Genomic DNA, 72,089 nt, shown 5'->3' on the forward strand with positions numbered 1-72,089 from the left:
TTTAGTCGCACACCATTGGAAATGCCTGGTTGGCTTTCAAGTTTCATCCTCATTCCTTGAACATATGGAGGTGACTTTACACTAGTCAAAATTAACTAGCCCATAGCTGAAAATTTTGTTGTCTCTGGCATTACTGCTAATTTAATTGACACTGCTTACGGCTTGCCAGGCATTAGTCAATTTGGGTGTATCTACTATCTCGTCATAGGGTTTACTTTGATGTGCAGCATAGAGAGAATTTTACTCTTGACTGAAATAACTGCATGGACAAACAAAGTATAGACCCTCGAGGAGAAATAATATTATTCTAGCACCACAATCTTAACCACACAATTTTCTATAACTATCTTATATGGCAAACTGTGATTGGCGGCCAATCACTTTTATATGGATCTACTATTCATAGTTTGCCATATTAGAGTTGTGGTAAAATTGTGACATAAAAGGTTGTGGTTTTAAATGATTTACATTTTAATAAATTACTAAGTTTAGGGTTAAAATTTGTAAAAATCAAAAGTTTAAGAATGAAGAAAATCATCCAAGAGTTGAGTTTATCAAGTTCAAAACCAATTATTAATCGTAGGCATGCGAGTAGCTTTGGTTGACTATTGAAGGTTGAAACTTGAAACTAATTGATTTTTTTTTAGCTAGATATAATATATTACTCTTTATCAACATATTAAAATATCAATGAATTTCAATTTTGTGTAAGTATGATTCGACTCTTGGTCTTTTATTTGACTACAAAAGACTTTACCTACTGAATTCACTAAAAAATACTAATTCTATAGAGCTTTATATGTCCTTCCCCCTCTGAGATCCCCAATTTGAGCCTCGAAATTTCCAATCATTCTCAAACCAATACAATATTAATAATAATAAAAAAGATCAATATCATTATACAAGTTTTAAATAGATGAACAGAATAAAATGAGCCTTCTTTATTCTAAATTTAATCGTGATGATGCCAAGAAAATCAGTAGGCTGGATGCTTCGGACTTCAAAGGACCACTGGTTCTCTCTACGGCCTGGAAAAGAAAGAAAAGCGAATCAAAGGCGACCGGGGCTGCCGGCTAAAAATCCTCCGATGGCAAAGTTAGTTTTTCTCTCTATGTTATCTGAGTTCCAACTTTTTTGGAGTAGAAAATGAACATACCTTGGGTTTGTCTGAAACAGCCTTTATATAGTGTTCTCATAGGCGGTTACCAAAATTGGAACTTCTCCTGACTTCAAGGAGAGATAGAAATCGAACGTAACTTGCCTAACCGCTTGGAAGTTATGTTCTTGTTTCACAACGGATACCTGGCGGTTATGCGTGGGATAAGGGATTATCACATCTTATTCGGAGATTTTCCTAAGTGTGATACCCTCGTCTTGGAGTTCCTCAGTTGGGTATGCTTTGTTACACGCGCAGTGGCTGTTTCATCTATCGGGCAAATTCCTTCAAGACGAGGCTGTTGGAACTCTGGACGAGCGCATCATTGGTGGTGCTTACCTCGTCCAGAGTTCTTCCTACCTGGATGAGGTAGCTGAAGGTAGGTCAAAAAGGGTGTTTACGATTCCAAACTGGCCACGGACGACCTTTATGGACGACTTGGAGATATGCAAAATCAGTACCCCATCAAATCGTATAAATGATTCTATTTGTATGATATCATGTGTCAATGGTTGAAAGGTTTTCTCAAGCAACAAGAGTAATGTTGTCCATTTCCTTCTTCTTCTTCTTCTTCGTTTTTTTTTTTTTTTCAATCTCATAAGCAAACTTTATTTATATTGATGCAGTATTTTTTCATAACCATTTGGATTAGCCTCAGTGGTTTCAAAGATGTATTTGACGCCGTATATCTTATTCCACAAATGAATGGTATTGCAGTGTTTTCTCTCTCAGATCTCTGGTTTGTTGTGTTTGGATTTGGGAGTGATGGATTAAACGGATTGAATTGGGTGGGAAGAACACTTAAAACAGGTTCGGGACAAATTTTAATGGAGTGTAATTTTTTATTATAAAATAAGGTGACATGTCATTTAAAAATTTTCACTTTATTGTTCCGTTAAATACATAAGAAGAAAATTAACAGAAGTTAACGTAAGACTGGTAGTGCTCATTTTTAAAATTTTAGGGATCAATAGCACTCATTTCAAATTTTAGGGGCTACTAATAGTGCTCCATAGGTAAACTTTAGGAACCAACAATATTGTATTTTTGACATATTTATTGACATCATATACTATTTTTAACTTTCAGAGGATGCATTTTCGTACAAAACTTTAAATCATAACACACTTCATCTCTCTCTCAACTTCTTCAATTTCTTTCTCTCTAGATTTGAATGTTTTAATATTCAAAAAAGGGAAAAATAAAAAGGAAGATTTCTATGTTTGATGACCCAATTCACACACCACACAAAGTAGGACCAAAAGGCTTAGCAGCACTCCGAATGATGATTTATACGCAAACCTCTTCCTTGCTTTTGTGCCCTTACTCCCCTCTACTTTCCCTTTCTCTCCATCCATCCAAACTTATATAAGAATAAGTCATCCTAATTACAACTTACAAGGATTTTTCTTTACAGTTTTTAAGCAAAAGGGTTTTACCTGGCCTAAGTTTGTTCCAAATGATTTGGTTGGAATTGATTCGTTCGGTAGACTTTTAACAAACATTAAGCTTACTATTCTGATTATGTGGATGTAGTTGGTTTAATTTGTTTTAAATAGCTTTGGAAAATTTAGCATGTTAAACTATTTTGCAATATTTGATAGATGCATATATTTTGAAATACTGTAGATGGTAATATTTTGATTAATTGTGGATGGTTATGTAGATAATTCTATATATATATATATATTGGATGGTTGTTTTTCGTATTGATTTTTTTAAAAATGTTTGTGAATATGTCTGAAATAAAATTGGGTTGCAAAATGAGAAGTATTACAAGCAAGCAAATAAGTTTTGGAAACCAGCAGCTTTCAAAGAAAGTGACTTGGTTTGGATTCATCTTAGGAAGGAAAGATTTCCCTCTAAAAGATCTTCTAAGTTGTAGCCTCGAGCTAATGGGCCTTTCAAGGTGCTGCAATGGATTGGTGAGAATGCTTACAAGATTGAGTTGCCAGGATATTAAGGTATTTTAGCAACCATTAATGTTTTTGATCTTTCTCTTTTCTATGAAGATCAAGAAGACAAAGTGGACTTTAGGGCAAGTCCTTTTCAACCAAGGGTGTTTGGCACTGGAGTGTTCCAAGTTCCAAGCAAACCCAATTTGATGCTAAGTCTGGCCCATATTTTTTTTTTTCAAGTCTAAAAGTGCTGCCAATTATTTTGAACGTTTTTCCTCCTAAAATATCATTAATAAGTTATAGTTTCCAAATAAGTCAAATAGCCTTTAATTAGTAATTCTTAGGGAATTATCAAACTTTATGTTTTGATTTTCCAAGGCAGACAAGTCTTTTATTGTGTTTCTAGTTCCTGAGTCAAGTCTAATTTTGGTCTTGCAAAATTTAGAGTCTGTTTGGATGAGGGAGTTTTTGGATCATATCACTCTGTTTCCATAACTGAGTTCTCAAAACACGTGGGTCCCACAAAAAAATTTTGTTTGACTTGGTTTTCAACCCTTATTTCCATCACTCAATTCTCTGATTTTTGAGTGATGACTTATGGAAACTGAAAACACATTTTAAATGTTTTCAGTTTCCAAAACTCAGTTTTCAATTGCATTTTCATAATTAAACTCACAAATTTTGAAGTTTCAGTCGCAATGTTTGACTTTTGGGGTTTTTTTTTTTTTTTTGAAACAAAGTAACGGCAGACTTGAGTGATGAGTGCCAAACGGGTGGGGTTTGGGAAATTGGAGTATTTTAAGTGATGAGTAATGAAAATTGAGTAATGACAAATTACAAACCAAACAGGCTCTAATGTTTTAATTACTATTTTTGTTCTCCTATGCTTAGAAGGTTGTTCTTTTTTTTTTTTTGCTAACCGCTTAGAAGGTTTTTCTAAGCTTTATATATAAGTCTTTTTGCATAATTAAATAAAATTAGAGTGTATTTTCAAAGTATATTGCCTTTGTGCTTCATAAGATGAATTTCTTCTTTTAAACTTTTATTCCATTGGTGGATTCCTTGGGATGCGAGTTAGTGTTTTGTATATCTTTTAGTGGTGTTTCCGTATCTCATAGAGTGGTGAGTCATTTATCCCCTTTATACAGCCATCCATCATTCAAATATCAAATCAGTTTGGGTTTTTCCTTTCTATTCTGGCATCAATTTTTATCATCTATATTTTTGCACAAGATTAGCAAGATTGGATCCATATAGGATTGTTCTTGTCTTTTATGTTTAAACATAACATAAATGAATTTCATAAACATAAAATATTAATAAACACATGTTATAATTAATGTACCTTAAAACATAATTTGTAAAATAATAATTTCATTTATGTTAAAAATGTGTTATATTCTAATTAACAAGTTGTAATAGTATAAATCATATTATGTTAACATATGCCCTTGAGAAAGTGTATTTTTTTTATAATGTATTTTTTTTATTTGAGTTTTCATAATGTATGTTGTGAGGATAAAAGGCCCAAGGCGTATTTTTGGGCCATGGGCTTGATCTGAGGATACTTACCTGTCCAAGGACAGATTGATGGTAGTAAGGATGTCGAGCTTAAGAGCCCATGAGCAGATTATTGTGTAATGGGTTTGCAGAAGTAGTTCAAGAAGGGGTATCTCCTCGGCTAGGTGAAGTGAAGATTAGATGGTACGTTATGTTGACTAGAATGATATCTTGGAAGGTCTTGTAGATGAAGATATGTTTCACAAGGGAACAGTGAGGAAGAATGGATAGGAAATATCTTGAAGAAAGCTGCTACCATCGCATTGAATGCTCTGTACCTAAGTCTCTGGTCACATTAATGAGGAAGTGATATCTGAACAGTGATCGTTAGCCTTACATCTATTATCTAAAAACCATAGGAAGGTGTGAATGAGACAAGTATCTAGGGTAATTGCCTAGGGCTACACGTGGAGAGCGAGAATGGAAAAAAGGAGGTATAAGAGAGAGGGAGGTCTCGGAGAAAAGGGGATCATGAAAAAAAGAAGTAGAGAAGAAAATACTGTAGACATTAAGATCAATAACTGTAATCTATCTTTGGGAAGAGTGAAATATAAGACCCAATATCCTCGGCTTGAGTCCGAGGACAATTTCTGATATAAACTGCTCCATGTGTATGGTGTTGCAATCTAGCCATCATCTGTGTTATCTAAAACCACTAAAACCTAGATTTCAAATCCACTTTCTACAAATTTATTGTATTGGGCTTTTTGGGTCTATCCCAATCTTATCTCTGGGTTGGAGTGCAAATCGTGACCTTACATATGTAATTTAAAAAAAACTTTTTTCCAGATACTCATATAATTGATATTCAACTTAAATACATTTACACAATAATAGTAATGGCCTATAGCATTTCATTTAATGATGAATTTCTAACACAGTTGGCTCAACTTCAGTTATACGATTCTAAACCATATATTATTTATTTGAATAAGAAAGCAAGCATTAAGGCCAAAATTGGGAATTAACCCTGTTTCCCAAACAATATAATTAGTAGGCACTGTTACAAAATTATATTTTTTACTAACATCTCGAGTTTAAAAGACTTGATTTATGGCCTATAAATCGAGTCTCAAAGACTCAATTTTCATGGCCTGGTCACGTCTGATATGACATCATTTTTTCCACGTGGCGTCCACCTGAAAATCGAGTCTCTAAAACTCGATTTATAACCCTTTACAAAACAAGTATATATACCTTCTCAATACCTTCTCATCAGAGAAGAAAGAGAGAGAGAGAAAAAAAAAACCCAGAAATAGAAACATGGGTTGTAGTCAGTTGAAGATCGAGATCGAAGTGGGTGGCTTCAGATCGGCGTGGGACCATGGGTGGGTGGGTTTCAAGTAGGTGTGGGTGGCTTCAGACTAGCGTGGGTGGCTTCAGCTCGGCGTGGGCTGTGTGTGGTCGTGGGGCGTGGGTGGCCGTGGGTGGTCGTCAGTGCTTGTGGCTAGCCGTGGGTCAGGTTCAGATCGCCGTCGAAGATTGAGATCAGAGTGGGTGGCTTTAGATTGGCGTGGGACCATGGGTGGGTGGGTTTCAAGTCGGCGTGGGTGGCTTCAACTTGGCGTGGGCCGTGTGTGGTCGTGGGGCGTAGGTGGTTATTGGTGCTCATGGCTAGCCATGGGTTAGGTTCAGATCACCGTGGGTCTTTGAGGGTTGAAAAAGCTGAGTAGAATGGGTTTTCTTAGTGGATTAGTTCTGGTCTGTGCTTATATTTGGTGGTGGTTGATTTGTGTTTTGAACTCCAGACACTTGAAAAATTTTGTTTTACAGATATAAATTAAGTCTCTAAGACTCGATTTCCAAGTGGACGCCACGTGGAAAAAGTGCCAACTCAGACCTGATCAGAATATGAAAATCGACCCTCAAAGACTTGATTTTTTGGCTCAAAATCGACTCTTTTAGACTCGAGATGTTAGTAAAAAATATAGTTTTATAACAATAACTACTAATTATATTGTTTGGCTAACATGGTTAATTCCCAATTTTAGCCTAAGCATTAGGATTCTCATCACTAAAAATTTGAGGGGCATATGCATATGCATACTCCAAGTACTTGGATGGCCAATATTCACTTTTCTTGATATCACTCTTCTTGTCATTGTTCGCCTTGCCTTCTTCACCATCTTTCTTTTCATCTTCTTTCCCTTTTTTCTTGTCTTCATCTTTCTTGCCATCTCCTTCTTTTTTTCATCTTTCACTATAAAAGTCTGCTTCTTGGTTCTCTTATACACATAATCAACCAGCATTGTAGGTTTGTTGGCGCTGTTTTTTTAAAATTTTCATTTATCTGTTGATTTGATGGTGGCTGATTTCAGATTTCACATTTCGTATTTATGTGCATGTGATTCATTGAAAGTGATTTCCTGCCAACCAGAAGAATCATAATCATGTTCTATTGTTATACTCCTAAGTTTTTTAAGTTTTGATATAAATGTTAGTTTGAGAATTTTCTACGTACAGGGAAGTTTACATTTTTTTTTTCTTTCTAATTTATATAGTATTGGTCTTTACTTTCAGTTTGCTTGAAAGAGTCCGTCGCGGCAGCGGTAGTGATAGTGATAGCGGTTGCGACGGTTGCGATTGTTATTTATTGTAGTAGATATATTATTTTATTGTAGTAAATATATTATTTTATTATGTTGAAAGCTAAAATAGATTTACTGCTGCTGGATGTTTTGTGAAATGAGTAGGTAAAATAAATAAAGTAATTTGTTGTGGTGACAAATAGCTAAAAAAATAGCATCACTGTTGTGAATACCATTAAAAAAAGGGAAAAAAAAAGAAAAGAAAAAAGACTGCCCCTCTTCAGTAAGAAAAACACAAGGCTGCTCTTACTGAAAACCCAAAGCGACACCGTGTTGTACAGTACTGATATTTCCAATCTTCGAATCCTCCTGTCTATCATGAACTTGCTGCTCGTAAACTCTCTTTTCCCAATTTCCATACAAAATTCTTTCATTAGTTTATATTTTCTTATTCATATTCATATTCATATTCATTGCATAACTATATTTCTTACAAGAAATAATTTGGATGCAAAAAGCAGGATAAGATAAAAATGCAAACCAAGGATTCCGAGCAAGCCAAAGTCAAACCCCCCGACAACCCACCATTGTACTGGACCGAAATCTCCGACTCCGTCTCTCGCCGTTTCCAGTTCCACCCGGACGGTCAACTCTCCGTTAGTTCTTTCATTTTTCTATATAAAATTTCTATTTCCTTTTAATCACTCTTTTTTTTTTTTTTTAAAAAAAAAACCTAATTGATTTTAGGGTTTATTTTATTATTAATAAATGTAGATGGAGGTTCTGGACGATTCTAGATCAGTAATTCATAGAACTGTTGACTCCTTTTTGAGCAAATTTTTCCCCTCTGGATATCCCTACAGGTTATATATAATTTTTGACAGTACTAGTTATATAATCTTTCACTATTTACTAATAAAAAATCTAAAATGTAGTAAATACTTTGTGACAGTGTTAGTGAAGGTTACCTTAGATACACGCAGTTTCGGGCGCTGCAACACTTGACCAGTGCAACACTCTCTGTGTTATCAACTCAGGTCTGTTTTAGTACTCATACGTAGTAAACTTACATTTTTTATACTATATTGCAATTTGGCTTTTAGATTCTAAAGTGGTCTAATTCCTTTTTTTGATTTCGTGCAATTTAGTCGTTTCCTCCAAACTGATGATCATGTTGTGTTAGAAAGTGATGACATGGCAAATGTTGAGAGGATTCATGTCAAGTCATCTGATTTTGTGACTACATTGATCACATTAAAACTCAGTGACTACTTGTGAGGCCAAATGTATGCTCTAGTAGATTACTTGATATGTAGATAAGTTATATTCATGATGTCATAAAATCAATGTCGTGGAACATGTCGAGAATGTTCATGTCAAGTCGTTATTTTTTTTTTTTAAATACGTTTCTTACAAATAAAAACTTAATTTGGATGAAAGTGAAAAAATATATATGCTTTAGAGGCAAAATATATACTATAGCAAAATTTAAATTAAAATATGTATAAAGTTCAGGAACGAAGATCTTTATTTATTTACTTCTAATGCATCTATTTCTTGGGAACTGAGAGAGTGTTTAATTTAATAATTTGGAATAGATTGTTTGATTTATAGACAAGCTATATTCATGCTTGATTTTTATTTTTATTTAAAAAAATACACACATGAATTGAAAAACATGTTACTGCCATTTATTTATGCTATTTGTTTTATATGCTTACTACTTTGCAGTCACTGCTGTTTGCTGCAGGCTTGCGACCCACACCTGCACAAGCAACTGCTGTAAGTTGGGTAAGTTCTCATTGTGTTTGTCAATTGTGGATGTCTAGTCCTGACTGCATTCTTGTTGAGATATTTCTGTTCCTTTTGTTGGCATGCAGATTTTAAAGGATGGGATGCAGCATGTAGGGAAGCTCATCTGTAGTAACTTGGGAGCTAGAATGGATTCTGAGCCTAAAAGTTGGAGGATTCTGGGTTGACATCTTTGGCTCTGGAACACTGGTTTCCTTGTCTTTTTCTTTTCTTTTTCTTTATTTTTTGGGGGGGGGGGGGGTATTGTATATGCTCTTTTCTCTTTATGATGAAAGTGCGTTATAGTTGCATTATATGAAGCTTTTGGTAAGTATTTATCTACTATTATGAGGTGCCTAACTGGAATGAACCTTCCATCTTGCAGCTGATGTGCTTTACGACTTAGGTACAGGCTTGGAAGTTCTTTCTCCATTGTGCCCACATCTTTTTCTTGAAGTGGCAGGCCTAGGCAATTTTGCAAAGGTGTGATGATGTCTTTCATAAATCATGAAATATGATATAATATGTAATATCTTATTTACTGATCAAAAGCACGTAATATCTTATTTAAATTAAATTATATATATATATATATATTCAATTTATAATTTTCTACTGCCATCTGAATTCAATATTGAATCCCTCTTTCTCTACCTTGAGTTTACAGGGAATGGCAGTTGTTGCAGCTAGAGCAACAAGATTGCCAATATATTCTTCATTTGCCAAAGAAGGCAATCTTAGTGATCTCTTTGCAAAAGGGGAGGCCATCTCTACTCTTTTCAATGTTGTTGGATTAGGAGCAGGAATATTTCTAGCATCTACTGTTTGTTCGTCAATGCAAGGAAAGGTACAGTCTCTTATGAATGCCTTGTTTCCTAAATTTCAGAACAGTGGGATTATTATATTTAATTTTACTGATATAATTGGGTCCTACTAGTTATTCTTTCTAATCTAGATTATCATGTAATGAAAAAATTTCTGACTTATTGGTATCTGTCAATGGAAAACCTGGGAGGGTTGATATCAAGTTAATTAACTGTATGCTTTATCCAAATACAGAATCAACAGGTAAAATGTTTCCTTACCAAAAACAAAAAAATTGAAAGCGTCAATAGCAACAACATCGTGGATTTAGAGAGCATAGAGAGGATGATATGAGACTCAGAAATTTGAACACTACCTTTTTACACTTTTATTTTTAATGCCTATAATTCACTGATAGTGTCACTGCTATCTGTGGTCAATGGCCTCCTGTAACCCATCTGAATGAGTAAGCTACAAAATATGGTTCTCATGTCACATGCTCTACTTTATAATGTGGTTTATCCAAAAAATATAAAAAAGTAAATTAATTAAACACGTAGGAGTCCTATAAAGTCATCTAGTAAAGTCATGACAAATCAGAAGGTAATGAGAAGCCGGTTGAGAAATTGTCAGTCTAACCATTGTATCTAGAGCACTGCCAAAATCAGTTGATTTTGCCTCCCCCCCCCCCCCCTCCCCCTCCCCTTCCCCTTTTTAGTTTTCTAAAATATAAGTTAATTTTGGCGAGTCTTGGTAGCAGCACTACTTACTAGTTCTTGGCCTCTTGACAATAAATTTTAAGTTTTTATGCTTAAAATTTTGACTTAAGCCTAGATCTTTGTAGAAGTGAAACAGAGTATGAATATCTTTTCAGAATTAAAATATAAAATTATTAAAAAAAGATATGATATGGTATGGTATTAAATTTATGATCAGGTTGAACATTAGGCCATCTAGAGGTGCTTGAATGAGTTAATCTTTTTTCGAGTGTTACAGCATGGTGGATGGGATTTATGGAGTCCAGTTAGAGGATTAATAATTCACACGAATTAGAAAAATTTTCTGCTAATCTATTTTCTTTTTGGAACTGCAACAAGTCATCTTATTTTCATAGGAATCTTGTCTTTGGTGGTTCTGAACTCCTAATCATTTACAGTTTCTTTCAGTTGGTTGTTGGGCCTGTCCTCTCTGTATTACATGTATACAGTGTGGTTGAAGAAATGCGAGCAGCTCCTGTCAACACATTGAATCCCCAGAGAACTGCAATGATTGTGGCTGATTTTCTAAAGGTTTATTTTGAACTACCATATGCAAAATAGATATAGGTATCTCTCTCTATGTGAAAGGGTAAAATTTAGGTACAATCCCTTTAGTGATGTATTTCAGGTTCTCAAATTAAATCCAACTATGTGGTTGCATTGACCAATGTAACATATGGTTGAATTTAATTGTGCACAGGGAAAGATGATACTGTTTGTGTTGCATTGGTCAATGTAATCACATGGCTGTATTTGATTGGTGAACTTAAGGTATAATAACTAACTGTATCTAAGTTTTGCCCATATATTAAAATGTCGCCATCTAATATATTTTTTGATTGAAATCCAACCAGGCAGGAAAAATATCAAGCCCTGCTGATCTAAGGTACAGAGAAGATCTCCTATTTACTGGGCGGCTAATAGAAGATGCTGGAAATGTTAAAGTGGGAAGGGCTCTGCGCAAGGTTGTGAAGCCTTCAAAACTTCGGGAATTGAAAGAAATATTCCCGGAGGAGAGGTTTCTGCTATGTCCCAGTAGTAAATGGGTTGACATGGTATTGGAAAACAATGCTACTGGTGAAGATGCATTGAGGGGGTGGCTAGTTGCTGCATATGCTGCACAGATTGAGAAGTCCTCTCATGTGCCAAGTGCTAGTGCCCTGCAAGAGGCTTACGACAAGATGAACGATGTGTTCTCTCCATTTTTGTCTGAACTGCAGGCCAAAGGATGGCATACTGATCGTTTTCTTGATGGTACAGGAAGCCGGTTTGCCTGGTAGTATTATGTTGTTTCAATAGTCCTTCACTTGATTCAAGATATAGAAATTCTTTGATTACAGGGATTGGGGTTTTGGACTTTCCAAAGTGGGACTATAGTAGTGTTTAGGGAGGTAGGGATCACTTGGAAGTTGAAACTTGCATGGAGATTGTACTTTTATGTCGAAAAAGAAAAAGAGCTTTGAAATTCTACTTTTGTAGGGAATAAACGCAGGCCATTCTGGCTTTTATTTGGCTACCTTACTAATAGCAAACTTTTAAGAGTACAGGACATGTCATTTTGACATATACGGCAGGTCGTGTTGGCGAGTTGCTCCCTTGTGTTTTGCATAGACATGACAAAACAAGTTAGAATTTTCTAGCTCGACTTGAAAAATACTCGACCCGACTTGTGTTTTTTTGTGGTCAACTTGACCCGACCTGCGACTCGACCCAAACGTGAATAATTTTTTAAAACTTTTTTTTTTGGGGTAAAAAAATAATAAAATTAAGACAATATTGGTTTAATTGTTTGTTGTGAGCTTTAAGAAAATAATTGATACATTTACATAACTGCATTCAAATTAATTGAAAGCTGAATGGTTGAGCATTCTGTAATAAGTAAAGATTATTAGATATCAAATAGCAAAGTACATGCTAAGATAATCTGGTTGCAGTAGAATTAAAAATATAGATTTAAAATTGTAGACGTGTGAGAAACATTCACAAGTATGAAAATAGTGAAGCCAAAGTATCAAATTAGTATAAATTATGAATGTTTAGACTTATTTTTCTAACAATTTATGTCCAAAATAAACGGCTTTTCAAAATAAATTATAATATTTGTGTGTGTGTTACTTAACAATGATATGATATTCATAAAAGAGACTCTATAAATAAGTAAACAATCAAACTTTAATGTATATCTCAAATTGAAATAGAATGTTAGCTACAATTAATAATAGATTATAAAATTAATTTTCAAGATTGTAAATTTTTTATATGTTTTTATTTTTTATCAAATGAGTTATCCAATAAGTCATTTGTAATTTTGTTTTATATTTTAGAATGTTGATATTGTGTAGAAATAAAACTTGAGTATTTGTTTTACTTATCTTTGTGTTCTTTTGTTTTAGATAGCAATGTTAGGATTTGTATAATTTTAAAATTATTTAATAATTATTAATAAGTTTAACTGAATTCATTCATGATATAAGTGGTGAATTCAAAGTTATGCATTTTACATCAAGTAATTTGTTGTATAACTTTTCAAATGGCAAATACATATTATTTTCTTTATTAAAAAAAAATTCATGTGAAAAATACGGGTCAACCCGACCCGACTTGCAACCTGATTGACTCGAATCCATTTTCAACTTGCTTAAAATGACCTATTTTTTATACACAACACGTTTGACCCGACCCGCCCTTTTTTACATGTCTAGTTTCGCACGCCACCACATGTTCATTTCAAAGATGTAGGACAACAAGATCTGGTTTCGCTTCTCAAAAAAAAAAAAGAAAAAAAAAAGAAAAGAAAAAAGATCTGGTTTTGTTTAACGTAGTACTCAACCAAGCAGCTGGGGGGTTTGGCTAGAAGACTTTTAACCTGTTTTGCTCTGGAAATTGATTTATATTTAAAAAAAGGTTTAATTTTCACATTAGTCCTCTATTTCAAAATTCTTTAACCTTTTAAATATTTCATTTTGCTAAGAGCTTTGAAGCTCAACTTACACATTCTAATGTTTCTAATGAAAATATTTACTCCCAACATATTAAAAAAAGTGTCATTTTAGTTATTAATCTTTTGTTTTTGTGTTAAAAAGATAATTGCTAATACGTGGTGAATAAAAAATCGGAGGTGGCCAAAAAAAAGAGAAGAAAAGCACTTATGCTAATTGGATGTCATGTGACATTTTTTAAAATTTTTTATTATTATCAAGGTAAGTGTTTAATTTAGGAATTTAACCTTGGTTTAGTTGAGGCCTAACCAAATAGAAATTAATTTGATAAACTAAATGCATACCTTGATGAATTAGTAATAACCAAATCAAATAAATAATAAAATATTATGGTTTAAACATAAAATTTAACAAAAAGAAATGAAAATTTGTTTTTTTTTTAAAGGAGTTCTACATTAACTTGAAAAAGGTGATATGAAACATGACAAGTCAATTAGCATACCTCTTGGTGGTCATTTCAACCTAAGAAGGAAATCTTATTCATCCAAGAAAGAGAAAGACATATCATTAATTTTTTATTACCCTGTAGTTAGAGTTTGAGTGTGCATTATGGGATGGGTCGAGTCTCACATTGGGTGTTTACTAGGTGAATCTTGGGGTTTTAAGTGATTGTAAGGAGTTCCAATTGCAACTTGATTAGTCCTTTTGGGGATATAAGTGCAGATTTTGTTAACACTTTGCCTGGGTCATTACAAATGGTATCGGAGCAAACTTGATAATGCCATGTAGCATGGGGACACTCTACCACAATGTAGGCCCTGACAAGGATGTCGTAAATTTAAGTAGAGGAAATTGTGATACCCTAAATTCGATTGTTTGAGTGTTTTTTGTGCAGGCATGTGTTAAGTCCTTCATTAGGTGTTTACACTCTAGCACAACATGGGCCCTAATAAAGACGTTAGGAATTTATGTGGGGGAGATTGTGATACCCCAAATAGGATTATTTAGGTGTGTGATTCCACATTGGGTGTTTACTAGGTGAATCTTAGGTTTGTAAGAGATTGTAAGGATCACTTGAAACTTGACTAGTTCATTTGGGGTATAAGCATAGACGTGGTTAGTACTTTCCTCGTTGGGTCATTACAAAGGGTATCAGAGTAAAATTAGAAAGCCATGTGGCTTGAGGACACTGCAATATATAAGGAATCTAAGTAAGGGACATTAGGATACCGCAAATTGGATTATTTGAGTGTGTTATATGCGGGCATGTGTTGAGTCCCACATTAAGTGTTTTTTAAATGGATAGTTTATAAGTGATTGTGAGGAGCTCTAACTGCAACTTAACTAGTCCTTTTGAGGTTTAAGCACATATGTGACTATCACTTTTCTCAGGTCTTTACATGAAATTTTGACTAGAGTTATGCCCAAAAAGAAGCTTGAGCTTTGTGTTGAATTGGCTGACTAACGAGGGGTCTTTTTTGCACACAGCCACGTGTCTTCCACTGAAGGTGTGACTTTGCTAGTCATGGATTTGTTTTGGGGAGTTGAATCCAGAACTCGACATTGGGCCGCATGGACCAATGGCTTTTAGTGCATTTTTAAACCTATAAAATAGATAAAGCTCAAAGTCTAAGAATCATGATAATGGTTAAAATAAATAAATAATATGTTTGATTGAATGGTTTTGATTAAATGATGAGTTGATAATCATTATTACGTATGTTAAGTGATGTCTAATATTAATTAAGTATCATATGTCTGGCAATGTGATGAGTCCAAAATAGTTCATATCCACCTGTGGTTTATGTCCAAATAATATATGTCCAGCGGTGGTTTATGTCCAAAGTGTATATGTCCAGTGGTGGTTCATGTCCAAATAATACACATCTAATAGTGGGTCATATCCAAATAATAAACATGTCCAGTGGTGGTTCATGTCCAAATAATACATATCCAGCACTGGTTCATGTCCAAATAATATACATGTTCAGTGGTGGTTTATGTCCCAGTAATATATGTCTAGTAGTGAGATGAACAATTTATTAATATATATGTTCATTAGTGAGGCATTAGTAAAATCATGTTTATTAACTAGTAAGATAATATTAAAGTAGTTTGCATCGAGCGGTACAGTAATAATGAGTTAACATATACTTAATAATGTAATTTCAAAGATAGAGAAACATTAACTTTTCTTTTATGTTTCTGACTCCAGCTGTATAACATTAATGAGCTTTATAGTTTGTGGCTCCAGCCGTATAACATCACTTTATAAGGTTCGTGGCTCCAGCCGTATAACACTAGTGGACTTATAACATTCTAGCAATGTGATAATATGAATCTAGCGGTGCAAAATGATATTATGAGTCATTTCATGGTGACTTCATGATTGATGGGGAAAAATGGGTGCAACTGTAGGGGGAGAGAGAATGTCCAGCTGTGTACATAGGTTGGTTAAGTTTATCTCTTTTAGTTTTTAATCTAATATCAGTAATATTGCCTTCCATAAGAAGGGCTCTTAGTATTATAAATTTGTGCCTTTCATAAGAAGGGCTTTTAGTATTATAATTATATGCCTTCCATGAGAAAGAATTTTGTAACATGTTCTTAAAAGAATGTTTGATATCTTTTAAGATGTATGGAGATGGTAAGAAATATATATATTTTTTGAGATATGATGTTTGTAAGATATGAGAGAAGTATGTATGGATATTTTGTGAGGAATGTGTTTGTAAAATATATGGAAGTATGAAAGATATGGAGGTTAATTATAGTAAATACATAAGTTTATAGTTGCTACTACTGGAGTAGTTTTTTGTGTTATGTCATTGGTTATGTTATTTTCTAAGAAGAGAGATTTTGTAGGAGATATGAAGAAAGAGATGTTTAGAGATATGGGTAGCAAGATAGATGCATTTTTTGAATATGGAGAGTGAGAGAATAAGCATAAGATGGGTAATGGTGTGTTGTAATGGTGTCAGATGAGTTGTGGCTTGGTCCTTTTTATATAGAGCCAAGTATGTAACTAAGTTTGAATTGGTTGAAGGGAAAATCAGCAAATAAGAAAAAGTCTTTGGCAAAGTAAGTGATTTCCTTATTTGGTTTTTGAGTTTTAGCTAAGAGGAAATTTTAAAATTTAAGTCTGCTGCTGCAGCTGTACAGTAACTGACACAACAGAAGCTGCTACAGCTAACAGCTATACAGTAGTAGGTGTTGCAACTGACAGCTATTCAGTAGTAGCTATCTTAGTACAACTGGATGATGTCTTCCGCTTAAGGGTTGTCAACGGGCCAGGTCGGGCCAGCCTGACCCATTTTTACTTGGCCCATGGGTAAAATGGGATGGACATAGTGGGCTATTAACTAGTTAATGAGCCGGGTTGGGTTGGGCCAAAAAAGAAACCCCCAACCCATGACCCTACACATAGGCAATGCCCGTTTTGTCTTTAGTGGGTTGGGCTATTAAGTTAGGCCTATTGGGCTACCTATGAGGTTGTATTAGCATATTATTTTATTATTTTTATAAGAAAAAAATAAATTTTTTATAAGATAATAATCAATTTATTTTTTTTAAAAGCAAAGAATTAAAGAATTTTATAATTAATTACAATTTTTTTACAGTAAAATCTATTTAATTCTTTGTTTTGTTGATGGAAACCTATTTAGTTTTTTTATTAAGGCTTTAAATGGTTTTAAAAAAAATTTTAAATAAAAAAAATGTCAAATGGTTAGTTCAAAGTTGCTAGACTACTAGAAAAATATATATTTAGTAAATTAAGTTTAGCCCGTCACTTTAAGTATTTTAGTGGTTGGCACTTGAGGGAGTTCTCTTAAGAAATTCTTCTATAATGTCTCAAGATTAATCATTTATACACCTCCTATTTATTTTTGTTATGAATTTTGAGTTATTAGGTTAAGCTAACGAGCTGGGCTACTAGGCTAGCCCACCGGGTACCCATGGGTATAGAAACTAGCCCGTGGCCTAATTCACTAGGCTAGTGGGCTACCTATGGGCCTTAATAACAACCAGTCGGGCCATCTATTAGCCTAGTGGGCCGTCAGACTTTTGGATCGGGCCGTGGGCCATGGGCTATTTGGTGACCCTTACTTCTGCTAGAGAAAGTGTTCAACATTAAACTCATAATTTTGGTTGAAACTGGTAAGATACCTTTTATGAGATACTCTTATTTCTGGTATTGCAGCTGGAGGCTAAAGTTTTGGCTAAAAATAGTAGGATTTCTTTTATAAGATCCTTACTTCTTTTGGTATAACAAGTAGGGTAGCTGCTGGGATTGTCCATTAATGGGCCAGTGGTGTCATTTTAGGACATATGTCACTTGTTGGAGCTGTTGCAGTTTCTATTGGAGCTACTGTAGCTTCTGCTGGAATAGCTGCTAGTACTTTTTGGCTAAGGTTTCTCTTTTGAAAATTATATGTTTAGTCATTTGTTTTATTACAATATAATTTTGGTAAGTAATGAACTCAGTGATTGATATTTGATGAAGCTTTAGAGATGTAATTGTGGTTTTTTTGTATTATGACCAAATCTTGGGAGGAAATAAGAGCATTTAATGCTAGATGAGATATTATATAGATTTAGCCAAGTGCTTGGGCTGGATTTAGATGAAAATAGTAATATAATTTTGTTGATACCCAAATTTTCACACTTTGAGCCAATTGTGAACTAATGGAGCTGTCACCTAGATTGAGTCTAGGAACCATAAATATAGCGTCCTTATGTGGAAGGACTAGTCTTACTACCAAAGTATGGGTTTAGAGTTTAAGTATGAGGATGGAAATGTGTTAGGCACTCAACCCCACATGACCAGTAGGTCGGCTTCCAGTCATTGTGTCTTATGTCTTAATCTCATTAAAGACTCATTTAATATTGTTATTTGTACTCACACACACACACTAGCATACATCTAGCAATCAACATGACATCAATCATCCCAAAAAACCTAACATACATCTATCATGGCAACTCATATCAAGCCTAGCATACATCTATCATGCATATCATCTCATCCAAGGCAGTAAATAACAAGATATCATAAGGGCAGAAACATAGACATGGCAATATCAAAGAAACATGTGATTGCATTCTAGACATCAAGAACACATCATCCAACCAAGTATGTTCAACGTATCATTAAATATATATCCAATGTATGTTCATGTGAATGCATGACTTACCTTACTTACTTTACTTCATTTCAGCACCTATGTATCAATGAATGGACATGTGAATGCATGTTCATAGTATTAAAGCGAGAAAAGAAAAGAAAACCCTAATCTAGCATGTTAAAGACAAACAAACAATTAAACAGAGGAATAGAGACTCATAAACATAAAAAGAAGCCAAAACAGAGGCATATTACATAAGGAAATAAAGAAAAAGAAATAGAAAAACTCGGATTAAGGTTTTTGGGCTACTTGTATGCTTACGCATACTTCAAGTCTATGTGTGCATACAGAATTATGTGTGCACAAACACGCCCCTAGAAACCCTAACCCAGAAACTCAGAAACACGGAAACAAAGCAGAAATGAAAACTAAGGAAACTAACAACCTAACATGCTTTTTTATGATGCAAAGAAGATCAGTAGGCTGGATGCTTCGGACTTGAAAGGACCACTTGCTCTCTCAACGGCCTGAAGAAAGAAAGAAAAGCGAATCAAAGGTGACCGGGGCTGCCGGCCAAAAACCCTCCGATGGCAAAGTTAGTTTTTCTCTCTATATTTTTGGAGTTCCAACTTTTTGGGAGCAAAATCACAACGTCCCTTTGCTTTGTCTGAATCAGTCTTTATATAGTGTTCTCATAGACGGTTATCGAAATTGGAACCTCCCCTGGATTCAAGGAGGCACAAGGATTAAATGTAACTTCTATAACCGTTTAGGAGATATGCTTCTATTTCACAACGGGTACCTGACAGTTATACGTGGGATAAGGAATTATCACATTATATTCGGAGATTTTCCTAAGTATGGGATAAGGAATTATCACATTATATTCGGAGATTTTCCTAAGTATGATACCCTAGTCCTGGAATTCCTTCGTCGAGTGTACTTTGGCACATGCGCAGGGGCCGTCTCGTCTAACAGACGAATACCTTCAAGACGAGGTTGTCAGCACTCTGGACGAGCGCCTCATTCTCTGGTGGCGCTTACCTCGTCCAAGGCTCTTCTTCCTTGGACGAGGTAGTTACAGGTAGGTTTCCGAGGGTGTTTACAATTCCAACCGGGTTACAGACGACCTGTATGGACGACTTGGAGATAGGCAAAATCAGTACCCTATCACTTTTAATATATATAAAAAAACAACCTAAACTAACAACAAAAATATCCAAAATTAACAAAACAAAATCTATTCTTAAACATGCATTAGATCTAACAACAAACAAGAACACACTTAACACATCAAAACATGTTCATCAAAATATCCAAACATTCATCTCTCTAATCAAAATATGGTGAGACACAACAAATTAAAACCAAGCAGAATCAATTCATATTTCTATAGAATATACAACATATAAATCAATTAAGAACAAGAGCAAGTTATAAAAGATCCAATTCAAGGAAAGCTATGAAGGGGGGCTTACCTTGCTTATGGAAACACACTTGATTGATATTTAACCGGCCCCTCAGTGCCTACAACACAAAGATTAAGTTGAGAGAACAAGAGAATTAAATAATACAATAGTTTTTGATAATCACAACTCAAGAACAAGATTAGTTTTGAAAAAGGTTTTGAGAAATCAAATTGGGAAAATAGTTTTTTCCTTAGAACTAACTAAAGAGAGGTTTTTAATTTGTAAAAAACGTGCAAAGGTGCTGTGTGTGAGTTTTGAAAAAGATCTTTAGACGTTCTCAATGGTCCGTGGGCCAGTCCACCTAAAAGCATTATGTTTTGGGCCCTTAAAATGGAGTTTTAAAACCTAGTAAAAGGGATTGCCTCGTTGGCCCAACTAAAAGCAGTCATAACTCACTTAATATGAGTCCAAGTTAGGCAAAATATGTGTTCAAATTAAAGCCTAGGATGTCTACTTTCCAATGCAAAAACTTCACTCAAAAAGTTTTTGTGGATCAAAAGTTGTGGTTCAAATAGTGAGCAAAGGTCATTATTCAATATCGATTTCAAAGCGATTTGAGCACTTTTGAGTTGTAATTACTTTCAAACTATTGTGGACTTTTTAATTACCCTTGGTTGACATATGTCATGTTCATCATTGGAGCAGGGGACCAAAATTTATTAACTGATAAAAAATATGGTGTCTACCCCAATATATAAGGCCCAAAGCCCACAAGCTATGCCTTGGAGAATGGAGAGAAAACTTGAGATTTAATTCCCAAATCCATGCCCTGGTTGAATTGGCTAAGAGTAACCAAAGAAAGAGTCTTGCTACAGAATGCCTAGCTATGAGAACAAGTGGGCCCTTAAGTGACCCAAGACCCTTACAAAAGGGAATGTCATGAAATAAGCCCAAAGTGGCCCAACCTATTTGTATAAAAGAGGTAGAACAAGTTAGAAGAACCCAGAACCTTCACTAGGCATTCCAATGAAAAGATGAGAAAATAAGGAGAAGGTAGTAGAATGGAGGAAAACATGTCGTGAAAGAAGGAAAGAATCCCTGGATTCAAACATTGCAAAATGCAGAAATTTTCAGATTTCAAGTGGCAGTGAGAATCCCCATGTTCAAACACCGCAGAATGCGAAAATTCTTAAATATAAAATGCAGTAGAACATCAATAGGTAAAATACTGCAAAACGGGGAAATTCCTAGGTTTCAAGTTGCAGAATGCGATTTGATGGATAAAGGAAGTTAGGTGAATGGGTTCACACAATTTGTATCCCAGACATACAGAGGAAGTTTAACTTGTCATTGCCCAGATTCAGGGAGGTGTGGGGAGGAAGATCCTAGTTGTGGTAATCTGCCATAACTCTTTTGAGGTTGCTTTTGTTGGAAAAAGCACTCATACCAAAAGAGGAAAAAGTTGTGGATTATCACAAGCTGCATGTCAAGCCAAGTAACATTAATGGTCTTCCACCATTTACACTAGATATAAATCAAGTTTTAATTGTAAACCCACCAAAAAAACCAAAGAATTCTTTTGTTGTTGTAATCCAAAAGAGAGAAAAAGAGAGCCAACAAGAATAGGCAGACACGAGGCTTGAGAAATTAAAAGAAAAGCAAAATGGGTAAAAGATCCACTCAATTTCAAGTATAAAAGGGTGAGATATCACCAAAGAGAGGGGTAACATAGGGAGAAAGGAGAAGAGAGGTAACATAGAAGGAAGAGAGAGAAAGAGAAAAAGAATGAGAGAATACAGGGAGAGAATATAATAGTTAGAAGAGAAATAGTAGAGAAAAGGATGAAAATTCGTACCTAGTAGTGTACTTGCACCCTTCCACAGAATACACCTAGAGAAAGAGAGAGAGATTACTACAAAATAGTAGTATTGACATGTACCACAAGGAAAACTTCCTCTCTCCCACAAGACACATCTCTCTTGAATTTGTTAATATTCATCTTAATATGGCTTGTTTGACTCACATTCCAAACCTCGCAGTTTTATGACAACTCTAGACAATAAGACTTTGTGAGTTGGAGTTGAACTCTTTTTGGCCCGATTCATTCTACGGAATGTATTTTATACATATATGTGTGAATGCATATCAATATATATAGAAATATATATGTGAGAAAATGTATGCTAACATGTTGTAACTAACATTTGCTTGATGAATACTTTCTTTGGGCTTTAGTATTTTTTATGCAAGACTTATAATAGTAAAGGAAGCAAAGTAATGATCAATCTACAGAAAGTGGATAAAAACTCATTTTATGGAGTAAATATTATTATATAGCAAAGTAATGTTCCTTCTGCAAAAAGTGGAGAACAACCACTTCAATCGTAGTAGACTAGCACTCCTTGGACTGGACTTAATGTTTGTGTACAGACTAGCAGCAACATAATGAGACCCTTAAGCTCATTGCGTGAAAGTGTTAGGCCCAACTTCCTTTAGAAAAGGCCTAGGAGAAAAGATTTCTAATAGATGCAAGACACATGGCTAGGTGTGAAACGTGAAAAAAGACCTCAACAAATTTATATGAAATAATATGTTTAAACTTATATTATATGATGAAATTAATTTTTATGTATAGAGCAATGGAGAGTTTTATCATTTTAAGCATTATGTGATATGAGAGGCTTATCGGATGTTACCTATTGCACACTAACTCATTAGAGCTCAGGGAATTGGGGAAGACATGCCAAGCAACATGTTTCCTTTATCAACTTTGAACTGCTAGAGTTTTACTGAATATACTTCTTAACCCTCCAAACCACGACTTCTAAAGTTCTCCCGATGAGACTCATGAGCTTGGATAATGAGCCAAAAAATATAAGAGAATTTGTCATGCGCTTTTAATCATGTGCTTTGATGTCATTTTGTGTAAATATGGGCCTTTGTTGGAGAAACCGCAATCTATGAGTATGAGAGATAATATGGGTTGTGAGCCTTGAGTCATTACTTGAGCCCAAAACTCATAATGTTGACATGGCATGGGTTGCCAATAAAATAATTCTATTTGGTGTGAAACATTTGTCCTTAACACCAACATCAATTCTAACTAAAGAGTTGGATTGAAGATCTCTTACCTTAATGGACTGGAGAGGGAGATTGTCATTGGTGCACCTCACCACTATGTTCTAGGTCACATGATAATAAAGCTCATTTAATGAGCATGTTGGACAAGCGTCCTAATTTAAGTAGAATCAGGAGATGTGAGAGGCAACAATTCTTTATATAAGAGCAGTGTGTGTGCCTGTAGTTTGGGGCTGAGAAACCCACAAAGGCTAGAGAACTAGCAACCCATAGAGGTCAGGGAGCTAGCAGAGCTTAGGGCATGTTTAGTAGACTGTAATATAATAGCTATTTTTATTGTTTAACTATTCTATGCTTTGATTGTGTTTTTTAATTACAGTGAATGACAATTTCTTATGAATAACTATTTATTAAAATAAGGTATATTTATTCATTTCTAAAAGGGTTGTAATAGTTGTTTCTTAGTAGGTGTAATAATTTTTAAAAGTAATATATTTTCAAATATACAAACTTTCCATATGCACATAACTGGTATTAAAAAAAAAGAATAAAAAAATTCATCAAACAATACCCTCTCTCTCAAATTTAAAAAATATTCTTTTTTAAGAAATATAACCATATAAGTAATATATTTCCTAAATTTAGATCTTAAGTTTTATTTTAATATTATAACTTATATCCAAACCTATGAATTATTTAATGATTCCATTACAACATATTTTATTACTACCATGTGAGAAAAAGAAAAGAATTTGCATAGTGCAATATGAGAGTAAAAGAAAAAAAAATCTTATTGTTCAAGACACACATAAAGGAGATGCATTAGAGGTTTTGACTAGGAGGGGATTTTGAGTGCTACAACTTAGAGAGTTGAAAATATTTAGTACATATTTGGTACACTGTAATGAAAATTAATTAAGAACAATAACAAGCTTTATAAAGAATATAAGAAATTGTAATAGAAGAACTATCCCTATACATTCATATAGTGATAACACATTAATATATAGAACCATGAAACTATAATTCTCAATTTAAAATAGCATAGTTTAATGGTAAAATAGAGATATATTCCAATAATATCTTTTAAAAAACCATTATATAACTATATTTACTCGTTTTGGATCTTGGTTATAATTTAAATAATTTTATAATTAATATTATTGTCCTTTATTTATAATTTCTATCTCCATAACTGTAAAAAATAAATAAATTGACAGCATCTCCCCTAAATATTAAATTCTAATGAATTATATATTCACCTACTTGAACAAAATGATGAAATAAAAAAAAAAAGGCGGAAATCACATTTTTGTCCCTAAATTTTCAGGCGATTCTCATTTTGGTCCCTAGATTTTATTTTTACCGCTTTTAGTCCATATCTTGAAAAACATTTTCCGTTTTGGTCCTTGCCGTTACATCAGAGACAAAATATGCACACGTGGCAAATGGCAGAATTAAAAAAATATTAAAAATATTTTATTTTATTTTAAAATAAAATAAAATTTTAATTATCATTTAGTTATTTAAATAATAATTTTTCTTTCATGTTCTTCCCCAATAACATGGTTGCCTAGAAAATAAGAAATTCAAAATTTTCTTCTTTTTTTATTTCATTTTCTTAGCATCAAAACAAGCAAAAACATATACAAACCATGATTTTACTCAGATACTCTAACACAATCAACTAACGAAACCCAAAACACTTTAGTAGTCCCACATATTATTATCAACCCAGAGTTAGTGAAACGAGGACATTGAGCCAGACATCGGTGAGGACTAGAGCAACGATGGTGATGATGGAGAGCAAGGCCAAGACGATGTGGTCGTTGACAGTGATGTGGAAGAGGAGGAGTGGACGGTCACGGAGGAAGTAGAGGAAAGACTAGGTGATGAAGATGGCGAGAAAGACGATCATGGAGATCGGGTGCCAGAGGAGGCTGGGGAAGAGGATAAGGAGCACGATGAACGTGTAGTTCACGTGGAAGTGATCGAGGTTGCGCTTGACGCGGGCGGTGGCTTCACCAAGTGTGTAAGGGTGCGTGAACCCAGATAGTCACCATGGAGATCTGATCTGATCTGATCTTCTTCTCTCCCTAAACCCAGATGGTCATTGTGGAGATCTGATCTGATCTTCTTCCTTTTCAGTCTTTCATCCTCTGAGATTTGATCTTCTCTCTCTCTAAACCCAAAAGGTCACCGTGGTTTGATCTAGCTCATAATTGTGTTTTGGAGTATTTTATTGATGAAGATTGGCTTTGAGCTTTGGAATTTTGTTTTTGATCTGACCGTGTTTTGGGTTTTGTTTGTTTTATTATTATTATTATTTTTTGATTAAGTGTTTTGGGTTTTGTTAGTTGATTGTGTTAGAGTATCTATGTTTGATCATGGTTTTGTATATATTTTTGCTTGTTTAGATGTTAAGAAAATGAAATAAAAGAGAAGAAAATCTTGAATTTCTTATTTTCTGGGCAACCATGAATTTCTTATTTTCTAGGCAACATGTTCTTCCCAAAAACATGAAGAACAATTATTTTTAACTAAAGTTTTTAGTATTTTTATTTTAAAATTATTGATAACTAAAATTTTATTTTATTTTAAAATAAAATAAAATATTTTTAATATTTTTTTAATTCTGCCGTTTGCCACGTGTGCATATTCCGTTTATGATATAACGGTAGGGACTAAAACGGGAAATGTTTTTCAAGATAGGGACTAAAAGCGGTAAAAATAAAATCTAGGGACCAAAGTGGGAATCGCCTGAAAATGTAGGGACGAAAATGTGATTTCCACAAAAAAAAAAAGGTTCGATTTTATTTTAAATAATACAAGTTTCATAAAGTAATTCTTATTTAAAATTCAAATAAATACCTCACGGGTTTGTAATTTGATTGTTTATTTTCAATTAAATTTTGTTGGGAAATTCAAACCCTGGTTGATAGAATTAACAAGTTTTAAACCCAAGTTGTTAATTAGATTTATTATGCATAAAACTTGTTAAAACAAACAAACATCAATATCATGTCACAAATAATATGCAGCGGAAAAGTAAATAAGACAAGATATAATGACCTAGAAAAACCAATGAAACTAACCAGTTTCACAGTAAAAAAAACTTGGAGGGAAACTTTTCCGAAAAGGAATTCACTATAATAAAGAGAAGTTTCAGATCTAGTACAAAACTTTTGTCCCTAGACTCTACAATCTCCGTAGATGAACTCACAACAGAAACCTTCTACCGTTTCAAAACCTCTGAACTTTTCAATATATGAGTGCCACCCTTTCATGCACGGATCCCAGTACGTGACTAACTCCTTTGCACGAATCCCAATACGTGACTCACTCACCAACTTGAGAAACAAGAATGTTGACTGCAAAATTCTTCACTTCATTAATAATGAAGATCAAGAAGCACTTGGTTACAAAACCCTAAGGCGCAAAGACGTAGTAGCTTCTTTCAGAGAGAATAAGGCTTCGGTCACCTTTTGCATATGTTATCTTTGTATTCTCTTATGTGACGGCATTTAAAATAAGCCTTATATATGTCTAAGGTTGTAAGAAAAGAAACCCTACACAAATACAAAAACATAGCCCAAAAATCAGATTTGAAAATTCTGATTTCCGTAACCTCAATAGATACCTCGATAGATAGCAGGTGTCGAGCCTCATTATACCTCGATAAATAGCTATCTGTCGAGTAGTTGTCGAGAAGCTATCTGCAGGTGTCGAGCTATCTGTCTTGCTTTAGTGAACACCTTTTCTTCACTTGTTTCTGTTCCAATCTTCATGGTTTTAATATTAAACTTGAACAACATGTTCTTTGAAGTATTAAACACATCCTAGATCTACCCAATTACAAGTAAAGTGTGTTTTGTCAAAGGATTAGTTAACTACATAAAATATGTCCTTAACAAATTTCATTCCATAGTATAATTTAATTAGGTATATAACTAAATTATTAAAATTAAAAAATTTATAATTTTTATTATAATTTGAAAATGTTAATCTAACACTATTCATGAGATTATATATATATATATATATATATATATATATATATATAGAGAGAGAGAGAGAGAGAGAGAGAGAGAGAGAGAGAGCAATGATTTTTTTGGAGAATTTTTACTTTTTGAACTATTCTGATTGTTTTTTTGGTAAATAAAAACTATATTCGTTATTTAAGGAATATCTATTAGCATCTTTTATTAAGGTCTTTTTTTTTTTGGGATGAAAAGTAAGGTCTTGTTGTTTTATTGGTTACATTCAGTTCCAATGTTTTTTTTGGTGAAATTATATTTTTTCCTAGAGAGGTATTTTTGTATCTTCCAATTTATTGTGAACTTAAGTTTTTGGCATAAATGTGAGTATTGTAATTTCTATTTTATTTTAATAAATTTGTTAGATTTATCCTATGGCTGTTTGCAGTGGCGGCGCCACGTTGTGGTCAGGGTGTTACCAGAAACACCCTGACTTGAAAAAAAAATATTATATATAATAACTTAAATTTTTTTATTTGTTTACCCTTAAAAAAAATAGGAACACTCTCAAGCAAAATCAGAAACACCCTCAAAATTTTTATGCGACTAAAATTAAAAAAAAAAATGTAACAGAGAATCTGAAAAAAAAAAAAAAAAAATTGTAACAGAACAAGCCAAAAAAAAAAAGCCCAATATTAATCCTAAACAAATACCCAACAGGCCCAACCTAAACATTTTCTCCAAAAAAAAAAAAAACCAAAACCCAATACAAATAAGCGTCCGCCTCAATTATCAAATGGTAAAGCTAAAGCAAAACCTAAAATCAGAAGTCGTCTGACACCAGTCACAGCTTCAATCCTTGTCTTCTGCAGCCTCTAGTCGACGACCAGTGAGCAATGTTTCTCACCGTTCTTGTTTCTTTGCTGAGAACTCTCATCTCATTCTGTCATTTGCTTGTTGAAGACTTGAAGTCCATCTATCTATTTGGTAAAAGTAGTATTCACTTTCTAGCTTAGGAAATGACGCCTGCCACTTTGTGTGCCACACTCTATCAAGACCACAATAATTCAGATTTTCTCCAATATTTGTTATATTTAAATATTAGTTTTGTTGATATTTGTGTACCACGGCAGCTTTTGACTTCATCAACCCAACTTTTTAATATTTTAGTAATATTTTATGTTAGATTTAAATTTGATCTCAGTGTTTATTATTTGTTTACTTCAACAGTAGTTTTTATAAATCAACCATTTTTCTTTTGCAAAATAATTATTGGTTGATATTATAGTCAAATTATTGCACATTTATATAAAGTGTACATGAATATATTTACATAAAAAATACATAATATTATACACATTTATTTAGTTTATAAGGTAAATGTTATGTAAATATTACAATGTAAATTAATAATTTTCTTTTTGATAATTAGTAGATCAAATATATTATTGTTATATGTTTTATTTATTATGTTTGCTTAGGATTTCTTATTTTTTATTTATCTTATGAAAGTTATGATATAAAAAAATACATTTGAAAGATAGAATTCTATATTTACTTGGACTATTTTAGTCATTTTTTCATTTCTTACTAATTTAATATATTTATTTATTTTTTAAATAATTATAAAATTAATTATAACGTCATCACGGTTCTACTTCTGTCCGACCTTAAAAACCTTAAACTTCTCTATTTTACGATTCATTGAACCGGGTTTCAAAACCATGATGGTGTGGGGTCAGAGGTGAGATATTTGAATTAGGGAAGTAAAGGCATGCAAAGGCAGGGGTGTGTGTAAACATGAGGTGTGTGCTAGTGTGTGCTAATGCAAAGTGGAGTGTGTGCTAGACTGCTAGTAGTTAGTAAAAAAAATTAATGAAGGAACTAAACACCAATAATTAATAATTTAATTAACTAATACATTATAAAAGACAAAAAAATTTTAATTATGTTAAGCTAAACAAAAATTAATAATTTAATAATTAATAAAACAACAATACAACAAATTATAATTTATAAAAGATAAACAGATTAATGAAACAACTAAACAATAATAATTAATAATTTTATTAATATTTCAAATGAACTTATAGTTTATTGTACAGGTACCTTTGTTCATTTCATTTCCTTTCATTTTTTTTCCTTTTGAGGTTTGTTAGTGTACAGAATGCAAATTTGTTTTGATTTTAAGAACATTTTTTTTAAGCACAAACTTCATGCTGGCCAAATCTTGAATTTCGGCCGATATTTACCAAAACGTCCAGAAATAGACCGAAATGACCCAAAATTTTTTCAAAGTGGAATAGAAACACCCTGAACAAAATTCATGAAACCACCACTGGTTGTTTCCTCTGTATTGGAGGGTTTTCTACATAAATTTAGGGTGTTATTGTGTGGTGGTTGTTTTTCTTGATGCTTGTATAAATATTTATATTCTTTAATATTTGGGGTTATTTAATTTAATTCACATTTATGCATTATTCAACGTACGTACATGCATGTCATTTTCGTTCATTCGGGTAGGTAAGGGAAGGTGGAAATGTGGGATGGACGGCTTTCAGCTTTTGAAAGATCAAATTTGGATCATTATTTTGTTGTCACTCTAGAAAAGTACAGTTCGATATTCACCTAATAAAATTTTAACATGACAAAAAAATATAAAAAGAAAAGATTTGTAATATTGTGATCCAGACAACATGTGATTTGGTGGTAAAAGTTCTTATATTGCTTCACATAATGCTTGACAAGAATTGAGTGACCATTTAATGAATATATTTTGTCGACCAGGGTGGTCGAAACTATACTGGTACCGGCCGTACCGGCCAGTACATACCGTACCGGCTAGTGTACTGGTACCGGTACACTTCTATTTTGTACCGAAAAAAATACCGACCGTATTGGCCGTACCGGCGAATTTCGATCATACCGAACCGAAACACAAAATGCTGTGTTTTTTTTTTTTTTTTTTTTTGTAATTGTGACAGTTTTTGTCTCTAAAATAATCAATAATGAAAGTATTTTGTAGATAATTTCATTATTTCACCTAACCTTTGATCTCTCTAATTCTTTTACTTAATTTGGATTTGGTGTTTGAATTAAGAGTTCTATTTTCTTCTTTTTTAATTGTTTTACCTGCATCAATTCTAATATCCAGTTGATCTTTAGGTTGCTGTATCAATCAGTACACAATAGTTGAAATGGAAGGTATTTATGAGACTAAAAGTTGGAGAGTCTGTGTGTGTAAATAGAGATTTTGTGTGTGTGTGTATTAAATATAAAAAATAGCAGTAAATCCGAAACGGTACACCGGTATTGACCGGTATCCGAAATATATCGTACCGGTGGCCAAACCGGTACAGCTTCCGATACGGTATTGACTTCCTTAGTGTCGACAAAGATAGCTCCATTAAAGCTTAGTAGTACATGAGGTATTTTACCATTATTGTCATGTGGCATAGAGTCAATGAATCCATAACGGATACATCTTTTTTTTTTTTTTTTTGCTAAAAAAAAAAAAACAAAAAGAAGATGATCAATATCTAATTACAAACCCTTTCTCAACATCTAGTGGCATGCGCATCTTGTTAGTTGTTTGGTTCTAGCTTCTATCTTTGAATGCCATCTTATTATTAATTCCAATATTATAACACAATGCATGTATACAGCCTTCAAATGGTTGAGGCAGTAAGATAGGGCTGCAATTTATATTGTTATGACAAGATTCAAAGGGATTAATGAAATCTATACTTAATCGCTACAGAATCCATTCCAGGCATTAAGATAGGCCTGCAATCTCTATTGGGGTCACTTCATCCAAATCAAACTACCAAACCATAGGACTAAAGAAAAAAAAAATTCCTTTTGTTTTCCGCTAACAATAGAGTAAACCAACAAATTCAGCATGGATAGGTATATATCAACGAGCCGTACATACAAGACCAGATGAATGAACAGCCAAAAGTTTATTTGTGATCGGTGGTATATATCTAGTTCTTCCCATGTGAGTAAGTTTATTAGTTTAAATCCCCTACTTATTGTAAGCTCGAAAAGAATGAAAGAGAAAAAAATGAATGATAATTTTTTTTTTAATGCTATTGGGCCCAAAGGAGGGTGCATCATTTGCAGCACGAGGTAGAGGTAATTTCAATTCAAAAGGAGCAACCAAACTCAGATTCTTTTGAATAAAGAGTTACTTTAGCTTCTCAAAAAAAAAAAAAAGAGTTACTTTATTATGTATGATCTTCATGTAATCTAAGGTACCATGCTCAAAAAGTGTTTTGTTCCCCTAAAGATTTTCTTTTTCATTTTCCTTTCCGCATATATACAATGACACGAAGTACTTTAAGTGGACATAGCAAGAAAATTAAAAGTGCAATGTCAAGTTTGATTTGATCACGAGACAGACTCGTACGTGATTTGATTTTTTTTTATTCACCGTATGAGACAGACACGTACATGAAAAAAAAAAAAAAATCTATTAACATAACCTATTACATAACTTTTTTGTCATAATAACTTTTTTGTTATAATTGTAATATGACAGAAGGTTAGTGGTGAAGAATAATAAGTTTACGAGTAAATAATAAACAACCAATTATAAGTTATAATCTATCTGGTAGAATGTGGAAGATTATTAAGTACTCTTAAAGTATTATAAATGTGTATTATTTTTTCTTACATGAATAGTGAATCTCACCATAAATTTAATTAGTGAGACTTACTATTCATATGAGAGGAAAAAATATGCATTTATAGTACGACACACAATAATTTCCATTAAAACGGTAGCAAAAGGATTTTGGAATAGTTTTTGGTCTTGGAACTACCCGCGCGTGAAGCATACTCTATAATTATCAAAAATTGATTAAGCTAGTCTGTGTCAAGTGTCAACTTCTTTCTCCTGGCCAAAAAACTATTTTCTTTCAGGAGGGGCCACTTTCAGTGTTGAAAAGTCAGAGATTTAAACATTGAGCGGCTCTAGTTGGAAAAGGTGTCAAAAATCTTACAAAAATAATTGGCAGTCACTCTCTTCAAAAGGCTTTATTTAAAAAAATTCAGCACACCAGCACCCCTAGCAAAGATAGTCAAGATTTTGCTTATTGTATTTGCTTAGCTATACTAGTCATGATATGTCTCAATTCATTTAACTACGAAAAAGACACCCAAAGTGTAATTAAAGTAGATCTAACATAAAGTTTTGCTTAGAAGTCAAGTAAAACACTCTTTATATTTTCAGCAAAAATTAAAAGTTTTCTTTTATGACCAATCCGGGCTGGGTGTTCTCATATTGAATACTGTCATGTCAAGATTCAAAAAAAGAAAAAAAAGGAAAAGAAAATTGTAATTAATCCCAAATTTCTCTTGTTTCTTCAGAATCCAAAACATGTAGTTTGTGGAATTAGACATTTTGAATGCAGGTGGTAATTGATGAAATTCATGCAAATGATTTATTATTTATTTTTTGAGAAACAAAAACACGCACACACAAGAGAAAATGGAAGGAGTTTTAATACAAAGTTAGACCATAACTTCACTCAAAAGTCATGATAACTTTTAAGTGAAAATTATTTATTTATTTAAATTTAGATTTTGAGGTATGACATCCACTCAAGGATTTTTGCCACATCCTTTTTATTCTTTTTAAGGTTTCACTAAGTAATTTATTTGAATTAACATTTTAGTCCATATTGATAAATAAATATCTCATTTTTTAATTCTTAAATTTCATTTAATTTTTAGAAAAATACCAGATACATATTATTTATTTGATTTTAAGCGGATTATATGGATTTTTATATAAAAAATAGTGAAAGTCTCGCACGCTGCACAACTTTAGTTATGAATTTTCTTTATATGTATAGATAAAAAAATAATAACTAATTGAATAATTATTACATCATTTTAGAACTTGTTTCTAACTAAATGAATGATTATTATTATATAAAATGCATAATTTTGTAATTTGTCACTTATATATAATATCACTAATTAAAATGATCAATAAAAACTTTTCTAATTATTTCTTTTATAATTCCTTATTTATTAATGAAGAGGGTAATTTGAACTCAAGTAGTTGAATCTTTTATAATAATTGCGTAATAAGATTATCCTAATATAGGAGGAATTTTAAATTGAATTTAGTTAAACTTTTAAAGAAATACAGTAATAAAAAGTTCATAGGAACCTTAAATTATATGATCTAAAAGGATACGAGAGGAATTCCGCATACTAGAAAATTAACACAAAGTAAAAAATAAATAAATTAAAATATAAAAATAAATAAACATTGATAAAATATTAACAACCAATAAGTAAAATTAACTTGAAATCAGATTGTACTATAGCACATAAAAGACATGTTTTGAACTAGATTTTTTGTAGTGATAGTTAATTGGAAAAATAAAATAAAAACACTCACATATTAAATACATAGAATAACCAAAACCTAAAACACACAAAATAATTCAAAAGTTTAGAATTAAAAAAAAAATTACCTAAGAGAAACCAATAACTTAAATGGATGTCCCTTGTTTTACTTCTTTATAGTAGTCTTCCTTTGACATAATATCTATTCATGAAAATGTAGAAACAAATAACAATAAATAAGATGAATATATTTAATTAAAACTATCACATACAAATATATATGCGTAAATTGCAACTTGGAAAAAAAAAAACAAACAAAAACGTGGGATGCAAAAAGAATTTTATGGAAAGACTACTGGCGAATATATATAAATTTTAAAATTTTGATAATAGATTTTTAGTTGGAGTAGGATTTAAATTTCTAAAACTTAGATAATAAAGTTTAGCTAATTTAAATTATAATTAAATCTTATCCCTTGATTCAAGGAAATATATCCTAACAATTACTAATTTTTTAAAAATAATTAATAAAACTTTAGATGCAACTTGAGAGGAAAAAAAGCATTGGGGTGTTGTGTGTGATTCCAAATTTCAGTATAGAATTTATTTATTTATATTTACTTTTAAAAGGGAAGGAAATTAAAAAATTTTATAATAGACTTTCAGTTTGAATATAATTTAAATTTGTTAAATTTTAAATGAAAAACTTTTACATAAATTAAACTATTGTTAATTTTATCCTTTAATTTAAGGAAATATATCACAAAAATTAATAAAAAATTAATTTAATAATTAATAATAGTTGTTTATTAGGAAAAAAAATTTCTAGAGAGAGAGAGAAAGAGAGTGTATCATATAAATTTATTAACTCCTACGAACCTATACAACATGTATATCCTTCCAATACAAATACATGTGCGTAAGTTGCAACTCAAAAACAAAACAAAAAACATGGGGTGCAAAAAAGATTCTATGGAAAGACAATTGATGAATATATATAAGTTTTGAAATTTTGATAATAGAGTTTTAGCTAGAGTAGGATTTAAATTTTTGAAACTTAGATGCAAGGTCGCATGTTTTGTTAAAACATTTATAGTTACTTTATTTAAAGAAATGGTAAGAATAAATAAATTGTTGTCTCTATTAACTGCAACTTAGATGCATGTGCATGTCCTGTGTTTTGTTAAAATACTTATTGTTATTTTATCTAAAATGCATGTTGCATGTTTTGTTAAAACATTTATTAATACTTAATCTAAAGAAATTGATATGATATTATGAACAAATAAGTTGTTGTTTTTATCAATTGAAACTTAGATGCATGTTAGATGTTTTGTTAAAACACTTATTATTATTTTATCTAAAGAATGATAAAAACAAATAAGTTATTATCTCTATCTAAAAAATTGTTTTATCCAAAATATGGTAGTAATTCGGTGAAGCCATTTACGCAACTACAGTTTAGAAAAAATTACTGCAATTTAGTGATGCCATTTGGCGCAACCACGATTTCTAAGCCAACCTTTTATTATATGGTAGTTGTGTGCTCCAAAATAAGGCTACTGGGCCTAATGAGAGTTTGGGCTCACAATCTATTTGTATGGTGGGCTTTTAGATTTCCTGCCACGGGTGGCGCTATGCTCGGCTGCCCCGTTTCCTGAGTCTCCCCTCTTTTCTCACTAACACTCCCCTTTCTTCGTTGGGGATGATTAGTATTTCTCTCTCTAGTCTTTTCATTTTGGAATTGCCAACCCCTTCAACTGAATCCTCCCTGCCTATTTATAGCCAAACTTAGTGGAACGGTCATGATTATTCCCCTAGTGGGTGGAAGGAGGGGTCCAATACTATTACCCATAAGTGGGGGTTTAGTTGGGAGTGGGAGGAACTGAAAGTGGCATTGGAACTGGCTCCACCGCTAGATTTGATACTCAGCAGGGGTGTTCCCTAGGCAATGGAAGGGAGGTCCAATACCGTTTCGCCTAAGTGGATGTTTGGTGCCGGGAGAGAGAAAATGATAGTGGTGTTGGGACCAGCCCCGCCAGTAGGTTATGTGCTCGGTAGGGGCATGCCACAAGCTGCTTCGAGCACTTTAAGCTCAAAACCCTTATACGGCACGTGCGTTACCATGTGTGATCAGTGCGGGGCTCTTATACGAGTTAGTCTTCATGGGCCTCAAGGCGATTGGGCTTGATGGGGGGTAAGGCCCGTACAATAGCCCCCCCTTGATTCATGCTCTGCTTCAGGCGATGAATCAAGGATCACGGGTAAGTCATGGTGATGGCTTCCCGGGAACGCATACTCCCTACACACGGCCAGGGCGATCTTTATAGCAGATTTCTCAAAAATGGCGCTGTATCAGGTCGTCACGTCAGTAATTAATATTTGGTAGTTGGCGAACCGCCCGACGGTTTGTGAACTGTACCCACGCGTGTGGGGGGTTATCCAAGAAAGGGATTTGGGAGGGTTTTCCCGCTCTTGGCCTCATTAAATGCTTCAAAGTCCTATAAATAGCCCATTCTGGATTCATTTTTCACTTTTCGCGTTCCTTTCGCTCCCAATCCCTCCTTTGCCGAGCATTCTTCTCCTGCGCAGAAACTTCCTCAGTTCTCCACTCCCTAGAGCCTAAAGTAAGTTCTTTTTGTCTCTCTTTCCTTTTCGATTCTCTTCCATTTCATACTCTAGGAATGGGGTTTTCTCACCTACTTACCCCTGGGACTGCCTTGGCTAGTTTTAAAGAGACCTTTAGCGTCCCAGGGGATGTCGACATTACGTATTGTAATGTGGGCGACCTCAAACTTCAGAGGGCTACTGACTCAAATGCAGCATTCTTTCCGTTGATGTCCATACTTGAGGGTGGGGTTAGGTTCCCTGTAGACCTTCTCATCATAGGTACCCTAGGGTTTTACGGTCTGTGCCCCGACCAGTTTCCCCCCAACTTTTATAGGGCTGTTAGCTGTGTCATCCGGTTAAATCACATGTTTGGGCTGCAGTTGAACCAGCACGACATAAATTTCATGTATAAACTGTACGTCAACTTCACACGTGGTTATTACTTGAAAACTAGAGATACACGAGTCCGACTTATATCCTGCCTGCCCGACTCTAATAGGAACTCGGTCGGAAAGTTCGTTCGGGTGCGTGGTAACTGGCATGCCAGTGAGCTTCTTTGCCCGCTCTCACCACATGAAGTTGGTCAGTACCGACAATCCCCATTTGATTTGTTCTTGCACCTTATATATTTTTTCTTTTATAGCTGATCGGTTTGTTCTCGGACTTGTTGCAGAATCCAAAAGGTTCTTTTCGGACCCTCGAGTTATACACGCACGAGACCTCAACTTCGTTCTTAGGTCAGAGATCTTCGTGCACGATGACAGGCAACTTAAGGCATCTCATTTGATCCTCGGTGTCAACCCCGTGTACACCACTTGGCAAAACTTCAGCCAGGCGCTTTTGGTAGACAGCCCGCTCTTGTAGTACATCGACGTGCGGTACAAGACATTCCATCCCCCCAGGCTCACCACAGGTAAGGCTCGAGAACATGGCCTGCGCTATACTACTGCAAACGACATCGCGCCTGTGAGGGACGATTCTGCTGAGCGCGTGTCCCAGAATCGAAGGAGGCACGAAGCGATCGGACAGCTAAAGGACACCGCCCCCATAGCCGAGGAACGAGCTGCCGAGCCAGTAGGTATTCCGGGCGTTACATCCGACCACGCGGAGAGAATGGTGAAGCATAGAGAGATGACCCTTTCTCGGTTCATTCTTGGCGCCGGACCGGCGGCTCAAACTCCGTCCCCAAAAGGAACGAGTCAAACTCCTCCCGGGGGCAAAAACATGAAGAGAAAAAGGGTTGCCGAGAAGAACCCTCTTGTCCCGGGTGACACTTTGCCGAAGACCCATCCCTTTGCAGTGGGCGGTTCTAGGCTTCCGGAGGGCCCGGTGGTCACACCCCCTGCATTTCAGGTTGGAACAAACGTAGCATCTTTTTCCCAACCGAGAGTCGGCTGGCAGCACACTTTCCGGTTAGGTGATGAGTGCTTGCCAAAAACCGCCAGTGTCCGACTATGGGACAGGGGTGCAGGGGGCGAGTGGCCCAAAGTTTGGTGCAAGGCCTCATGCTGCTCAAGGATGTCCCTTACTATGCGCAGGGCGATGACGAGACACTTGCCACGTGACTACAATGGCATTCCATTGCGGTAACACTCTATTCCCCTTGGCTGTGTACATTGTAATGAGTGGTCTCCCCTTTTTTTTTCCCTAATTTCACCATGTGGTTACTATCCTATTTCAAGGCTGCGCAGATGACCAGCATTATGAACGGGCGGTTGAAGGATGCGGCCGAGGCCTTGAAGGGGGAAAAGGCGCTAAAGGCTGTTGCTGAGGCCACGGCCAGGGAAAAGGGGGAGGCTACCGTGGCATTGGAGAGGAAAGCGATAGATGCCGAGAATGCTCGGCAGGCCGTCGAGAGAAAGCTGACCGTCCTGGAGGCGAAGCTAGGGGAGACAAAGCTCAAGTTAGTGACGGTGGATAGCCTGAGTCTAGCCCAAGCTAATGAAATCGCCGGCCGGAAAGAGTCCCTCGAAGCCTGCGAGGAAAAGTGGTACAATGTTGGCTTCTTGGAGGCTGAAAACTCCGCGGAGCCGATCATTCACCAAGCACGGCGCCATGGATTCAGGGAGGGATGGTTAGCTGCCCTTCAGGAGATAGGAGTAGTCGTGGACTCTCCGCTGTGGGACCTTAAGCAGATCCCTTACCCGGCCCCTCCTCCCCTCATTGTTCAGAGTCGGACTGAGGCTTCAGATGAGGAGGAGACTCCGAGTATGATTGACCTCGTGCGGGATATTGATGCTCACAGGGAGGCAGCTGACCCAGAGGTTACAAGCAACATCCGCGTTAGGGCCGAAGCTGCACCTGACTAGGTCCTACCGATAATCTAGACAACTGCGAGCGGAACTGAGCAACCTGTTCCTCCGCCCACTGTTAATCCAGACCCCGCCGTTTGAAGATCTAGCCTTTCTTTTGTCTTTTTTTTTTTTTATTATTTTATTACTGTTATTATATATATATATATATATTTTTTTTTTTTACGTTTGATGAGCCTAAATCGCCGGGCTGTGGCGATGGAACAATTTCCCTGTCTTCCTGATATTTATAATTAATGTCGTTTGAATATCATTGTTTTAATTAATGTCGTTTAAATATCATTTGTGCTTCCCTGTCGCTTGCTTGGTAACTGCCGATCCTGTACATGTTAAGGTTAGGTTGCCCATCATACCTTACTTTCTCGCTTTTGGGGGTCGGGAGTAGCCCTTTTGAGTTCAAGCCGTAGTGGCTTATGTTACTGGACGCTCGGCGTCGCTGGCCATGCCGAGAACGGGTCCTCGTACCTAGGCGAGAATAGCGTAAGGTTTTCACTTGCTCGGTGATAGGAATCGGACCGATGGCAAGTTTCTGTCCTTAGATAAAATAGCCTAAGGTTTCCACCTTCTCAGTGATAGGAATCGAATCGAGGGCAGGTTTTTGTCCTTAGATAAAAATAGCCTAAGGTTTTCACATTCTCGGTGAAGAGAATCGAACCGAGGGCAGGTTTTTGTCCTTAGATAAAAATAACCTAAGGTTTTCACCTTCTCGGTGATAGGAATCGAACCGAGGGCAGGTTTCTGTCCTTAGATAAGAATAGCCTAAGGTTTTCACCTGCTCAGTGATAGGAATCGAATTGAGGGCAGGTTTCTATCCTTAGATAAAAATAACCTAAGGTTTTCACCTTCTCGGTGATAGGAATCGAACCGATGGCAGGTTTCTGTCCTTAGATAAGAATAGCCTAAGGTTTTCACCTGCTCAATGATAGGAATCGAACCGAGGGCAAGTTTCTGTCCTTAGATAAAAATAGCCTAAGGTTTTCACCTGCTCGGTGATAGGAATCGAACCGAGGGCAGGTTTTTGTCCTTAGATAAAAATAACCTAAGGTTTTCACCTTCTTGGTGATAGGAATCGAACCGAGGGCAGGTTTCTTTCCTTAGATAAGAATAGCCTAAGGTTTTCACCTGCTCAGTGATAGGAATCGAACCGAGGGCAGGTTTCTGTCCTTAGATAAAAATAGCCTAAGGTTTTCACCTGCTCGGTGATAGGAATTTAACCGAGGGCAGGTTTCTGTCCTTAGATAAAAATAGCCTAAGGTTTTCACCTGCTCGGTGATAGGAATCGAATCGAGGGTAGGTTTCTATCCTTAGATAAAAATAGCCTAAGGTTTTCACCTGCTCGGTGATAGGAATCGAACCGAGGGTAGGTTTATGTCCTTACCGTGAATGAGCTGCCTTTACCCTCGCGATTCTCTTTATAATTCTTGCCTAGCGATAATAACTTGAAATAAAAAAGGGGGAATCTAGTTGAATAAATGCCTTCGTATAAAAATGCATTAATGCAGGATTATATCAGGTTTATATCTTTGGAGGGTGTTCGGTCACTGATAGAATTTTTTCAAATTGTGAACATTCCATGGCCGGTGGAGAGGTTTTTCCTCCAAATCCTCCAGGTAGTATGCCCTTGCTCCGCCAATAGCAGTCACACGGTAGGGCCCTTCCCAGGACGGAGCTAGCTTTCCCGCGCTCGTCTCTTGCGTATTCCCCACGACCTTACGGAGTACCAGATCTCCCGTGGCGAAATCCCTCCTTCTGACGACTCTATTGTACCTCTGGGCAAGCTTCTATTGATACTCTGCCAGCCGAATGGTGGCCACATCTCGGTGTTCCTCCAGCAAGTTCAGCTCCTTGGCCATCAACTTCTCGTTCTTGTCAGAAGCGAATCCCGTAACTTGGGCGCTACACAGGTTTACTTCAACAGGGATGACTACCTCCACCCCGTAAGTTTGAGAGAATGGTGTTTCTCCCGTGGATCTCCTTGGAGTGGTTCGGTATGCCTATAGGACATTTGGAAACTCCACGGCCCATCTACCCTTGGCGCCCTCCAATCTTTTCTTCAAACCGCTCACGATAGCCTTATTGGTCGCTTCTGCCTGGCCGTTACTCTGCTGGTAGGTTGGTGTGGAGTATCAATTCCGGATACCGAGGTTCTTGCAAAACTCCCAGAAAGCCCTACTGTCGAACTGCAGGCCATTGTCCGATATTAAAGATTCCGGCACGCCGAACCTTGTTATAATGTTCCTCCACACGAATCTCTTAACGTCAACGTCTCGGATGTTGGCTAATGCCTCAGCTTCTGCCCACTTTGTGAAGTAGTCTACTGCCGCCAGCACGACCCTTCAGTTTATCCAGCCCCCAGCGGGCGAAGGGCCACGGGCTGCAAACTAGGTTCAAGTTCCCGGCCGGTTGGTAGATCATCGACGCGTGCACCTGACACTGTTCATACCTCTGAGCATACTTGGTAGCTTCCTTCCTCATCTGCGACCACCAGAACCCCTGGGTCATTCCTCGGTGTGCCAGCGAGCGTCCCTCCACGTGGCTACCGCAGACTCCCTCGTGTAGTTCAGCTAATAGTTCTTTAGCCTGGCTGGGGCGAAGGCACTGCAGGTATGGCCCTTCGATGATCTGCAATATAGCTTCTGATCAGCAGATAACCAGTACCGAGCGGAAGTTCGCCGTACTCTGGCTGCCTCTTTCTCATCTTTTGGGGCTCGATCTTCTGCAAGAAAGTCGATGATGGGATCCATCCAGCACACCTCGGCTTCAATGACTTGTAGAATCAGTGCCCTAGCGGTAATACTTGGTTCGGTCACCAACTCCACCCTGATCAGCTGAGGTACCTCGTCAACTATTGATGATGCTAGAGTTGCCAAAGAATCGGCGTGCCGGTTCTGTCCCCGGGCTATCCGCTCGATCTTGACTGTCACAAAATTACCCATCATCTGCTTTACTAGCCGCAGATATTCTATCATCCGGGGATCTTTGGCCTCGAAGTTCCCTTGGACTTGACTTACTACTTGAAGGGAATTCGAGTACACTTCCACCTCCTTCGCCCCCAGATCCGTGACAACCCTTAGTCTGGCCAGCAGAGCCTCATATTCAGCCTCATTATTAGAAACCCTAAAGCCTAATCTGAATGAGTATTCTAGCTTCAGATCTTCCGGGGCGATGACCACGATCCCAGCCCCCGCTCTAGTTGCATTGGATGCTCCGTCCACAAATACCTTCCATGGCTTGACTTCTACTAGGCAGGTTATGTCCGTACCTCTTGGCGAGAACTCGGCAATAAAGTCCGCAAGTAACTGTCCCTTCACTAAGTTCCTCGGCTTATATCTGATGTCGAAAGAGCCCAGCCGAGCCCCACTAGGCTATCCTCCCTATATAGTTAGATCTCCTCAACAATGACTAGAGTGGGTACTCGGTCAAGACGTGAATTGTGTGGGCTTGAAAATAATGGGGCAATTTTCGGGTGGAACGCACGAGTGCCAGCACTAGTTTTTCCAGTGGTAAATACCTGGTCTCTGCGTCGACTAACGTCTTGCTGATGTAATAAACCGGGAGCTATACACCGCTATCCCTCAGTAGTACGACGCTCGCTACATGCTCGGATACCAAGAGGTACATATACAAGTCTTCTCCTAGTTTTGGGGCTGACAATGTCGGTGCCCACCCAAGGCAATCCTTTAGATCTTGGAAGGCTCTGTCACACTCCTCGTCCCATTAGAACCCCTTCCACTTCTTCAGAATTTGTTAAAAGGGCAGGCACCGATCAGCGAACTTGGAAATGAATCGGTTAAGAGCAGCCAGCATACCAGCCAGCATACCAGTTAGCTTTTGAACCTCTTTCGGATTGCTCAGCGGTTTGAGATGTTTCACGGCTTCAATTTGATCGGGGTTAACTTCAATCCCCCGTTTAGTAATCAAATAACCCAGGAACTTACAGATCCAACCCCGAAGGCACACTTATCGGCGTTGAGGTGCAGCCGGTGTCGTCGGAGTATCTCGAACACTTCTTTCAGGTCGTCAATATGCCGCCCTTCTTGCTTAATTTTTATCACCATGTCATCAATGTACACTTCGACTGTCCGTCCAATCTTATCCCTAAACATCCTCGTCATCATTCGTTGATAATTGGCTCCCGCGTTCTTCAATCCGAACGGCATCACGGTATAATGGTAGTTAGCATCGGGCGTTAAGAATGTCATTTTCTCCTGATCCTCGGCGGCAAGGGCAATTTGGTGATAGCCTTGGAAAGCATCGAGGAAACTCATTCTTGGGTGCCCGCACGTAGCGTCCACCAATTGATCGATTTTCGGCATTGGAAACGGATCCTTCGGACATGCTTGGTTCAGATCGGTAAAATCAACACAAACTCTCCACTTACCGCTCTTCTTTTTCACGACCACCGTGTTTGCGAGCCATTCCGGAAAGAACGTTTCCCTTATGGCCCCGCCTCTCTCAGCTTCCCAATTTCTTGTCTAACGGCTTCCACATGCTCCTTAGCAGACCTTCTCGGTCTCTGTTTCTTGGGAGGGCATAGAGGATCCACATTCAACTTGTGAACTATGAACTTGGGGTCGACACCAGGCACCTCATATGGATTCCATGCAAACATATCCACGTTTTGTATGAGGAAGAGCAGTAATTGCCCCCTTTCCCCATCATTCAAGCCTCCCCTATCCTAAAAACTCCTTTCACCTCCCGGTAAGATCTTTACGCTTACCAAATCCTCGGCAGCATGGGTCCCCTCCACCTGAGGATGCTGTAATTGCTATAGGGGCGCCTTCTCGGCTGATTCCCTGTACTCCATTTGTTTGTTTGCCGCGGCTACCAAACACTGTCTGGCCGCTTTCTGATCACCCCTTATTACTGTAATCCCTTCGTCAGTTCGGAACTTGACTTTTAAGGGCAAGGTAGACGGTACAGCCCCCATGTCATGTATCCATAGCCTTTCAAATATTGCCGTGTTCGGTGAGAAAGAGGTGACCACTATGAATGTCACCATTACCTCCCTGCCTCCCATGATAACTGGGAGTGAAATCTGCCCTTCTAGAGTCACCATATGCCTATCGAATCCCATTAAAGGTGTATCATACTTGGACAAGTCCCCCTTTTTCAGGCCAAGCCCCCTGTATAGGTCCGGGTACATTACATCTGCGCCACTCCCTTGATCTATCATTATTCTCTTCACTATGTAACCCCTTACGTGGGCCGTGACTAGTAAAGCATTGTGGTGTGGCTGGGTGGTGCCTTCCAGGTCGTCGCTGTCAAACGCTATTAGTTGTCTATTGTACCTCGGCTTCTTCCTTGGGATTGTTCGCTTGCGCTTCCTTTCGCTAACACCACGGTCAACACCCTTTTTTCTGTGGGTACTCTAATTGCCCTCGGTGCAGCATGGATGACCTCTATCACTCCCAAAGGGGGTGGGAGAGGGTTTCGACGTAGCCGATCTGCCTGCCCGGTCTCCTGATTCCCAGTCTCCACCAGAAACTCTTTCAAATGCCCCGCCTTCACCAACTGTTCCAGGTGATATTTCAACACCCTACACTGCTCGGTGGTGTGCCTTTTATCTTTGTGATAGGTGCAATACAAATTCTAGTTTCTCCTTGACGGGTCGCCCACCATCCTGGTCGGCCGCTTAAAATACGGCTCATTTTTTATCCTATCAATGATGCGGTGTACAGGCTCCTTGAACGTCGCGTTGACTCTCCCAACAGCTGGGCCGGGCTCTTAAATTCTCAAATCCTTCCGGTGTCTGGGGCTGAAGCCGTTGTTCCGAAGATAACTGATTATCAGCTCCTTTCCCTTGGACTGCAGTCGATCATCTTCTAAGCGCTTATACTCCTCGATACGCCTCATCAACTGCCTCATATCCTCGGGAGGCTTTAGGATCAACGATTCTCTTAGCCCGAATTCCTCAGGTAAGCCCATCCGAAAGGTGCTCGCTGCATCTTTTCATTACCCCCGCTGATCTCGTTATACAACTTCCAGTAACGACTGGCATAGTTACGAAGGGTTTCTCCAGCCCCCATCTTCATTGATAGCAACGCGTCCATGGGCTGTGGCACCCGGCTGCAAGTCATGAACCGCACTCCAAGCTCCTGGATCAGTTCCGAAAAACTATGGATCGAACCCTTCTTCAACCCGTTGAACCACCTCAAAGCAGTGGGGCCAAGGCTCGAGGGGAAAACCTTACACATCAATGCATCATTATGGGAGTGTAAGGACATCATCTGAATATAGTGACTTACATGTTCCACTGGGTCTGTCTTCCTAGTGTAGGAATTGAACGGTGGCCGTGCGAACTGGCTCGGCATAGGCACGCTCTCGATATCTCTAGAAAACGGAGACCGGGTAGCTTGACGCAATGCTCGGCTTATGGTATCCATGGCTGCATTACGTGGTCGCGTCAAGGGAAGTCGATTCACGGTCCGTATACTCTCGCGAATGGTCGCGGTGCCTACGAGACCCAGATTGATGAGATCCTGCCTCACGGCGATTCCCCACACTTACTGACCCATCCCTTCGTTCTCCCTGGTCTCTTCTCTTGCGTCGACCCCGTGCTTGCAACTCCAAATCCCTGACCGCCCTGCGCAGGCGTTCGAGCTCTTGATCCTTCTGCTCAAGCTCCTAGTCTCTTTTGTCAAAGCGGCTACAGCCCGAGGCGTCAGACATTGTCCGGAGGGTTTGGTACGACCCTTCTCTAGGCCCAAATTCTTCTACCTCCTCATGCCTTCTGTCCTCCTGCCTTTTTTGCCTCCATTCTCGCCATGTAGACCCCCGTGACGACCCTCCAGTGCTGCTCTCTACATGACTTCCCTACGCACCTCTAGACATTCTTGCGAGCGTGCCAAGATAGCACCACAGCTACGTAGGAGATTCCCACAAACGGCGCCAATTATGCATTCCAAAATAAGGCTACTGGGCCTAAGGAGAGTTTGGGCTCACAAACTATTTGTATGGTAGGCTTTTAGATTTCCTACCACGGGTGGCGCTATGCTCGGCTGCCCCGTTTCCTGAGTCTCTTTTCTCACTAGCACTCCCCTTTCTTCCTTAGGGATGATTAGTATTTCTCTTTCTAGTCTTTTCACTCTGGAATTGCCAACCCCTTTAATTGAATCTTCCCTGCCTATTTATAGTCAAACTTAGTGGAACGGTCATGATTATTCCCCTGGTGGGTGGAAGGAGGGGTCCAATACTATTACCTATAAGTGAGGGTTTAGTTGGGAGTGGGAGGAAGTGAAAGTGGCATTGGAACTGGCTCCACTGCTAGATTTGATGCTCGGCAGGGGCGTTCCTTAGGTAGTGGAAGGGAGGTCCAATACCGTTTCACCTAAGTGGATGTTTAGTGATGCGAGGGAGAAAATGATAGTGGTGTTGGGACCAGCCCCGCCAGTAAGTTATGTACTCGACAGGGGCACGCCATAGGCTGCTTCGACTTCGAGCTCAAACCCCTCGGACGGCACGTGCGTTACCACGTGTGATTAGTGCGTGCTCTTATACGAGTTAGTCTTCATGGGCCTCAGAGCGATTGGGCTTGACGGGGGGTGAGGCCCGTACAATAGTATATGATATTAAGGGCCTGATTTGGTAGTAAGATTTTTGTTTTCAAAATAGCATGAATTTTTTTTTCAAAAATTGAATTTAGAACTAGTTTTGAGATAATAAATTTTACAAGGCATTACTATGTTAGTAGCATATAGCTTTATGGAAGTGGAGTTGCTGACATGGTGAGGCTTGTCAAAAATTCCAACACCAATACCTAAGTGTGAATCATCAGTAAATTCAAAGATATTTATGTAAAAATTTTGCTGTGATTACCTATATACTAAATAAAGTTAAGAAAATTGTAAAAATAAAAGATAGCCATTTTTTTTGCATAAATGGGAAATATATTACATAAGTCTTACAAACACAAATATTACAACAATACTTATTTTACAAGAAAACATATCACTACACACAGAACAATTAAACTAACACCGAAGAGGGGTCTAGCTGAAACTAAACAAAACATTACTGGACTCTTATTATCTGCAATGACTCCGGGGTGAGACAAAACCCATAGAGTCCCAATATAAACATCGCCACAAAAAAGTGGGGCAAGTATCATACAAAATTTCCCTTTTGGATTGGGAAGCACCCCCTTTCGCCAGTAAATCTGCATAGCTATTTGTCTCTCTCCGTTTATGCTCAATGCGCGCCTCCCAGTCCCTGTTGAGGAGCCACCTGCAATCCAAAATCATGTTGGAGAATTCCATAGGGTAAACTGTATTAGTAGTCAACCCTATGTACGCCAAAAGAGAATCAGTCTGAAAATAAACTTGGTGATGACCCTTGGCCCATGCTTGAGCCATTGCCTCTCTAAGACCCCACAGTTTGGCCATAGTATTATTGGTGACTCCTAGATGTAGGGAGAAACCCCATAACCAATCTCTAGTAGCTAAGCAAGCTACACCCCCCGCACCTGAGTTTCCAGGGTTACCAATTGAGTTGCCGTCTGTATTAATAGTGATGTAAGGGAAAGGAGTAGGGCTCCACCTAATATATTTGATGGACAACAGAGATGACCTCCTCAATGGAATGGTGCTGAGAAAGAAGAACTCTGTGGCATGAGAGATAGCATTTTGTTTTAACAAATGCGGAGGAATGAATTTTCCTGAAAATAACAAAGAATTTCGCCCCAACCATATTGCCCATATAGTAAAAGCAAAGATGGTGTTCCATGGGACATAACTTGAAAGGTAACTAAGTTTGGAATTAAGTCTACACCAATCATGTAACTCAAGATTGAAAAAGTCCGGAAGAAGTAAATGCGCTGGAAAGGACACCCAAACTTGACGGGCGAAATCACAGCCATGCAAAACATGAATTGGTGTTTCAAGCTCACTACAACGGGGGTACTCTTGGTCGCTCAGAGCAGCATGTGGGAAAATGGTCGATTTGGTGGGAACACGGTGATGCGCACATTTCCAAATAAAGAGTTGGATTTTGGGAGGAATTTTGAGTTTCCAGATCCACGACCAAGTTACTGGGGCTGCCCTTTTGTCTCTCTGGGTTTAGGAAGAAGAAAATGATAGGCGGATTTGATTGAACAAACACCCTTGTGATGGTCCCAGACCCTGTCATCTGTCAGAGTCTTCGGAGAATGATGAATGGGTAATGGCTGAGCACAAATAAATTGGGTGATTCTCAAAGGTAGTATCATGCTAATATGTGTAAAATCCCATTAATGATTTTCATTGATCAAACTAGCCACGTTAATCTCCTCCTCATGGGGAAGTAAGGGGCCATGGATGAGACCTCGAATCGGTCCCGGGGGCAACCAATAATCCGTCCAAAAATTGATGTTACTACCATTCCGAATAATCCATCGTAGACCACCTTGCAAGAGGTTCCTCCCCCATAATAGGGCCTTCCACAAGTGAGATCCAGTATGCGAAGTGGTCTGTAAAAAGCTAGTTGTTCGGCAATGCTTTTGTGACAGAAATTTGGCTAATAGGGACTGCGGGTTTTGCCAAGTACGCCATGCCTGATTCATAAGAAAAGCATCATTGGTAGTTTTGGAATCTCTAATACCCAGCCCACCACTGGCCTTGGGCTTTGTGAGTGTATCCCAGTTAATAAGGTGCACATGTTGTTGTATTGGAGTGTCTTCCCATAAGAAATCCCTAATGGACTGGTCTATGTTACTCGTAATGCTCCTAGGAAGGACAATTGTTTGCATTTGATAGTAAGTAAGAGGGGAAAGGACAGATTTGATCAAGGTTAGTCTACTTGCTTGTGAGAGAAGTTTAGATTGCCAGGCGCGTATGCATGTGTTTATTTTATCCGATAAAGGTTGGAAATTCGGAGACTATTTTCGTTTAGTAAGAAGAGGCATACCTAAATATTTTCCTAGATTTTGGATAGTAGGCATATTAGTAAATGAAGAGATACTACGATGGGTTTCCGAAGGAGTATTCCATGAAAAGAATAGTTTAGATTTGGAAGCACTACAAATTTGGCCCGACACCTCACAAAATTGTGAAAATAGGTTAAGAGGGTCGTGCAATCCTGCATATTTGCCTTGGCAAAGAGGAAAATGTCATCAATGAACAAGATATGGTTGAACCCAATAGGCCAACGACCAACACGTATAGGAGAAAGTTGGTGTGAATCGCCTGGTCTAAAGACAACGATAGGTGGTTTAGGCAAAGAATGAAAAGATACAGAGATAGCAGGTCACGTTGCCTAATCCCACGAGATGGGCGGAAAGGTGTGCTCGCCACACCATTCCATAGAATGGAAACAGAGGAGGACGAGACACACGCCATGATTATGTCTATAATGGGAGTGGGGAAATGATAAAACATCAAACCATTTTTCTTATGTTTAATAATGCTGCAAATACAGTCATCTTTCTTTTTCTTTTGTTTTTTTTTTATTTTTTTCCCACTTGAAAAGGTGCTTTTATTTTTAAAAATAATCAAGAAGTAAGAGGAGATGAAAGTTTTATGGACAAAGTTGGCTTCAAAGTCCAAACTATTGGTCTGCAGCTATATTTTTCAACACATTATGTGGCAAATATAAGATTATTCAAGTATATATTTAAACATATCACATGACTTATTAAAAGAATTAAGTCATGTGACAAAAAGGGTACATTAATTGTCTCTTCAATTTTCATATAATATGTTGGGAGAAGATTACTAAAGAATAATGCTTGTACCACATAAAATGACATTATTTGTGTCACAACTTGACCACGTGGCAAATTATGACACACTTTTACCACTCATAACTCACCATATGGGTGAATTGTGGTACAAATTGTCTCATTTTAAGTGACACCAACATTACTCTGGCTTAAAAGCAGTTTGTTGCTTAGAAGTCAGTCCTCAATCTACCTAAAAATGAGAACTCTTACTCTTACTTTCAAAATAGCTAACCAATTAACGTGTAATTTCTTCTTTGCAGTCAAAGCAAATTGAAAAGGTGTTTTTATTTTTTAATAGCAGATTGAAAAAGTGTTTTTTTCCTTTTCTTTTTTATTTTTATATAAATTTTTTTTACTAGAAATTGAAAATGTGTTGGAAAACATATATGTGTACAAATTACAAAATACAAATTAAAGAAGTGGAATTCGTACAGTACTGTTGGTAGTGTGCTTTTGTCAAGCGTGGTGAAGTGGACTATTCCTTTTAGCATAAGCAGCCATTTTAATACGACAAAATTCATACAACTTTCCGCCTAATTAAGCGACATCATTAGTAAGAAATATCCCGGACTTAAATTGAGGTTCATATCAAAGCCTACCTTTAACTCATTTTCTTTTTAATTAATTTTATTATATTTTAATAGCCAGCATTTTCTTCTGGATATTGACTGAGAAATACTCTCGCACTTGATAAGATTTTAGTGATATACCATCAGTGGAATTAGGTAATTATCAAATAGATATGGTTTAAGGCAATACACCAATGTACATTAGGGCAGTCAGAGAGGGACTCGATTGATTCAAGGAGAGTATTAAAAATTCAAGTCTATTCATTTAATTTAATTTTAAATATAATTTGAACTTGAGTTCCTAACTAAATTAGATTGCATGTCAATTTTGGTAATCAATTTTGTTATTGAACAAGCTTGAGTTTGCTTAAAAGCTTTACAGTTGGGCAACTTCTTTTTCCATACATAGTACACATACTATGACTAATATTTTTTTTTAAAAGCTTATTATGTTCACGAATCTTGTATTTTAACATAATTTTGCTACAAAATTCACTATTTAGATTACCAATAAACTATAAATTATACATTGATATCTTATATGTACTTATTACAAATTTATACAATATAGTCTCAAGTTTAAGTTACTCATACACGTTTAAATATACAATTTATTTTTTAGCTAAAATGCAAAACTGACCCTCAATTTTCTTCAAATCATTTCAGTCTTCTAATTTTACTTTCGTACATTTTAGTCATTTAAGTTTCAGATTTATTCAACTAAGGTTTTTTCGTTAAATTTTGTTAAAATTTTTTGGAAAAAAAAATCTGGAAAATATTTTTCAATCATTAATTTTTTTTAAAATTTAAATTAATTTTTGTTAACTTTTCAATATTTTTTAATTTAAAAAATTTGAAAAAAAATTTATAAAATTGAAAAATTAACCACAACATATAACAAAAGTTGCAGATTACTTTTTTTTTTTTTTTAATATATGAATCTAGTTAATTTTGTATTTACGAGTATCTTTACGGATAAATTATTAGTTTTTGAGTTTTTCTCATTTAATAATCAAGTCTAAATTTATTTATTTTTGCTAAATAATCAAGTCTAAATTATTTAGACTTGAACTTGACTTGTCTGATAAATAAGCAAATATAAACAAATGTTTTTAGCTGAGTCCGATTGTTATTCATAACAACTTGGTTTCTTTCCAGTTTCCACAGGTAAACAAACTTTTTTCTTCCTACCATATTTGAAATGTCGCAAATGCTGAACTTATAATGGTTTTTGTCCCCACTAATAAGTAATTTTATTGGCTTACAGGTTTCTTATTCTACCACTTGATGCCACATTTCCTCTAATTCCACGTAGAAACCGAACTCAAAGCTAAACTCTCACATATCGCCTTCCCTAAAATCTTCAAAAAAATGATACTAGCGGGAACGTAATACCCGATCGATTCCAATATTAGAATGCGACCATGGAAAGCCAAACATATACCTCCATATATGACAAAGACATCCACGGTATGCCTGTGCCCCAAATCAGTAATATTGTTACAGGCGCAATAAATTTTACTGTTTTTTTAAACTATATTTAAAATGATAGTAAATTTTCATTAGTACAACTGTACAACTTATTAATTTTAGGAAAATTGTAATACGTGGCTTTAGAATATTGGTTAACAATTCATTTAAAAAAAGTTTTTATGAGAAAAAAAATAATATTTTAATAGATTTTTTTATTTTTCATAAAAATAGTATCAAAACTTTCCTAAAATGAATTGTTAACCATTTTCCTAAAGGCACTCGTTAGTATGACCCTTAATTCTATATGAAATCACCACTAACGTTACTAGTTGATGTCCCAATAACATCTTGAGTGACATTATTATAATATCTTCAAGATTTAGTGATTCTCAAAACTTTATGGACAAGATCTCGATTTCAAAACTCTTATGATTATAATAATGACGTTTTTTATTTTCAATTTTTTTTAACGTGGATATCAAGAACTCTTCAACCATGATTATATTGGGTATATGTAATCTCTCGTCTTATACATATCTGGTAATCACAGGAGGAAATTCCCTAGGGTTTTGAAGTAAAATACAATTACACGTTTGGAAAGAGCTGTTTAGTTAACTATTTTCCCTACAAGCTGACCAGAGTCACTTGAGTTTGACTTGCATGTTCAGCCAATATGATTGACTTCACTTTGCTAAAAAGACTACTTTTTTTTTTACCCTCAATTGCTTTTTATTACCTACCATGCTGGCAAAGAAGCATACATTATTTATTTGGCCTACCCACGGGCACTAGCTAGCCACTTTGTTTGACCCACATTCAAGCCAACTGATGCTAGCTATAAATTTCAACTATTGCCAAATACATCAATTAAAGATTCGTCAACTGCACGAGCAAAGCCATTAATCATTCATTATTTCATTTCATATTATGTGTACATTGATGAAAGTGTTATATGTGGAAAAATATGTACATTACTGCATATATAATGGGCGCTTGTGCGTATATATAAATATCTTAAAACTTAGGTTGATTTTTCTCACTAGACCGATTCCAAGTCGACTTAACTTGGTATATAAATTCCAAGCAACTGAAAAGGACAGAAGACTAATAAAATATAAAATAAAAGACACAGGATGAAATGTTTGACATAAGATTATAAAATTTAAGAATTGAAAAAGATTTTATCTGTTTAAATCATGTTTTTTTTTGGGCGTAAAATGTTTTTTCTTAACGGAAAAAAATTATAAATAGAAAAATTATTTTGGGGAAAATAATTTATTTTTTTATTGCTTAGTTCCAATTAGAAAAATATATTTCTAGCATTTGATATAATGAAAATTCTCTAACAATAGTAGCAATTTGAGGGAAGAAAGTAGTGGTAGTCATGGTGGTGGGCCAAGGGACTACGCACATTGGTGGGGGGCTATGGTCCGGTCCCCCCAAAATTTTGAAAAATTCCTTATTATTATTATTATTATTATTATTATTATTATTATATTGAAAATTTAGCCTACAAAATAAGAGTTGCCCCCCAAATATTTAAGTTAATGCTCTTAAAAAAAAAAAAAACTAGCCCAATAAAATGTGCTCTTTTATCTATTAAGTTTTTTTTATAAAGTTTGGTACCAAGCATGTTTGGATCTATCTTTTTAACCTATTATGTGGTGATTAAACAAGTCATTGACTCATTTAGAAAAATCTTGTTGCTAAAACTATCCATGAATTGTCTCTTTAATTGTTACATAATGGGTTAGAATAAGATAGCTCCAAACATGTTTGGAGTCAAACTTGTTCCTCCAAGTTTTGAATCATTCATTTTTTTTTTAAATTTCATTAGTTCAATTAAAATATTTTTTACTCACTTTAATATACAATTTGAAACAAACATAATTTTGATAGATAGTACTAAGGTTTTTTTTTTTTTGGGTGTGTGTGTGTGTCTATATATATATATATAACTTATCAAATAAAAAATGTGTGTGTGTGTGTGTGTGTGAGAGAGAGAGAGAGAGAGGGTGCTTGACTAATATATTAGTGTCACAACTCAGCTCCCCAAAACAAAAATTCTTGACTTCACCCTTGGTAGTGACATTTATAGGTGTCCATGTCTCAGTCTAGGTTAGGTTTGGGGTTAAACTACCACTCAACTTGATTAACTCACTAGCTTGAATCACATAACCCGTCACCGATCGTGGGTAAACTGCTATGACTCCACTATTTCAATAGCTGAATTGGTTGAAACTATAGAATTTGGTGAAGATATTGCCAACCATGGCGAAGCTATAACTTTTGGTGGAGATTTGAATAACAGGATTTGGTCAAGATCTCGTCGAATGTGGTCAAGATCTCACTAAATCTGACCGAAATCTCGCCACATTTGGCAAAGAAACCAATAAATCAATGGGACATGCTAAACTGTGGTGGGGAACAACAAAGTCTAATTGTAGTTTTTGGTTGAATAGATTGTAGTCGGATTTTCTTAATAAGAATTGCCACCTTGGTCAAATTAGTTAGACTCTGTTTTTGATCAAACAATATTATTGGGTTCAAGTCATAGTTGGACGCCCCTAGTGACATAGATGATTAGAGATAGTGGTAATGGCAGGTAAGTCATGGTTGGTGGTGATAGTGGCGGTCAATGATGGTCAAGACAGTAGTCTACGACCAGTGGTAACCACCAAATGATGGTTGCCATGGCCAAAAACTAGTTGATTGATATCAATATATTCATGCATCAATTAGGGTTTTGATCTTAAATACATGTCAAAACCATGTAAAAACATGTTATCTCAAATGCTAGAATTAGGAATTATCACTACACACACAAAAACACCATGCTTTAAATTTTCAGTCCAAATTGAATCATGGTTTTGTTGGAATTAAGGTTTCTCACCATGCATAAACAATATATTTTTTTCTTTATTTTATTTTATTTTAATTTCAAGCAAGATCACATGCCATGTTTTCTATCCTATGCCTAAATAATGACATGTTATTTGTACGGATGATGTAACATGACCATTGGCCACCATAACTTAGAAGACATGTTTAGCATTTGAACTTAGATCAAAGGTTCCATATTAGTTTCTTATCCATGAAAATTTTCAATTTATAGAATGTAACTAGGAATGAAAGCTATGTAATTTTTCTCTTAGATTATATTTAGGACCAAAGCTATGTAATATCTTAGTCATATTAATTTAAAATATTTTTTTAGTTATTAAAATGAATTTATTTTTATTTGGTTTTCTTAATTTTCCATGTAAATAAAATAAGTTTCTAATCCTATGAGATCTGCTTCTAATGATTGCCTTCTTTATCAACAAACTAAGACATCAATTAATTTTTGGTGTAGGCGGGGATTGAACTCCAAATCTCTTATTCAACCATTATAGACTTTATCAGTTGAGTTAACCGGAACCCACGTGTATAATATCTTTTTATATTATTTTAAAAACATTATTGATAAACTTTTCCTTAAAATTTTGTTTGGTGGATATGATGGAGAAGTGGAAAGACAAGAAAAATAGGGATAAATTAATCGGAAGAAACAAAAGATTATTGTTTCCATTATAAGTGTTTGGAAAGAAAAAAACGTAAAATTTCGTCTTCTTTTGTTTGACATAGAAGAAGGATATGGGATATTATCTATATTATATATATATATATATATATATATATATATATATATATATATATATTTAAACATATATTTATTCCGCTTATTTGTTAATTTTTCTAAAATTTTCATAAAAATCAAACTCTAAAGTTGCATTTCGGCTAAAATCATATAATACTTATTTAAAATAAATTAAACATCCATATTCTTTTATATAAAAAATTAAAAATTAAAGCATCTCATTTTTTTTGCATATTACTTTTACCCATATTAACATCATTCTAATCATATGTTTAAACCATACAAATATCAAGGAATTGATCTGTAGTAATCATATGTTTAAACTGTACAAATGCCAAAGGGCAAATCTAGTGGTTAAAGTGTAATGAAATTCATGAGGTATTCTGGTTTCAAAACTCCAAACTCAAGTTATATTTGGTGAAACTCTAAGTAATGTTACATTATCCAATAATTTTTTATTAAATTTATATTTTAAAAATCTAACCATTGAATTACATATTCTATGTGTTCTTAACATACATGCTAATTTTTATGCCAATCAAATGTAATTTACCATTTGATTCATAAACTCATCTTTTATGCGTTATTTTAAACTACATAACTTGAATTTAAATAATTGATTGATGATATAACTATTGATCTTTGATCATCTTTAAATTTTGTTAGCATGGAGGATATACGAAAATAATGTAATCCAGCGGTGGATTTATCAAAATTCACATCTAATTAAAAAAAATTAGGTGGTGTAATCTATATCTATATTTCTATTTAGAGGGCTTCCCCTATTTGAGATCCTCAATTTTGATGCTTAAAATATCTTTAAATTCATCCGTTTCTAAATCTTAAATCATAGGGTTAGAAATGTAAAATTAGTAATTTAAAAACTCATAATTTTTAGCTAGATTATAATATATAAATAAACAGTTTTTTCTTTTACCTCCACATTTTTCTCTCACGTTAGTTGTCAAGAACTAATACAACTTCTTTTTAAAATAAAAAATAAAATAAAACTGACATGAGTAAAACGTGTAAACCCAAAAAATAAAAAATAAAAAGCCTCATCGCACCCACGAAGCTCATGTGATGTGACTAGTATTACTTAGAATATATATATGGCTGGGTTCAAGTTGCACTACTCAATAACGTATTATTGAATTCATAATTTGAAAATCCAACTGTTAAATTACATGTTCTTAACATACATACCAAATTTCATGCCAACCAAATGTAATTTACTATTCGATCCACAAACTAATCTTTTATGCATTATTTCAAACTACAAAAATTTGAATTTAAACAATTGATTGATGACATGATTATTAATATTTGATCACCTTGAAATTTTGCAAACATGAAGAATAAACGAAGATAATATAATCTAACAAAAAATTTGTCAAAATTTACATATATATATATATATATATATATATATATATAATATTGGCGCTGTCAATTCGATTTAAAACCTAATAATTATCAACAATAAAGACTCCTGTAGAGCATCCAGTACTTCATCACTATCATAAAAATATTTAGTAAATCATTCATGCTGTGTAAGATTAGTTTGTACTATTAGGAATTTTGTTATTGGAATATGCAAGGAGACTGCGGCTTCAAATTTGACCACCCGGGAGATAAATAATAGAGAAATAAGACTAAAGCCAGGTGAGACAATTGAAGAGGCAATATGTGCTGACCACTTGAACTCAAATTTGTACATGCCAAGTTCATGAACTTGTACACATACACATGCTCTACAGGCATATCCCCACGTTTCATTTGACCATCCAATTCTAACCAATCAAATTTAGCACACCCCTGACCCCACGTGTGAGAGAGCTTTCCTAGAAATTGTAGGCGGATAAGCAAAGCCTTTTGAAAATCAATGGTGTACACTTTGGACTATTTTGCACTACCACTCTTGTGCCTGCTGGCCTTTCGCAGTTATATATAGCCCTTTACTACTGGCCTTAGTGTATTGTGTTGAGCTCTGATATCACAAAAGGGAGACCAAAATAACTAAACATTCACAAAGGTTTCCAAACTTTGGGAAACCAAAAAAAACAATGGTGAGAGCTCCATGTTGTGAGAAGATGGGGTTGAAGAAAGGTCCCTGGACCCTAGAAGAAGATCAAGTACTGATCAATTACATTCAACTCTATGGCCATGGCAATTGGAGAGCACTTCCCAAACAAGCTGGTAATTGCAAATTCCAATTACTTAGTATAAAGATTTGCAGACACACATATTTACTAGTAGTTGTACATTAATTGGATAGCATATTAGCAAGCAATTTTTATCATTTTCTGTTTGTTTGTGGATGAATCAATATTAATGTGGTACTTATCAGTATTTTGATTTGCTTTATAGGTTTATTAAGGTGTGGAAAGAGTTGCAGACTTAGGTGGACAAACTACTTAAGACCAGACATTAAAAGAGGAAATTTCAGCAGAGAAGAAGAGGATACCATCATCAAGTTACACGAAATGCTAGGAAATAGGTTGGTATATTGATAGATTCTCATTCTTTCTTACCCTTTTCTGTGTGTATGGAACACAAACATTGACTTTAGGATGAAAATTTGTTCAGTCTAGTTGAATATGCTGAAAAGAATGTAACCTCAAAATAGTACCATGAGTTAAGCTTTTGGTGCTATAAACAATCAATTAATGTCTTAGTGGGAAATTTCACTCATTGCATTTTAACTTGATTCAATAGTTTGAAGCTTTGAATCACTATTGGCATCAACTTTCACATTTCCAATTGCTAGAGATGGATACTGAAATACGCAATTCATAACTCTCTCTCTCTCTCTCACTCTGTGGATAGTGGGTTTTTACCTTTTTTTTTTTTTTTAAGAAACACGTGGGACTCAAAAGATTCCTTACTGTATCATTTTCATGTGCTAATTAAAAAAAATTCTGGGCATATACCCATATCATATGCAATACTTCCAAATAAGGTAGCACTTCAAAGCTTATAAAAACTCACATATAAAATTAAATTTTTTGCAAGACAGAATTATCACATTATTAATTCAGTACAAATCCTGATTGTGATTCTACTTTTTTCAGGTGGTCAGCAATCGCAGCTAGATTACCGGGACGCACAGACAATGAAATAAAAAATGTATGGCACACCCACTTGAAGAAGAAATTGAAACAAAACCAAGCCAACCCAGAAACAAAACGAAGCCCCAACAATAATATATCCAAATATTATAACGAGGCTGTGCATGAATTAGAATTAGAACCCGTGAATTTTTCAAGTCATGCAAAATCTGAGAGCCTTGAATATAGAGCAGTTTCTCCACAAGAGTGTTCAAGTGACATGTCCACAGTGACCATGAGTGACAATAATAATGAGAACAAAGTGTGTCTAAAGGTCGAATCGCCAAGAAATTTCCCAGAAATGGATGAGAAATTTTGGTCAGAATTGTCGACGGAAAATTCAGAAGTGGTGATGAGGGAGTTTTCAGCAGTTGATGGTGATGCACAACTTCAATTTCAATTTTCTCCACTAATGACTATGGAACCTATCTATGGCTATGGTTCAAATATGCATGATAGCATGGATTATTTTTGGTTCAACCTTTTCAATAGAGCTGGAGAGTTACCAGAATTACCAGACGTTTGACCAAAAATATTTATTGTAATTTTTTTTCCTTTTTGTTTTTCATGTGGGAAATGAAAATGAATTATTGCTGTTCAATTTATTGACCAAGATTGAACTATGTTCAACATGGCCAAATTTGTCCAAATTGTCTGAATAAAAAAGTGGTAGAGAAAACAAGTGGGTTCTCAAAGAGCGACCTCAACCACAAAATTACAAACATAAATTAAAAAATGTCTTTACTAAGTCAGAACTCATGGAATTCAGCTAAATAATAACATTTTGTCTTGCAAATTGTGCTTCTCTTGCATTATGACAAGCACTAAGAAATAAAAGAATAACATCATTAGCATGCATTAATATGTGGACTCTTTATTTTTTAAAGAATTTCTAATTATGGTATCTATTCTTTATTATAACTCTTTGTTGTCAGATCAAAACATTGATCGATTTTTGGTGTAGACCGGAATTGAACTTTAGATCTCTTATTTAACTATTAAAAACTTTACCAATTGAGCTTAACTAAAACTCACTAATATGTAAACTATATATCCTTAAAAATCATTTTTTTCCCCCTATGATGACCCATATTGATTTCTAGAATATAGTGAACATGGCAATGAGGTTATGACCATTAATAAACTTACTAATTCATATAAAATGCATTTCAGATAGCATTGCTAAGAATTCGTGAAAAAGAAAATGTGAGTGCCAAGTTAGGTTCCTTGTTAATGGTATACCAAAAAGGGGCTATATAATATGAGGGAATTCCTCTCTTCACTGGTTGTAAGTAAAAATAATTAATCAATTAAAAAAAAAAAGAGAGAAAAAGGATTTGAGCATGCTGGGATTCCTACTTCAATCTGCTTGGAGATCAGCCAACCCTGCACTTGTTTTACCCTCTTATTTCAAACCATGTGATTTTTTCTCTCTATTCAATTTGGAACCATAGCGTTAGAGCCAAAGGCAACTCTGTATCTTTTCTATTCTTTAGTTTTTTCGGTTGACAATAATCTTCGTAGATCACAATTTTTATGCCATAATTATTATTAAAATTATGATATCACCTGTTATGAGTGATTGCTTATCATTTGTACAAAAACACAATAAATATTTTTTCTATTACTTGCATTAACCACGTTATAATTATGACAAAAGTGGTATGTCATAGAAGGGTGTTGACAAAAGTTGCATGTCACAGGGTGTTGACAAATTTTCTCCTTACCCTCGGGCCAAAAGAAAATTAAAAAAAAAAAAAATCATAAAGCCCACTACTAAATTAAAGTATATCCTTCTCAAAGATAAATAAATAAAGTATGTAGGATATAGCACAATATTGTGTTGGATATATTGCAATAGAATAGTTAGCCATTTGATCCTCTCGGATTCTAAAACTCGTGGCTCCACTTAAAGATTTGATATCAGATTTGAAGATATCAACTCGATCCCCTTACGTGTTCCAGGATTCTCAGGCTGATAAAGTTATGTCTGCTTCATTTTCCCCAAAAGAAAAACAAATAGTTTCTCTTTTCTTTACAATCTCCCTCCAAACATCTCAATGAGGATGATGTGAAAGTGAGTAAAATTTACAAGAAACATCTTTTTAAAGTTCTACATGAAAGAAAGATTAAAAAAAAATTGAATAACTAATATAATATTATAATTGATCTGAAACTCATAAATTAACTTAGGTCTTATGATTAAGTGTCATATATGATATTAACTTCTTAATGGAGTTTCATACTAACTACATTAGCAATTTTGAGGTGAGAATGTCTAACACTTTAACTATACTGTTTAAAGATGCCCTTTTTCTTTAAAAAATAATAATAAATTGTTTGATGAAATTTCTTCTTTTTTTTTTTTGAGAAATTTGTTTGATGAAATTTCTAATGTACTATATATTGAAGTTTTTTGAGACATTGGCCACAAATTCCGGAGCAAGCATGAAAAAAATCACTTGTGTGTGTGTTATATATATATATATATATATATATATATATATATATATGCACACGTTTTTCTAACGCGGAGTATTATCATTCCATGAATAAAGAGTAGCCCACTGTCTCCAAAAAGCTTGATGTTATTGTTGCTCCACCCATGTCTGTCTCTCAAATTATTTAGTGGATCGGATGCCACAAAGTATGAAGAAAATGATTTGGAATGATGGAAGGTTTCAGAAATTAAAATTACTGTGGCAGTAACATCTAATTTGTTACAAATTATGGACAAAATTTAATACATTTTGCTTTAAGCTAAAAAGGAAAAATGAGAGGCAGGAGAATAAAATAAGAGGCAGGAGAATTGGTAATTCAAGATAGGTTGTGCTACCATAATATAACATGTAAAGAATGTTACAAAAATGTTTAAATTTAGGACTATCAAACTTAGTTGTAACTTAAGGCTACAATTTTACTTAATATTTTTTTATTAAATGTGAATTTTGACAAATCTACTATTGGATTACATTTCTTTCTTATATCCTCTATGCAAAATTTCTAAAAGATTAAATATCAATAGTTATATCATCAATCAAATGTTTAAATTTTAAGTTTTTGTAGTACAAAATTATGCATAAAAAATAAGTTTATGGATCAAATATTAAATAACATTTTATTGACACAAAATTTGACATGTGTGTTAAGAACATAAAGAACATGCAACCAATAGTTAGATTTTCAAAATATGTATCCGTGTGAATTTAATTCTTATTTTCAAAATATGTAACATTAAGCTACAATCAATATAATTGTCAAACTTTTTCCTTAAATATATGAATTTATATGTTATGTTATCTGCTCATTAATATCATTATTATCTAATATGAGACTATATTACTTAACTAATCACTAGGGTTGTAAATGAACTAAACCGATCATGAACAACTCAGGTTCGGCTTGATGAAAAGCTTGTTATGTTTGTTTATTTATAAATAATTCAAGTTTGACCCTTAGTTTTAGGCTCATTTAATAAACAAGTAGAGTCCAAACAAAAAAATTTGTTCATGAACAAGCTCGTGAGCTATTAGGCTTGATACATAACAATTCAAGCATAGACTCATTCATAAGTTTATATATGTTAGCTAAATATACTCTTTACACATATTTTAATAATGACATGGCCAACATGAGACCACTACCTATATTACCTTAATTTTTTCCTTCCCTTTAAACTGACCAAGAACTACTTTATACTATAGTTACATTTAAAAATAAATAATTAATTAAGTAGGCTATATATGATCCTTCTCTATCAAGCATCTAAAATAAAGTTTGAAACGTGTTAGTATTTTCTCATTCATAATAGTTATTAACAGGTATTTTTCTAGTCTTTCACCATCTAACGTGAATGTAAAAATTGTATTTTGAACAATTGTTGAAGCTGTAAACAAAGAATGATGAATGAATGAATTCAATTATGTAAATTATTAATTTGAATAATAGCTAATCATAAGTAAGACTAGATGCATGATAAAATGAGTATACTATTTTCTTTTTCTTTTTTTCTTAATTATAGATATTTAAGCATTTAATAATAATTTTTTTAGATCTCAAGCTCAAAAACTTGACCTAAGCTCGAGTTTGAGCTTGATATTAAGTTTAAGTTTGGCTTCACTAATTAATCAAACCAAGCTCTAGCTTTTTGGTTTTCTCACGAGCTCAAGCTCAAACACTATTTTTGTCAAAAACTCAGGTTAAGCTTTTGATTTTTCCTGACAAGCCAAGTTTTTTTTTTTTTTTTTGAGAACTAATTACAACATGCTCCTAACCCAGCAGCTTGAATCCCTTTCTTCCTAGACCCCCAAGCACTTTGTACATGGGGAGATACCAATTCAGCTACTACTAATTTGGTTTGACGAGCCAAGCTTAAACATGCATTACTCAACAAAACTCTGCACATTTACAGCCCTACTAATCACACCATCCATACGTGACATCTTTAATTTGATATTATTTTTTTCTCCTAATAAGTCACCCAAGCACTGGAAGTTTGGCAATTAGGAACCCACAACCTCATGAAACACCAAAACTGAAATATGAAAATATAATTTAGACTACGACCCAATGTCATATGTCAGTTGCATGTCGGGATTGGCTTTGTCCATTGTCAAAACTAATTCATTTGTAATTGTGCAAGTTTTATAAAACGTTTTAACATAAAAAAGGAAAAGAAAACTTGATAAACGATTAGCATGGTGCTAATAAACTTTTCGAAGTTCAAGGTAACTAGCCTAACCTAAGTATAGAATTGACCTTCCATTTCTAAGATTTCTTGTATCTTTCAATCGATTTGCAGAATTGTGTTGCATGCACTCAAGTTTATCTTTGCATAATGACTATATAAATTTAGCAGATTCTGCGTCAAATGATAATTCAAGAAACTAGTAAAACTTTTTGAACAACTATTGGTTCTTATTACTTTCAAGTTTGAACAATTACTAAGACGTGAAAAATGACGGGGACAATTACAATTTACAACCTTGGGGTTTATGTTCTCAATAGGCGTAGATAGAGGAAATTGAGGGGTAAATTTGTTCATAAATAACATTTGTTAATTTTAAACGTTAACAGGTTCATTTTATTTCTTTCAATTTTTTTTAGAACCATTTATTCCAAATTTTAGGGGACTAAATTTAGCAAACTAATAGTTTAATTTTATAGAGTAAATTATGATAGGGCCAAACCGAATGGGGGAAAGTTTTCTTTTCATTTTCCTAAAATGATAATTATGTTTATTTTCAACCGGGGAAAAAAAAAACAATGTTATGTCTCTATGAATTTGAATATACATGATGTTTGGTTGTGACTGGTGCTGGAACTAATTTCTCTTCGGTAGATGCTAAGTTTCAATTAAGGAATAAAAAACAAATACATGGATTTAATATTGTTCTATATCAAGGCAAAATTATACTACAACCAATTTTCATACTCATTAAACTAAGCACTATTGAATTTATTTTATCTTATTTTTTTTTAATTCTTTGTATGTGTGTGTGGAAGTTGTGGTTATTTTGATTGGCAAGAATTCTTTTATAGACGTGCTCTTCTAAATTTATCCCAATTATTTTTATGGTCATGTAGTATTAAAGTCTATATTTAGGAGGTAAGATATTTTTGAAATCAACGTCAATTTGGAATCTGTGGTGTACTGTTGTGTTATAATCTTATCTCCTCTCTCTTATGAGTGCGTGTGTGTTTCTCTTAAAATTACTAAAAAAAATCTTCAACTTGGTTTTACTTTGAACAATTTTATTTACAATCGTGAATATTACTTTTTTAGGCAAGTGGTATTTGCTCCAATATTGGTTTTCTATATAATTAATCCCAATAAAAAATAAAAACCAAAAATAAATGTATAAGGTTTAAGTAATTTTTTTTATACATATATTACCTTTTATTTTTCTTGTTCCTTATTTTCCTCTCTCTCTCTCTCTCTCTCTCTCTCTCTCTCTAAGTGATAAGTTTTATCCTTTGAGGCCACTTAAAAAAAATAGAGATGTATTGAGAAATGGGAAAATATTTACAAAGTACACGTTTTTCATTCTTCTTATATTTTAGTATACCATAAGTTTTTTTTTTTTTTTTTTAATTTAAGTGAAATGATAGTTAATCATTTATAATGGTTCAGATAAGTAAATTCTTAATTTTTTTTTAATTGGGTTCAATTGTAAATAAGTATCAAATCTACTTAAATTTTTATTTTTTGATGTTTTTATATATGTACCTCTTTTTTACTTTTTTACTTTTTTTTTTTTTTTTTCAAATTTAAGTGGGTAAAACTTTTCTTTTAAGTGCTTGATTTTATAGGCATAAACTTTTTGGCAAATTGATAGAAGCACCCTTTCCCACAGCTGATGCCTGCTGTGTGTACTAGCGACATCTTTAAGCATGGCCCATGCCTAAAGCAAAGAAATTGAAGCAAGCAACTCAACTTCATGTCGGAAAGTTACATCAAGGCAAATTCATAATCTTAATTATATATTCTAGTGTTTAAAGGACAATGTTGAACATGTGAGAAAATTGTTTGGATTAAGGAATTCAACAAACAAATACTCATCACATGATTCGCATCAAATTGGAGAGTTGGTTTTACAGAGCTATCATGATATATATCATTGCACCTTTTTTTTTTTTGGAGAAAGATATATCATTGTACTTGGCTGGGGGCTGTCAAATTTAAGCTTTAGAGAAACCAAATGGATGTCGTTGTCATTTTTGTGGAGAGAATCAAGGACACAATATTTTATGGATTAAGTTTTTTGTCATGAAATAAATTTTTTGTGGTTTCCAACCCTGTCTATGCCAACAACCAAAAATTTAGGGTGGGTTTATTTGAAGGTAGAATAATATGGATGAAAAATTTTGAAGAAAAAATAGAAAAGAAAACTTTTCCCACCAAAAATTTTTGTCCTCAAAATGAAGAGAAAACTAAAGGGGGAAAATAGAACTGCTTACAGGACAAAAATGCTCATATTCACTTGCACATCGACTTTATTCGTATGTTGCTCTCCTGCGTTTTTTTTTTTTCCCCTTCCTCCTAGTTGTTGCATCCTCTTCTTCTTCTCCTTCTTCTCCTTCTTCTTCTTCTTCTTTTTTCATTTTTCCTGGACATTACCTCTTCTTTCCTTTTTTTTTTTTTTTTTTTCTTTTGATTTATTGGGTAGGCTTGTCCAATGTACGTTGTACATATTCTTTTTTTTTTTTTTTTGCTTTCTTTTGTGTGTGTGTGTGTTTTTTTTTTTAGATGTGATTTTTTTTTTGGACATGATTTTTATTTTTTTAATAAATTTAGGTGATTGCATATTAATTTTGGTTGTTTGTCACTTTTTTGGTTTTAATTCGGCATTATTTTTCCATCCCTCCACTTTTTCACTCTCAACCAAACAAAAATGAGGAAAATTAAAATATTTTCTATCCTCCCATTTTTCCATTCCTCCAACCAAACAGTCCCTTAAAGTCTTACATGCTAGTAGGAATGAAAATTATCCAGCCCATTCATTATCAAAATGCGCCCAAGGTATTGAGCATTATGTTTCTTGGATTAAAGATAGCTGTTGGTTTTAAGAACATGTTCTTTCAAATAATGTAATTTTTTTTTCCGCTTAGTTTAATGAAATTCTAGTCTTTCTATAAAATAAAAAAATAAAAATTGGTATCTTAGCCTTATAGTAAAAGGAAAACATCATGGAGCAGTCATCATAAATTGAAATACTATCGTAGCAAAAATATTAAAATTTAAAGACATAGGAATAAGAATCATTATTAAAAGGAATATAAGGTGAAATGGAGTAGGATTGAGATCTACGCATTGCACGGTGTGTAATTCACTCATTTCCTCTCATGATTTTTTTTCACTTTTTACATCTTTTAACTTTTTTCTTAACTTTTTGGAATCAATGGCTGAGATAGAAAGTTGTTTTTTGCAACTATCAATCTCAACCATTCATAAGTATTGCATTAGGTGATATTGCACATAATCTCAAACCATGGAGTAATTATTACTTTTTATCTGTTTAGTGATAACATTGAAATAGAACCATAAATTTGTATTTCACAATTGATACAACATAATTAGATAATTAAATGAAATTATATTTAACATAAAATTTTAAAATACCCTTATCTATAAACTTCTATTTAGACCCATGTGTGGCTGCTGTTTGAAAAGTAGTAGACTAAGAATCATTCTTAAAAATAAAAAAAGTAAAAAGTAGTAGATCAAGAATTACTGTTCAAGGTCAAATACTTTGAACAATTCCACTCTACCACCTTCACGAATATACTCTTGCTTGGTGGGTCGTGGCCATTGATTTCTTTTTGGTCATGTCAATGATTATTCAAAATGCAAGTTTTCTATATAAAAATAATAAAAAAATGCAAGTGTAGAAAATTTAGTCGTCTACAGCAAGATAACATATCTAAGGAAGTTAATGTTTGTTTCATCAAAAAAAAAAAAAAAGGAAGTTAATGTTTGGCCGAACATGTTCACGTTCCTTTTAAATGAATTGGGATTCAATTAAAGTCCAGCTTAATCTAACCCACTATTGAAAAAATAGATTAAGTTGGAACTTTGGATTCCTGAAATGGGTATTGAATTAAATATTAGTTTTGCTTTCGGGGGTCCAATTTCAGAATCCACTATTTAAACGTGATTAGAACTGGGGTTGTGTTTTAATTCCAAATGGCCCAATTTCGGAGGCCCTAATGCATGTCGACCTAAAACATACACTAATTTTAAAAAATAAAATAATAGAATACTTTGCTTCTTCTTTTTTTGATAAAATATTTTGCTTTTTTTTTTTGAGTAGAAAAAGAATATTTTGGTTAACTATTATAATTTTCATTATTATTAACTCTTATATATATATATATATATATATATTTAAAGTTAATTTTTATAAAGTTTGATTTCGATTTTTTTTTAATGAAAATCCATTTTTAGTAGTTACTATAACAGTAAATAACTCCTTTTTTTTTTTGTGGTAGAAAACAGAATAAGATAAAGAAACATCTAGCCCCCATCAAAAGGGACAGAACGTTCATACAGGATACCAATAGCATCCAGATGCAGTAAATTGTACATATTAGAATATGGTTCAGAAAACAAAATAAAATCTTGAGAGACCAGAGCGCCACTACGGGCATGAGTGTTAGTACATTGTTGGCTTCTTTAATTATAATAGTGAACAACTTTAATTTGGAGGATTCTCCTCAGCCTTTTCCTGCAATGAGAGATGATAGTAGCGTTAGAATTGTTAGTCGTAGAAGAATTTATTATTTAAAAAATCTTCAACAATCTTTGCGTCAGTTCAATCTCCACAACTTTTATTTATATATATATAAAAGTTGAAACATATCATTTATTGTTACAACGCAACAGTTGAATTATTCTTTCTAATTTTTATATAATTTTTTTAACATTTACTCTTTTTTTTAATATTTATATTTTATCCAACTTTTCTTCATTTCTTACCTTTTCATCTTCTCACTACCTTCTACTTTAATATTACTCTTCATATTTCCCTTTATCTTCCCTTTTTTTTTTCTTCTTATTTTCACCCTTTTACTATACATTTCTCACTCTCTTACATTTTCATCTCTTCACTACCCTTTACTATAATATTGCTATTCTTCCTTTCCTTCATCTTCCCATATATTGTTTTTTCTTATTCATACAATTTTACAATAAATTTGTCATTCTTTCTTTCATTTTTTGCATAGTTTTCCCTCACAAAAAAAAGAAAAGAAAAAGTTATCTCTCTCTCTCTCTCTCTCTCAATTTTTTGGTTGATTTTTTTTTATTTTTCTTGCATCTCTGCTCTAGGTTGATAAATTTTTATATTTTTTATAACTCTACTTTTAGTTGATGCAATTAAATTTTGTATTTTAAGATTTTTTTTTTTTTTGGGTTCTATTTGATTGTTGATTTACTCTAATCAAATATTATTTTTTAAATAATCCTTGATGGTGAACTAAAAAATTGAACCAACTCCAATTCGTTCACAAGAAGCGTCCAGAGCAGAAAGGACATTCCACATAAAAATGGCGTCCATAGCAGGGCGACCGTCCGTGAGAATGATGGTCGTCCATCAGGAAGGCTCCTAGACGACCCCCTAACACTTAGGAAATTTCCAAGTGTGGATTTGCCTACAAGAGCTGGCGATGGAACCACATGTTATTATTCCAAGGCGTGAGTGAGATTCAGGATCATTGCTACAACTCTTTATTAAATACTTAACTTCCAATGATAGTTATATAAAAATTATAACTCCTATAGCAATTGCAGAAGTTATCCTTGAACCCTCTGACCTCCTCAAATACAGGAGAAGTTACAAATTTAATAACCATTTCTAGGGTGCACTATATAAACACCCATTCAGACCAGATGAAGGTACATTTTTACAATTCTTGAAAAGTTGGAACTTTAGAATTTATGAGAGAAACTAACTTTGGCATCGGAGGGTTGTTGGCCGGTCCACCCCAGTCGCCTTTGATCATTTGTTCTTTCTTTTTCAGGCCTTCAAAACAGTCGCTAGCCCTTTGAAGCTCGAAGCATCCAGCCTACTGATTTTCTTTGCATCATTAGTTGGCGCCGTCTGTGGGAATTTCGATTACTTGTGTTTTGACAATTCGTCTTTCCCCGACAAAAGGCTGTATGGTTCGAACAAGATCAAGGACTACTAGCCCACGCCACCAGGAAAGTAGGGATGCTTCTAGTAATCCCCACCGTGATCGTCAGTCAGGAGCTGTCATGCAACTGCCTTCCATTCAACACATACAGTCTATGGCTGCCGCCATGGCGGAATTAACCCGTCAGAACCAAGAGTTGACTAGGGAGATTAGTCTAAGAAGGCAATACCATGAAAGACACGCGAAAGGGCAAGCCCAGAGTCAAGAAGGTAGAGGGGAAAACGCTGAGCTCGAGAACCAGTCAAGGGGTACCGCTTCAAGAAGGGTGCCGCACTTGGAGAGGGAGATGGACTAAATGAGGAAAGCTATGGACGAAATGAGGGAGAACATCAGAAGGGCGAACCCCGTAGATGATTTAGTTCATCGAACGGACTCCCCTTTCACAGCTTCCATCAATAGTCACCCCTTACCCCCAAAGTTTAAGATGCCTTCCTTGGATTCATATGATGGAACGAGTAACCCGTGTGATCATATCGCCACCTTCAAGACTACCATGCACCTTCAAGGAGTTTTGGACGAGATTATGTGCAGGGCTTTCCCTACCACCTTCAAGGGACCGACGCGAGTATGGTTCAGCAAGATACCCCCAAACACAGTGGGTTCATTCAAAGAATTGAGTAAGTTGTTTGTCAAAAACTTCATCGGAGGACAACGTCATAGGCGTTCCTCGTCCAGCTTGTTAACCATAGAGCAAGGGAAAAATGAAAGCTTGCGGTCCTTCATTACCCGTTTCAACAGGGAAGCACTAACGATGGATGAGATGGATGACAAGTTATTATTGGCAGCCTTCCATAATGGAGTCAATTTCGATTTATTCATTCATAAGCTTTGCGAGCAAAAGCCATAAACCATGGCTGAACTCATCCATTCAGCCCAATATTTTATGAATGCAGAGGATGCAAGTATAGCCAAGAAGAGGAAGAGAGCAGAGCACATGGAAGCAGATCTCCCGCGTTATCCTGAGCAGGGCCTTCGTCCAAAGAAGGCTTGGGCGAGAGAGAAAAAAGACAGAGATAGCAAGAAGGTGAGTTCTTCAGTAAGGAATCATCAATATACTCCCTTAAATATGCCACTTGAGCAAGTGGTTATGCAAATCAAGGAAGACCCATCCTTGAAGTGGCCAGAGAAAATGAAAAGAGATCCCAACAAGAGCAATATGAACAAATATTGCCGCTTCCATAGAGATCATGGGCATGACACGAACGAGTGTTTTGATTTGAAGCAACAGATAAAGAATCTCATCAAGCAAGGAAAGTTGAGGAATTTTCTTACACGAGACCACAAGGACAAGAAGTTGAAGACAAAGGTGGAGGAGTCGTGACGACCCCCACTTAGAGAGATAAGAGTTATTATAGGGGGAACCTCAACAGGTCAATCATCCAAGTCAAGGAAGACATACCTAAAGGTGGTGCAAAACGTCCAATTGTCTAGACAATCTCCAAGGATGAGGGGAGCTGACGAACAAGCTATTACGTTCACAGACGAGGATGCTGAAAGAGTTCACCACCCACATGACGACGCGATCGTCATTACCCTGCTCATTATCAATTATACGACTAGAAGAGTGTTGGTAGATAATAGTAGTTCAACGAACATCTTGTATTACCCCGCCTTCCAACAAATAAGGCTAGGATGAGATCAACTCCGTCTAGTGAATTCACCCTTAGTAGGATTTGGAGGAATGAAGGTGCAACATGTGGGAACCATTACATTACCTGTGGTAGTTGGAGCGTATCCGCAACAAATAACCAAAGAGGTAAACTTCCTTGTTGTTGATTTCTCATCATCATACAATGTCGTCATTGGAAGGCTGACTTTAAATAGTTGGAAGGCGGTAACGTCTACCTACCATTTGTCCATCAAGTTCCCGACTGAGTATGGAGTAGGTCAAGTACAAGGGGATCAATTAGCCGCTAGAGAGTGCTATTTAGCCATGTTGGCTATGGACAAGCACGTACAGACGATGAGCATAGACGAGAGAAGGATTACTGCAGAGCCCACTAAAGTACTAGAAGATATTCCTTTGCATGAGAACAACCTCGAGAAGTTTACTAGAATTGGGGCAAGTATGGAAAAGAAGACAAAGCAGACCTTGGTCCAGTTTTTGAAGAAAAGCCTTAATGTGTTTGCATGGAGTCACGAGGACATGCCAGGTATCGACCCAAGTGTCATTAGCCATCGTCTAAACGTGTATCCTTCCTCCAAGCATGTACGTCAGAAGAAAATGGTTTTTGCTCCTGAATAAGACAATGCCATCAAAGAAGAAGTCCAGAAGTTGACCGCGGCGAAATTTATTCAGGAAGTCTATTATCGAAACTAGTTGGCTAATGTGGTTATGGTCAAGAAGGCTAATGGCAAGTGAGGATGTGCGTGGATTTCACTGATTTGAACAAGGCTTGCCCCAAGGATAGTTATCAATTGCCACACATTGATCAGCTGGTGGATTCGACAACGGGTCATAGACTGATAAGTTTCATGAATGCCTTTTCAGGCTACAATCAAATGGACGAGGTAGATTAAGAGAAAACTTCCTTCATTACTAGCCAAGGGTTATTTTGCTACAAGGTGATGCCTTTCGGTTTAAAGAACGCGGGGGTGACTTACCAAAGACTGGTTAACTATATGTTTCGTCCATAAATCGGACGGAATGTGAAGGTTTACGTAGATGACATGCTAGTAAAGATTTTGGACGAAGAGGAGCATCTGGACGACCTTTAAGAAACCTTTGATACATTTAAGCGGTATAACATGAAGTTGAATCCAAGCGAGTATGCTTTTGGAGTTTCGTCAGAGAAGTTTCTGGGGTTCATGGTTTCACATAGAGGAATTGAAGCAAATCCTAACAAAATCCAGGTGATATTGGATATGAAGCTACCGAAGAATATCAAAGAAGTCTAATCTCTCACCGGACGAGTTGCTGCCCTTAGTAGGTTCGTCTCAAAAGCTACTGACAAGTGTTTACCATTCTTTAAGGTTCTTAAAAAGGCATTTAAGTGGATGGACAAGTGTCAAAAGGCCTTTCAAGACCTCAAGACTTACTTCACCACAGCACCTTTGTTGAGCCCGCCCGTACCTGGGGAAGAATTATATTCGTACTTGGCGATGTCCTCACATACAGTGAGCTTGACATTGATTAGAGAAAAAGGGCGGATTCAGAAGTCGGTTTATTATACAAGTCGGGCGCTAAGAGGAGCGGAAGGACGATATCCAATGATGGAGAAGCTAGCTTTGCTTTAGTCACGACTTCTAGGAAGCTGAGGCATTATTTTCAAGCTCATGTTATTAACGTCCTGATAGATCATCCCCTAAAAAAGGAAATGAACAAATTGGAGGCCGCAAGACGACTAATCCCATGGGCTATGGAGCTCAATAAGTTTGATGTCAAGTACCAACCAAGAAATGCGATAATAGCACAAGCATTGACAGATTTCATTGCAAAGTTCACTCCTAGTCAAGACGAGCTAGACAAAGAAGTGGGGGCTCAAAGGTGGGTTATCAAAGTAGATGGTTTATCCATGTTATACGCAGGAGAGATTGGAGTCATACTAAAGTCCCTAGAGGGAGATAAGTTGAAATATGCAGCCCGTCTACAAT

The 72,089-nt window shown here is 35.3% G+C and overlaps 4 protein-coding genes across 5 annotated transcripts; 3 read left to right on the forward strand and 1 right to left on the reverse strand.

Moving 5' to 3' along the window:
* Window positions 1–7,402: 7,402 nt before the first annotated feature.
* Window positions 7,403–12,041, forward strand: LOC142619659 (protein root UVB sensitive 2, chloroplastic). Of its 2 annotated transcripts, none has more exons than XM_075792865.1 (10): window positions 7,403–7,535; window positions 7,664–7,798; window positions 7,917–8,005; window positions 8,095–8,179; window positions 8,874–8,933; window positions 9,023–9,116; window positions 9,319–9,416; window positions 9,601–9,780; window positions 10,904–11,026; window positions 11,350–12,041. In XM_075792865.1, exons 1-10 carry the CDS (start codon window positions 7,521–7,523, stop codon window positions 11,773–11,775), a joined length of 1,305 nt encoding a protein of 434 aa, XP_075648980.1. In that variant the 5' UTR covers window positions 7,403–7,520; the 3' UTR covers window positions 11,776–12,041. The 2 variants fall into 2 exon arrangements, with proteins under 2 accessions (XP_075648980.1, XP_075648981.1); XM_075792866.1 differs by having other exon boundaries at window positions 7,426–7,535; window positions 7,661–7,798.
* A 31,039-nt stretch (window positions 12,042–43,080) lies between these two features.
* Window positions 43,081–43,488, reverse strand: LOC142620581 (uncharacterized). Its single transcript, XM_075793937.1, has one exon. The coding sequence runs from the start codon at window positions 43,486–43,488 to the stop codon at window positions 43,081–43,083; it is 408 nt and encodes a 135-aa protein (XP_075650052.1).
* A 13,095-nt stretch (window positions 43,489–56,583) lies between these two features.
* On the forward strand, window positions 56,584–58,401 carry LOC142619944 (transcription factor MYB14-like). The gene is made up of 3 exons (XM_075793337.1): window positions 56,584–56,889; window positions 57,061–57,190; window positions 57,765–58,401. Exons 1-3 carry the CDS (start codon window positions 56,757–56,759, stop codon window positions 58,324–58,326), a joined length of 825 nt encoding a protein of 274 aa, XP_075649452.1. The 5' UTR covers window positions 56,584–56,756; the 3' UTR covers window positions 58,327–58,401.
* A 10,389-nt stretch (window positions 58,402–68,790) lies between these two features.
* Window positions 68,791–69,342, forward strand: LOC142620582 (uncharacterized). The gene has a single exon (XM_075793938.1). It carries the CDS (start codon window positions 68,791–68,793, stop codon window positions 69,340–69,342), a length of 552 nt encoding a protein of 183 aa, XP_075650053.1.
* The last annotated feature ends 2,747 nt before the right edge of the window (window positions 69,343–72,089 follow it).

Source organism: Castanea sativa, chromosome 12 (genome assembly GCF_040712315.1).
Source record: "Castanea sativa cultivar Marrone di Chiusa Pesio chromosome 12, ASM4071231v1".
Lineage (NCBI taxonomy): Eukaryota > Viridiplantae > Streptophyta > Magnoliopsida > Fagales > Fagaceae > Castanea > Castanea sativa.

Excerpts from the sequence above, each read along its gene's own strand:
- LOC142619659 (XM_075792866.1), top strand. Across the intron at positions 8,006-8,094 it reads CCCTCTGGATATCCCTACAG|TGTTAGTGAAGGTTACCTTA; the intron begins GTTATATATAAT and ends ACTTTGTGACAG. Across the intron at positions 9,417-9,600 it reads GCCTAGGCAATTTTGCAAAG|GGAATGGCAGTTGTTGCAGC; the intron begins GTGTGATGATGT and ends TTGAGTTTACAG.
- LOC142620581 (XM_075793937.1), bottom strand. The coding sequence starts at position 43,488 with ATGATAGATCAAGGGAGTGGCGCAGATGTAATGTACCCGGACCTATAC.
- LOC142619944 (XM_075793337.1), top strand. The coding sequence starts at position 56,757 with ATGGTGAGAGCTCCATGTTGTGAGAAGATGGGGTTGAAGAAAGGTCCC. Across the intron at positions 56,890-57,060 it reads AGCACTTCCCAAACAAGCTG|GTTTATTAAGGTGTGGAAAG; the intron begins GTAATTGCAAAT and ends TTTGCTTTATAG. Across the intron at positions 57,191-57,764 it reads CACGAAATGCTAGGAAATAG|GTGGTCAGCAATCGCAGCTA; the intron begins GTTGGTATATTG and ends TACTTTTTTCAG.
- LOC142620582 (XM_075793938.1), top strand. The coding sequence starts at position 68,791 with ATGAGGAAAGCTATGGACGAAATGAGGGAGAACATCAGAAGGGCGAAC.